Source organism: Pistacia vera, unplaced genomic scaffold, assembly GCF_008641045.1.
Source record: "Pistacia vera cultivar Batoury unplaced genomic scaffold, PisVer_v2 Contig122, whole genome shotgun sequence".
In the NCBI taxonomy this organism is placed as follows: domain Eukaryota; kingdom Viridiplantae; phylum Streptophyta; class Magnoliopsida; order Sapindales; family Anacardiaceae; genus Pistacia; species Pistacia vera.
Genome location: NW_022195271.1, coordinates 389,299 through 444,272, shown reverse-complemented (window position 1 = coordinate 444,272; position 54,974 = coordinate 389,299). Strand labels below are relative to the sequence as shown.

General features: G+C 34.6%; 7 protein-coding genes and 1 long non-coding RNA gene across 9 annotated transcripts; 5 read left to right on the top strand and 3 right to left on the bottom strand.

Annotated features, from left to right (window-relative positions):
- The first annotated feature begins 3,998 nt into the window (after positions 1 to 3,998).
- On the top strand, positions 3,999 to 6,819 carry LOC116115030 (transcription factor JUNGBRUNNEN 1). 2 transcript variants are annotated; one of them, XM_031401177.1, is made up of 3 exons: positions 3,999 to 4,382; positions 5,250 to 5,542; positions 6,322 to 6,819. In XM_031401177.1, the coding sequence occupies exons 1-3, from the start codon at positions 4,187 to 4,189 to the stop codon at positions 6,721 to 6,723; spliced, it is 891 nt and encodes a 296-aa protein (XP_031257037.1). In that variant the 5' UTR covers positions 3,999 to 4,186; the 3' UTR covers positions 6,724 to 6,819. The 2 variants fall into 2 exon arrangements, with proteins under 2 accessions (XP_031257037.1, XP_031257035.1); XM_031401175.1 differs by having other exon boundaries at positions 4,002 to 4,382; positions 5,247 to 5,542.
- Positions 6,820 to 7,812: 993 nt separating this feature from the next.
- LOC116115229 (switch-associated protein 70) lies at positions 7,813 to 12,645 on the bottom strand. Its single transcript, XM_031401392.1, has 10 exons — positions 12,446 to 12,645; positions 12,245 to 12,349; positions 11,857 to 11,918; positions 11,657 to 11,740; positions 11,511 to 11,542; positions 11,286 to 11,367; positions 10,215 to 10,443; positions 9,742 to 9,969; positions 8,720 to 9,012; positions 7,813 to 8,431 (listed from the first exon to the last, which is right to left on the bottom strand). The coding sequence occupies exons 1-10, from the start codon at positions 12,470 to 12,472 to the stop codon at positions 8,071 to 8,073; spliced, it is 1,503 nt and encodes a 500-aa protein (XP_031257252.1). The 5' UTR covers positions 12,473 to 12,645; the 3' UTR covers positions 7,813 to 8,070.
- A 5,308-nt stretch (positions 12,646 to 17,953) lies between these two features.
- LOC116115044 (anaphase-promoting complex subunit 5) lies at positions 17,954 to 29,632 on the top strand. Its single transcript, XM_031401180.1, has 20 exons — positions 17,954 to 18,241; positions 18,334 to 18,493; positions 18,576 to 18,697; positions 19,184 to 19,433; positions 19,797 to 19,974; positions 20,067 to 20,145; positions 20,305 to 20,390; positions 20,942 to 21,038; positions 21,147 to 21,179; positions 21,426 to 21,674; positions 22,425 to 22,502; positions 22,614 to 22,876; positions 23,300 to 23,359; positions 23,467 to 23,534; positions 26,398 to 26,503; positions 26,612 to 26,753; positions 27,238 to 27,336; positions 27,813 to 28,077; positions 28,834 to 28,901; positions 29,331 to 29,632. Exons 1-20 carry the CDS (start codon positions 18,071 to 18,073, stop codon positions 29,490 to 29,492), a joined length of 2,736 nt encoding a protein of 911 aa, XP_031257040.1. The 5' UTR covers positions 17,954 to 18,070; the 3' UTR covers positions 29,493 to 29,632.
- Positions 23,658 to 24,286, top strand: LOC116115053. Its single transcript, XR_004125613.1, has 3 exons — positions 23,658 to 23,756; positions 23,865 to 23,897; positions 24,148 to 24,286. It is a non-coding gene; the product is annotated as an uncharacterized LOC116115053 (long non-coding RNA).
- A 1,236-nt stretch (positions 29,633 to 30,868) lies between the features above and the next one.
- On the top strand, positions 30,869 to 32,852 carry LOC116114947 (4-hydroxyphenylpyruvate dioxygenase). The gene is made up of 2 exons (XM_031401082.1): positions 30,869 to 32,090; positions 32,449 to 32,852. The coding sequence occupies exons 1-2, from the start codon at positions 30,976 to 30,978 to the stop codon at positions 32,630 to 32,632; spliced, it is 1,299 nt and encodes a 432-aa protein (XP_031256942.1). The 5' UTR covers positions 30,869 to 30,975; the 3' UTR covers positions 32,633 to 32,852.
- A 4,222-nt stretch (positions 32,853 to 37,074) lies between these two features.
- LOC116115179 (GDSL esterase/lipase At2g42990-like) lies at positions 37,075 to 39,409 on the bottom strand. Its single transcript, XM_031401341.1, is given in 3 exon segments — positions 37,075 to 37,795; positions 38,220 to 38,709; positions 38,799 to 39,409. Coding segments are annotated over 3 exon segments (1,068 nt in total). The 5' UTR covers positions 39,186 to 39,409; the 3' UTR covers positions 37,075 to 37,604.
- Positions 39,410 to 45,971: 6,562 nt separating this feature from the next.
- Positions 45,972 to 46,295, top strand: LOC116114790 (auxin-responsive protein SAUR71-like). The gene has a single exon (XM_031400936.1). It carries the CDS (start codon positions 45,972 to 45,974, stop codon positions 46,293 to 46,295), a length of 324 nt encoding a protein of 107 aa, XP_031256796.1.
- Positions 46,296 to 48,069: 1,774 nt separating this feature from the next.
- On the bottom strand, positions 48,070 to 54,702 carry LOC116115140 (putative methyltransferase NSUN6). Its single transcript, XM_031401297.1, has 13 exons — positions 54,628 to 54,702; positions 54,414 to 54,532; positions 53,529 to 53,970; positions 53,114 to 53,261; positions 52,577 to 52,714; positions 51,815 to 51,877; positions 51,557 to 51,678; positions 50,700 to 50,940; positions 50,102 to 50,313; positions 49,779 to 49,879; positions 49,154 to 49,235; positions 48,984 to 49,045; positions 48,070 to 48,452 (listed from the first exon to the last, which is right to left on the bottom strand). The coding sequence occupies exons 2-13, from the start codon at positions 54,530 to 54,532 to the stop codon at positions 48,338 to 48,340; spliced, it is 1,845 nt and encodes a 614-aa protein (XP_031257157.1). The 5' UTR covers positions 54,628 to 54,702; the 3' UTR covers positions 48,070 to 48,337.
- Positions 54,703 to 54,974: the final 272 nt, after the last annotated feature.

Below are 54,974 nucleotides of genomic sequence, written 5' to 3'. Positions count from 1 at the left end.
CGTACAGATGTACTATTGTTTGTACCTCAAGTTGATCATCCATTGATGTTAATTTATTTAAGAAATTAAAGTGGAAATTAAATTTCTTACCTGCCGAAGAAAATTATGGAATTGAGGATCCAGGAAAGTGTTTTTCCACAACTGAGAAGGACATTGCATCTCACATATACGGAATTCTCTCGATCGTACGTGGAATAGATATAATCAAATAATATTCTAAGTGAGCGGGACAACACGTGGTTTGAATAGTAAAATATTGAATGTTAAACTCTTCCCTTCAGAAATTGCTGATCAGTTTAATAGTATGACATTTAACCAAAAGCAAAATGAACCCTTGGATATACGTTACATATATACTTTGCCTTATGAAAGAGAAACAATATTTCCATGCATGTGAATGCACTTAAGATTCCTTACATGAATTCGTTGACAGAAAGATTTTTGAAGAGGCTGGACAGAAACAATAATGCATACGCCCTTAATTTACTGGGTACTCGAGGTTTTAGAATTAAGGTGAAGTTTGCGTTTTCAATTCATCAAGTATGCTTTATTATGTGANATCCATAAAATTTATTTTTAATTACTGTATATAAAGGGTTTTATGCAGAAACCCTAGATCTGACGTGCGTCGAGGGTTGTGGAGGTAGAGGTGTAAGTAAACTTACAAATAGGAAAAATAAAATAAAATATTGTATGAACTTGCAAATTAAATCCCAAGCAGATAGTGTTTAATGTGAAAGGTGTATGTGAGTGAAGAATCCATGATATGTTGTCTTTTTCTGACAATTAATCTCTGAAGTGGACAAATCTCACCTTTCTTAAATTTAGTCCAAAATAGCATTAATTAGTTGTGCTTTAATTCTACTATTTAACAACTTGGTCAATTCTCCAGATTATAGATGTTGAATTGTACCTCAAAGGATAATTGTGGATATCACCAACTTCTGGAGATGCAATGCAAGCAAGCTGTTAATAATCATTCATGCACCTCACAGGATGAAGCTAACACACAACACAGAAGCTCGATGCTGGAGTCACAGCTTAATGGTAAAAAATGCCGAGAATAGTAAAGTCATGTGATATAAGATTAGATTCATAATCAACAAGAGCTAGTTACCCCTTCAAAAAGATAAGAACACTGAACAGTATGCCGTATCTTTGCGATGTAGATGTTGACTGATTACCTTTAATTTGTTTTTCAGAGTTTGGCGGCCAATTTATCAGAAAAAAACACAACCAGTCAATAAAATCAGCTTCATACATGTCAATTTATCACTTTAATAATTTATATACTTTATATTGAATGAATATACAAATTGATATTATGATAAATCCAATCCTACCCTTGGTATATATCTTCATTCTCTTCTTTTATAACTTTCCATGGGGTAGGAAACGTTCGTTTTCCTTATGAGCTCATTTCCCATTGCTTAGCTTAATTTAAACAAAAAGTCTCACCGTACAGATGTACTATTGTTTGTACCTCAAGTTGATCATCCATTGATGTTAATTTATTTAAGAAATTAAAGTGGAAATTAATTTTCTTACCTGCCGAAGAAAATTATGAAATTGAGGACCCAGGAAAGTGTTTTTCCACAACTGAGAAGGAAATTGCATCTCACATATACGGAATTCTCTCGATCGTACGTGGAGTAGATATAACAACATAATATTCTAAGTGAGCGGGACAACACGTGGTTTGAATAGTAAAATATTGAATGTTAAACTCTTCCCTTCAGAAATTGCTGATCAGTTTCAGTTTACATATATATACTTTTCCTTATGAAATAGAAACAATATTTCCATGCATGTGAATGCACTTAAGATTCCTTACATGAATTCGTTGACAGAAAGATTTTTGAAGAGGCTGGACAGAAACAATAATGCATACGCCCTTAATTTACTGGGTACTCGAGGTTTTAGAATTAAGGTGAAGTTTGCGTTTTCAATTCATCAAGTATGCTTTATTATGTGAGGTAATGCGGTTACCCTAACAAAATCGACTAATTTAATCTCGTTTTAGGTCAGCTTTAGGGGCGGTCCAAAGTCAATATTATGTGTTCATCCGGAAAAATCCAAGCAGTCAATAAAGTCACCTTATTCTCAACAGTCTCTCTCTCTCTCTCTCTCTTGTATGAGGGTATATCATAAGAGTAAACAACTTTTTCCCACCCAAGGTTTGCCTTAATTACACTTTTCCACCCAAAACATTTAAAAATACCATTTTCCCACCCAAAGTTTATATTCCGTTAATACCCAAAATACACTTCTCTTTCTTAGCCAACATTCGACAAGTTACTAAGAGTCAGGGCAAGATATGTTTTCTAGAGTGGAGGATAGTGGATTGAATGGTACTGGTGACCGATTAAATATCTGCTGTCGAAATCAGTAAAAAATTAGCTAAAAACAGAAAACTCTAATTTTGTGGTGGTCGACAATCAGTGAGAAATTAGGTACTGCAGTGAGAGAGATTTTGTAGAGAGAATACAAAATATTCAAGTGATGATGACGAAGAGAATTTTTGCCGTCAAAATATACTTTGGGCAATAATGGAATTTTAACTTTGGGTGAAAAAGTGATATTTTGAAATTTTTTTGATAGAAAAGTATAATTAAGGCAAACCTTGGGTGGGAAAAAGTCGTGTACTCTATTTCATTAACTAACAAATTTAGGTCTATTTTTAAAATTTTTCTGTCTTATTTATTTTTTCAATTAATACGATTAGTGTTGTTAATTAAAGTGAAAAAACATATGAGTGGAATCCATTGTCTCCCTATTTATCTATTCAATATACAATATCATTACTCAATACAAACACATATCAAATCAATCAAATTTTCCGTTGAATTTAAAGAACCATCAATTAAGTTGATAATTTAATTGAATGAAAGAAAAATAATATGAGCATCAGCATCAGCATCATATGAATTCATTAATTGTACGTTTTAAACCCTGATTGTTTCTCCTTCTGACAAACAAAAGTAGTAGCTGCATGCAAGCAAGTAACAGGTTAAACTTTTGGGAGCCGGCGTGGCAAAGGAAATAATTATAAAGCTAGAGTTTGAATTAGTCTGAATTTAATTTTTGAAGTATACAATAAATATTATATAGTCCATAACGGATGGCTAAAATTAATTGTGGGTGACGGCGGATATCATTAAGTTTTTGAAGGTCTGGTAAAAATTGGTCAATGTTCCTTCTACACTTGATTTTTCTGTTAGATATTTTCGCCAAAATAAATGGCTTTGAAATCTTCTTGTTTGAAACTTTGAATTTCTCTGAGAACCTGGGCTACTTGGAATCTTTTGTCAAAAGTGCAGGCCCGCTCGGCTAGATTTTTATAATTGTTTATGCAATACATACTTCCAAGCAGTAATACAAATTCTTATTAACTTTCTCTTACAAATATAACATAGTAATTTACAATTGATCAGTTTATAATAGATCTCGTCTGTCCAACAATAAATATTATATTTGTGAGAGAATGTTATTGAAAAGAGTTTGTCAACTAAATTTTATTGAACATTTTAATAGCCATTAGCTCTATAGCATTACTAATTTCATGCAGTTTTTGTTTTTGCTTTTATGGCCAGAGTGTCCAGGTTATATTATGCGTATTTCAACTAATTCTCCAAAACTTTGAAACTATCGGCTGTGTAAGAGCTCTAATGACTACTAGGGTCTCTTGAGTAAAACACCGAATAGTCTCTATTGAACCAGTGGATTATCCGGAGATAATTAATTATATTCAAATTAACCATTCACATTTGCCTCCTCTTTTAATTATTACCTAAAATTTCAAGGGATTTTATAACAAGGTAATGTTAATTATTCATGTATTATATTCTTATTTTTACCGATCACAATCACAAACTTCAATTAATTAATTAAAGAAAACTTATATGAGGAAATTCTGGAACAATGAGTAATCGCATACACCTTATTAGACTGAATAAAAATTAAAAAATAACTGAAGTCTTTGAATGATCAGCAGATGGAAGACTTTTTCTCATGACTCTTAATCTCTTGTAGCCTTATAATCTCTTCATAATGAAAGCACTGACTTGACCAAACGCAAGTACCGCTCAACATTCTGGTAAGCAGCTTGATTCTATATATATAAAGAGCTTCTACTTAATTTGAGACTGTATATACAAGTCCAAAATAGTAGTAAAGACGGAGAGAGATGGAGGTGGCAAAGATGAGTACGTTGTCAGGTAACAATAACGATGAAGAAGTTATGCTTCCAGGGTTTCGGTTTCATCCTACTGACGAAGAGCTTGTTGGCTTTTACTTGCGACGAAAAGTGGAGAAGAAGCCTATCAGTATTGAAATTATCAAACAGATCGATATCTACAAATACGATCCATGGGATCTTCCAAGTAAGATCTAGTTATAGTTTTTCTTTATTTTTTCTTATTTTTTATATATAAAAGGTTCAACTTCATAGCTCAAACTCCAGAATCCTTGATGAAGATAACTGGAATTGAAGACTTTCTCCCTTTTAAATTTCTTCTTTGCTGCATAAAATCTCTACCCGTAAAACTTAAGATATGCATGCCAATATATAGGAGAGAAAAGCAAATTAATAAAGATATATACCAGTTGCTCAAACCACCATGGTGTTCTCAACTTCTCTTCTTAATCTGTCTAATATTGCAAAGCAGTTCTAGAAAATAAATTCGGGATTATAATTTATTTAGTAATTTACATGTTGGTGCAACCTTAATTTTCAATTCCAAAACGACAGGATTTATATATATAGCATGCATCAAGAAAGTTCCATTTGAATCAACCATTTTATATATGTCAATCGCCAAGCATATTTATATTAGCTAGTGAAGGGTTTGAAGCTAATCTTTCTTTTAGGATTCTGTACTACTGCACATCTAGTTTGGATATGATATGATCCAAATTGAAAAGAAGAAAGAAAGTTAAGTATCCATCTTGCCGGCTTACTAATGAAAATCGGACGCTTCAAAAGGAAAAAATAATAAAGTAAAAGGAAAAAACAAAGCATGATTTTCGCTCCTTTAATCACACCTGTTAAGACTAAAAAAAACTATACTTTAAGGTTAAAAAAGTTTATATTTCAGTATCATCTGCGACACTTGTAGCTAATGAGCATTTTCTTAATATAATATATTTTATTTTCTCTAAATTTCAGCAATTTATATCTATATTGTTTATTGACTAATTTGGCTCCGTATGTTCTTAATTTCTTGTTTGTGATGATTATAATGAAGAAGTTAGCACAGTGGGTGGTGATCACAGGGAGTGGTACTTCTTCTGCATAAGAGGAAGGAAATACAGAAACAGCATTAGGCCAAATAGAGTGACAGGATCTGGATTTTGGAAAGCCACAGGCATTGACAAGCCCATCCATTCAGTAAAAGAACCTCATGATTGCATTGGCCTCAAGAAATCTTTAGTTTACTATCGAGGTAGCGCTGGTAAAGGCACAAAAACTGATTGGATGATGCATGAGTTTCGTCTTCCACCAAATACAAAAAATATCAAAGACATTGCAAACCAAGAAGCTGTAAGATTAATATTTCTTTCTAATTATGCAGTTCTTTCATTCTTAGTTGTTGATTCTTTGCGCTCAGTTTTTGTTTGTTATATGAAATACTTTTTATTTGCTCCAAAAGGAAGTGATTAAATGCATGAAAGTCTCTCATCCTTGCATTATGTCATAGTTATGAAAATTATATACTTTGTTCACTGTGCTTAACTGAACTAGTTATATACACTTTCCAAGCTTGAGAGATATAAGAATCTTATAGTCAAATATATGTATATATGTGTGATCATTTCATACCTGATGTAGATTATATATTGATGAATAAAATATAAACTAGTCGATCATTGAGTAAGTTTTCAGACTGATGAATTATTAGACAACTATTTGTATGTTGAAATGTATCTCTCAAATGCAACTAATCGAATTCTTTTTCTCAGCAAACCAAAAGTCCAAATCTGTCTAATGGAAATATGAAAAAACCATGTGCTAATTAGAGAAAATTGTATGCAAATGAGGTATGCCGCAACGTGTTTAATTATAATTGTATTTAATGGAAATGTAACTATACTGTACTAAGATTACTGACCTGGTAACCAAATTCAAGGACTTAGAGTTAGAACTCTTATAAATTTTTTTTTTTTAAGCAAAAAAAAAAATTATTTGGGGTGGGCATCAAGTACGTTTTCGTTGTTTAGTCGGTCATTTAATTTGGTTGCCAAAAAAAAGTAAATTCAAAATTAACCATTAAATTTCTAGAGCTGAACTGAACGAGTCTTTTCTCTTTTAATGGTTTGCAGGAGGTCTGGACACTATGCAGGATTTTCAAAAGAGTGCCAACATACAAAAAGTACACACCACCTTTTAAACAAAACGTCCCAACTAATTCAAGTTCAAAAACCTGCAGCTTGGAATCTGATATCAGCAGTGAGCAGTACATGTATTTTGGAGATTCAGGTCTTCAACTACAAAAAGAAAGGAAACCACCACCTACCTTTATCAACCATGTCGATGAAAGAAACCATCTGTTTACGAATCAGTTTAATTCTGCAGCACACTCTCCAAATAGTACAGTAGCCTCTTATTCGAGCTTTTGGAATCCAAGAGGAGATGATTTCTTTACATATGGAAACTGGGATGAGCTTCGATCAGTAGTTGAGCTAGCAACTGACCAATCTCACTTGTATCATGACTGTAGATAAACATTATAGTAATTAGGAAATTTAATAAAATATTTAGAGGGAGCTATAACAGTACTTCATCTTTTTGTCGCCATATTTACTGCGTTACTTTGAGTATTTACATGTCATGATAATCTGCTGATATACTTGTATACCAGAGCCAATTGTATATTCATACGAATTCAGGAGGCCAGATAGGTGTACGAGAAGAATATGAAGCTGCATGCAGATTTCCAGAGCATCAATACTTATCAGAAGCTTTGTTTTTTTTTTTTTGGCAGAAGTTAGAAGCTTCAACTCCGTTGATTTGGCTACGTTCTTAATTATTAGTTTACACATGAATTATTAAACTTACTCATTATTAGCTTGCTGTTAGAACCTTCCTCTTGATGTATGGAAATATGTTACATGTATATGACATATAGCTGGTTTTTATTTTTTTTTCATGTCATTGTTTGGCTTTTTTTTTTTTTTTCTTTTGATAATTTATATGATAAATAACTTTTAAGTCTTAATAATAATAATCCCATTATATGTGGTGTTATTTTAAGAGAAAGAATACAACTTAATGGATTGATTTTAGATACTATATGATTTCATAACGGTGGGTTGATATATTGTTAATCGGATACATGTAAACACAATTTTATGTCATATTCAGCTACCGATTCATGAATTGTAATAAGCCAACGAATTGAAAAATAAATAAATACTGGTAGTAGTTTCCAGTCACAGTCACTTGATCGAGTCAACGCGCGACTTATAAAAGCCAAAGCTCGTACCAATTTTTAGACTAGACCAATTAATTAATCCATAAACTATAAAGTAAGTCAAATAAATTATTTGAGAAGAAATAAAGAAAAAAAATTTTGATTGATCATTGTCAAACGATGATCGCGGGCGATTTGCTGTCACGTGAACATAATTAATTGGCAGTGGCGACACCAATTTCAGTCAAAGTTAAGAATGAAGATCAATGATTATGTCTCACTGTATACCCTTGATTATATCTCTTTTCGTATGAAAATTTATTTATATTTCCTCATTCGAACAACAGAATTCTCCGGTGAAGTAAATCAAATTATGGTACAATGATTTACCAGAAAGCTGTTTTGATAAACAAATGAACTAATTCAGGGGATGCCTGAATTAAATTACCTCTCCAGAAATAATTCGGATGTCCGTCCTTAATTTTACAACTTAAAAAGTAATGCCAAAAAATTTATATCATAAAGTCTCCCTATAGCTTCAGTATGTAAACAAACAAAAAAAAAAAAAAAGGTAAAAAGTTTACATTTCTTCCGTCAAGTATATTTTTAGTTTACATGTAAAGGCTGTTGGCCACCGTAAATGCAGTCAATTTGAAAATCAAGGCTGATGAAAAGAATTTGCTCCTTGCTCATGGTGATTATTAACAGGTGAGCTAACAACTGGGATATCTAGACTGCTTCCTTCCGTCTCTGGCGCAACTTCTCTAACATCAGCTATCCTAGCCTCTGTTGCCTGAATGTCACTCCATTCTCCATCACCAATAGGCCGGATGTTGACCTGATCAACTGCCACATGGACCACGCTCTCCCCTGGAACTGGTACTGCTCTAGACACACTTAGACAAGCTTTATCCACATTCTCATCTGACAAATCTACATCCTTTGTCATCGGTTCAGAGTTACCAATACTTGAGGACTCAGTTTTCTCCTCAAAAACTTGTTTTGTGTCAATCTGCTGTCTGTTAACAGAAACAGAGTATTATTAGTATCTACTATAATTCCCCATAAGGTATCCCTGACAACCTCACTTCTAGTTGAAGGATCCAACATTCTCAGGTTTTTGTAAACCTCTTTAATAGATTTATTTCCTCTTCCAGTCATCCCAATGCTTAATTAACATGATAAGATACTGTAAAATATAATAATTGCAAGAATTTGAGCCCCAAAGGACGCGAGAATTGAAAGAATCATGAACTTGTTTAAAGCAGAATGCCCCCAATAAGGGCTAAGAGAGATAGATGACAAACCTTTGAAGTTGAGCCTGTAGCATACTCACGTATGCCAGAAGCTCTTCCTTGCCTTTTAAAGCAGCTGCCTCTTTCTGAGCAGCCTCCTTTATTCGAGCTTCAGCATCTGCTTCAGCAACCCTGACCTTCTCCTCTCCTCTCACAACAGCTGCTTCCAAAATCACAACACGTTCCCTAGCTTTTGCGAGCTCAGAACGCCATAGATGTGCTTCTTGAAAAGCAGAGTCTCTCTGCTTAATCAATTGATCTCTTTCTTTACTTAGAGCCATGACTTTTTCTTCATACTCTTTCAGCTGCAGATTAGGAAAAAAAAAAAACAAATGAGAAACAGTTACAGTAATACATAATATAATCAAGCATAAAAGTTTACATTCTTCTTATCAATCCAAACATAAAACAAAGACATCATAAAGTGACATCTCAACACTGCACATTTACATTTTTCTTGTGAAGTAAATTAGAACTAATAGTAAGGAACATTAAGCATTTGTTTAACATGGCTTCTGAAATGGTTTAAAGAACTTTTTCTTTCATGCAGAAACACTTTTCAATCTCTTTTAGTTGTTTGACTGCACCTTAAGAAGTAATTTTAGGTCTACAAGGAGAAGCTCAAATCATCTCTGAATCTAAAAAATCTGACGGGTTTATTTATCAGCTCATTATGGAAATATTTAAATACATAAAGCACCCTTTTGACAACAGTTTTACAATTGGTAGACAAACTAACAACAGCAATTCATCAAGAGGTCCTAAATGTAAAGCTACTAATAAAAGCTTTACTGGCAAAAACTCTACTTGGATCATCTGTATCAAACAGAGCCTTAACCACATACTTCTTGAATGGATACTAACAAAAGCTTTACTTGCAAAAACTCTACTTGGACCATCTGTATCAAACAGAGCCTTAACAGCATACTTCTTGAAAGATGGTTTTCTTTTAAATTGATTATTCTATATCATAGAACATATAATAGATTAAGCTACATAACAATTCATTGAACAAAATAAAAAATTATTAGTACCTTAGACATGGACATCTCCAATTGTTTCAAAGAATCTTTTGTTATACGTTCTATTTCAGCACAAGCAATTTTCCTTTGTTCATCCATTGTATGAGCTGCAGATGCTGCAGCCTCCGCAGCTTCAGCAGTCTCAGATAATTTATCAGCTATCTCTCTTATTGTTGAATCACGAGCACGAAGGTCCCTAGCTAAATTTTGTAGTTCCTCATCCTTGACTTGTAGTGTCTCCTGTAAGAGATTATTTCATAATACTGATGTTCAGTAACAGAATTAATGCCGGCTTAATAAATAAATAAAAAATTTAAAAAAAAAAAAGTGGCCAATCTGCAGGGGGTAATGTGCCTTGCGTGATCAGTATTGGGCAGAAAATATTACATTTAGAAGAACTGAATTACAGACAGAGTGTCATAATAACAAATGGAAAAAGTTAAAAAAAAAAAAAAAACTATTTTGGAGAACTGCAGGAGGAGTACATTCATAATGGTGAGATCATCCATAGGACCATCAGTAACTCTATTTTTCACCATTCCAAGAGCATTTCTCAACGAGATCTGCATTGCAGCTTCAATTTCTTTAGAACATTCCGTCGCTGTTGAATTCGCAGCAGCAACAACTGTAGCAACTGTTCCTAACCTTGCAGAGCCTTTTCCACTTAAGGAGTTTACAGCCTCCTTATGGGCTTTCAGGACCAATTGTGCTGCACTGGTAGTTGGAAGTCAACAGAAAAAAGAGAGGTACAGAGAAGAGAAAATCAGCAACGATATCAATATAAGGAGTAAAAAATATGACTAAAATGGTCCTGAAAGAGGTGAACATGTCATTTATAGTACCAACAAAGATCCAATGCAAAAAATAAGTTAGCCCAGCACCAAAACATTAATTGAAAGAAGTAGGAGTCCCCCTGGAAAGCTAAAATCTCAGAACTCCCTCTGGAAAGCTAATGTATATATATGAAGTATAATCCTTCAACCTCATAACTGACAATCACCAAATGCAATACCACCACAGTAAAATACAGTATGGAAGAAAGAAAACCTCCAAAGTTAGTTTTCTTTCACTTAAAAAAACTTTTATTATAGTATCAATTACATAAGTAAGAGAAAAGGTGCTACAACACATACTGCCTAATTACACTCAAAACTTTTTTTCACAATTAGTTTTGAGCACAACATTAGACTCTAACAATGATAATAACATCATTTCTTTTCAAATGCAGTTTGATATCCAAATTTATCATGAACTTTCTAAAAGTTTAACTTCATCACAAAGGACAGCTAGCTGAATTAGCGAATGACTTCTAATCTCCTTCTGTATGAATATCATCACATCTAGTTACTGATTAGCAATTAATTTGGAATATGCCTTTTAATAATGAAAAAGGTCAACCAAAAATATGATAGTAAAGTCATTTAAATTGTGAAGCCAGGGTCCCCAGCTGTATGGAAGAAATGAAATGACAATGCTTTATTCGAACATGCAGGACAACTATTCACGATAGAAAAATTGAAAAGTAAATTAAAATAAACCCACACCAAAATACTTACTGTAATGTTGCAACCCAGGCTCTAGCAGCACCAGGAGTCTCAGCACAAAGGAAGTAGTCTTTTTTCTGTGGAGTCCCAATATCTAAACAATACAGTTAAGAAAAACTGCAAGTAAAGCAACACCAGCTTCACCATAAAACAGAAGTTTTTGACTGAACCAAAAAACTGCAAACTCGAATCTATTTTTTTTTCTTAAAAAAAAGAAGATTAAATTTATATGGATACAGAAACAACAGCCATCGTACTTGGGAAGTCCACTGGATTACAACAAACAGAAAACAGTGTTAATAACCATCCAAGTTAGTTTCTCAATCGAAAAACTAATAGCAGTCATGTAACCAAGCAGACTAATTCCAAAACATTGATCTTACTGGAAGTTCACAGGAGACACTGTGATTGTGCTGTTTTCATCAAATGTAATTATTCCCTTGACGGTTGGCTCATTTCTCCTTGTCCTAAATCACAGAATCAGCAACAATTGATGTGTCGCAATGAAAAGATTCAAGCACATAGCTAAAAATATACAGCAAAAAGAAGAAGAAAAAAAAAACACACAAAAACAAAAACTTACTTGTACTCCATTTTCCCAGTAGTTGGGTCCAGAATCACCCACCTCTCGTTCCATTTCCTCAACTATTGAAAGTAACATAAATTAGTTTGGTATTGCCATGAGGCCATCACATAGAGACATTGCTCAGCAAATTGCAGAGAAAGCATAATTTAAAAAGCCTGATCAAAATGTCCCTCTTCCTATTCAATCAAAGGTCAACGCGGGTTTTCCAAATTTATCACACGAATTATTTAACATCAAAATATAGATTTTAAACAATATCAATCCACACTGAAGGGAAATAGGGTTTCTGAATTTCGATCTTCAAACTTATATTAAGCTAAAATTCACGAAATGAAAACTCCTAAAATGAATAATCAAATCAAATCAGGAGAGATAAGAAAATTACGGTTTCGGATCGTTTGAGAAGTGGGCCCTGCAACAAGTGACGACCAGACCCAGAAGCCAGCTGCCGTTTGATCTTCTCCAAGCTGTTCTCAGGATCCCCAACTCGCTGCTCCATAATCAGAATCACTCTAATAAATACTCTCGAAACTGAAAAAACTTAAAAAATTAATATGCAGCCAGAGAGAAATAAAAGGAGACTAACCGTGGAAGCACCATTAGTTGAAGTCATGGTAGATCAAAATACCAAAACAATCGAATCGAAATGAGATTTTTTTTTCTCGGGTTTTTTAACAGGCGAAGGCTGTTAGGTTTGTTCATAGACTAGCAGTTGATGATGACCACGTCATCATCAACCCTCTTTTTTTATTTTTTATTTTTTAGTTCTAATTTTACTTCATTTCCTAATTTCTCACTTGTGTTATATACGTTGTTGCACGGACGTTTGGACTTTAATACACTTCATTGCTTCAGCACATTAAATTAGTATAAGAAAAAGGATTATTTTATTTTATTACAAAATTAAAGAGTGCATTCATTTAAGAGATTATCTCTTCCAAAAATTCTATTTATTTATCATATGATTTAGCATCTATCACAATCTTTCTAAATCATTAAAATCAAGTTTTAATATTAGGTTGAACACGTGTTTGGAATTAAATATGCTCCTGATATAATTTGTTTGTTAAACTATGAATCAAATCTCAAACTAAAAAAAAAAACTCAACTAGGATGTTGTCATATAATTTATAGCTCTTTTTGTTTTTTCTCCAGACTAGCTTTAATTTCAATAAGAATAATTTAAAACTAAATTATTGCGTTAAACTATGCTATTAGTTTAACATATTCGTTGTTTGCAATTGTTTGATGAGTAAACGGCATGTTCCCACCTAAAGTTTAGCGAAATTCAAGTTTCGTACCCCTGGTTTCATAAATTCTAGAGTCTCACCTTTAAGTGGATGACGTTTCATTTCTTTTAACCTTTAAAGGTTAAAGTGATCATTTTTATTTTCATTTCTAAAAAAAATTCTTTCACTTGTCACCGATCTTGGCGCCTCTCTGGCGTCAAACGCTTCCAAATAAATCACAATCAACTTCCAAACAACCATTAATATCAATTTCCTTTCAAAAATCTCTGAAAAAAACACCAATCAAATTCAAAATTCACCAAAATTGTGGCTAATGGTGGGATTGGGGGTGATTGTCGTCGACGGATTTGATCGGAAAAGCTTGGAACCCATGGGCGAGCGGGAGTGGCAGCTAAAAGTTAGGGAAGAATGGATGTGCTGGGGTAGGGCTATAGACTGTTGGAAATTCACCCGATGGGGACAGGTGTTGGGCGCTGGCGCTAGACAAACGTGCATGCGCAAATGGTAAGGCAATTCACTTGGGAAATTAGTTGAATGGGTGGTGTGCCAGTAGCTGAAAAAAATCTATCTCTCATCCCCGATTCGTCCAAAACCCAGAAAATCAACAAACAACACCCCAAAAAACACTCAATCAAATTCCAAACATAATCCCAACACTCAATCTCTAATAAAAAAACAAACAACCACCAATATAACACAAAAGGCCGACGACAGTGAAAAAGAGGAAGGGAGACGAAGAAGAAGAAGATTTGAGGGCAGTTTGGTAAAAGCATCCATTGCTCTTGTGTCTAAACTCATTTGTCACTAACAACGTCCATGTAAGGGTGTGAATTTGAAATTTATGATAGAAAGGGTACCACCCTTGCATTTCGCCAAACTGTGGGTGGGAACATATTGTTCACTCTTGTTTGATTAACGGATGATAAAAGACCATTCACAACAAAAGAGTTAACTTTGAGAATGAGCTACTACAGCTGNGAGATTATCTCTTCCAAAAATTCTATTTATTTATCATATGATTTAGCATCTATCACAATCTTTCTAAATCATTAAAATCAAGTTTTAATATTAGGTTGAACACGTGTTTGGAATTAAATATGCTCGTGATATAATTTGTTTGTTAAACTATGAATCAAATCTCAAACTAAAAAAAAAAAAAAAAATCAACTAGGATGTTGTCATATAATTTCATAGCTCTTTTTGTTTTTTCTCCGGACTAGCTTTAATTTCAATAAGAATAATTTAAAACTAAATTATTGCGTTAAACTATTCTATTAGTTTAACGTATTCGTTGTTTGCAATTGTTTGACGAGTAAACAACATGTTCCCATCCAAAGTTTAGCGAAATTCAAGGTTCGTACCCCTGGTTTCATAAATTTCAGAGTCCCACCCTTAAGTGGATAACGTTTCATTTCTTTTAACCGTTAAAGGTTAAAATGGTCATTTTTATTTTCATTTCTAAAAAAAATTCTCTCACATGTTGCCAATCTTGGCGCCTCTCTGGCATCAAATGCTTCCAAATAAATCACGATCAACTTCCAAACAACCATTAATATCAATTTCCTTTCAAAAATCTTTGAAACAAACACCAATCAAATTCAAAATTGTGAGGCTAATGGTGGGTTGGGGGCGATTGTTGTCAACGGATTTGACCAGAAAAGCTTGGAACCTATGGGCGAGCGGGAGTGGCAGTTGAAAGTTAGGGAGGAATGGATGTGCCAGGGTAGGGCTGCAGCCTATTGGAAGTTTGCCCAATGGGGAGAGGTGTTGGGCGCTGGCGTTGGACGAGCGTGCGTGCGCAAATGGTAGGGGAGTTCACTTGGGAAATTAGTTGAACGAGTGGTGTGCTAGTAGCTGAAAAAAATCTATCTCTCGTCCCCGATTCGTCCAAAACCCAGAAAATCAACAAACATCACCCCAAAAAACACTCAATCAAATTCCAAAGATAATCCCAACACTTAATCTCTAATCAAAAAACAAACAACCACCAATATAACACACAAGGGCGACGACAATGAAGAAGAGGAAGGGAGATGAAGAAGAAGAAGATACGAGGGCAGTTTGGTAAAAGCATCCATTGCTCTTGTGTCTAAACTCATTCGTCACTAACTACGCCCATTTAAGGGTGTGAATTTGGAATTTATGAAATAAAGGGTACCAACCTGTATTTCGCCAAACCTTGGGTGGGAACATGTTGTTCACTCTTGTTTGATTAACGGATGATAAAAGACCATTCACAACAAAAGAGTTAACTTTGAGAATGAGCTACTACAGTTGTAAGGTTGTGTCTTAGTTAAGCAAACTGTTACATTATTGCAGATGGGGCTTATTTATAAATATATTTGACTCTAACAAAGCAGGAAATGTAGAATAAGCTAAGGATGTTGATATTCACTTTCGTACTACTCAATAAATAAAATTAAACGCCCGTTTAATGTTTCAATATACATAGATTCAGAAGTGTCACCATTTCATTTGGTGTAACTTTTGGTTGAAGTCTTTTTTTTTTTTTTTTTTCGGATAACTGGTAATTTTATAAAAAATAAAGAATAACAACTAAACGGGGAACCCCTAATCGAATCGGCCCTTGAAAAGAATAAGGGGATTCGAAAACAAAAGCAACTAGGATAAACAATCCTTTACAAGAGAACCTATTTCTAGGACAAAAGAAACCATAGAGGAAGACAAGCAAAATCCTTCACACAAACATCAAATCGTCGCAGCCAAAAAATGAAAACAAATGCTCCATCTTGCAACAACCAAACACAGAGCTAGCAGCACCAAGCAAATGGTTCAAGCTGACAATCCACCTCCAAAAAATTGGACAGAAGCTTGCGTAATCTAACGCAAAATTCACATCGCACAAAACAAAGCCAAAATAATAAATAAATAAATAAATAAATTTATAGGCATTTTCCCCACACCACATTGAAAACCATGTCCCCTAACAAAGCACCCCAACCAATCCTTGCTTTCACTCCGAAAAACCCCACCCTTAAGGACTTGACCCAAATCATCCGTATCCATTTCCATCACCATCATCATCAATACAACAGCTAGGAATGTCTCATTCCTCAAACACTCTTCAGACTCTAATCGAATCCTTAAATCGAAGGCTAATAAGCTTAAACCTCACAACACTAAGAATGAGATTCACAACCCAATGACAATTCTTCCGAACATTTTTAAACAGCCTCTGATTTCTCTCTTGCCAAATCCCATACACAGCAACCGCAAGAAAAAGGCGATTAATGATTGATCTAACCCTTTTCCCCTTGAAATTACTAGCGCACTAGGATATTACATTATCCCACCCTCCCACTGGAACTTGAAAGTTACCCTTGGTTTGCACCATCTGCCAAACAAAAGAGGAGAAAGGGCACTCACAAAAGAGATGGTTGTGCGAGTCCAAAAGGCCATTACACAAAACATAATTTAAACTCATTGGGTCCACCCAAGCACTCATTCGGTCTTGTGTGAGTAATTTACCCTTAATGCCTAACCACATGATAAACGAGTGACGAGGAATACTTTAGTTGAACCAAAAAAGTCGGTACCAAGAAACAATGGATGAGGACGGTGAAAGATCATACCAAGCTTGATTGACTAAGAACTTAACTGATTTATCTTCCACGGTCTTCCAAACCACCATATCCCTAATACTGGAGGGAGGAATGCAAGGGGCTTGATTGATAACTTGAGGGAATCGTTCTCTAATAACATTCGGCCATTTCCATTGACCATTTGATAAAATCTTGCTAACCATGGATCCCTAGCCTATTCTCGACTCATACATTGTTTTGGCTGAAATAAATTCATCAAGAGGACCTAACGAATGCCAAGAGTCATGCCATAAAGAAGTCGACTCACCATTGCCTAAAACATAAACACCATTTATCAAGTTGAAGTCTTTTTACTTTTAAACTATTCAATATGCAATAACTGATTTATCCATATTTTCTGTTAAATTTGAAGTCTAAGAGCATCTCCAATTGACTTTTTATATAATCTAAACTTTTTATTATAAAAAGTTTATCCATAAAAACAAAAGTCCAACAGACTCTCTATCCTTTATATATAAATTAAAGAGCGAGTTTGCTTTTCACATTCAGAGAGTCAAATTTCATTTTCTATCATAATTTTAATTAAGAAATTACAAGTTTCTATGTATTTTATTTGTTAATTTACTTTCCAGTCTCTTTCTTGAAAATAAAGAGCATCTTCATTAAATTTAAAGAGTTTACTGTATTTAAATAAAAATTTTGTTCTTTATATTTAAAAATTAAGAAAAATATTTTTTATTTATATAAAAGATGCTTTTAAAAATAAAGAGCACTATTAGAGATGTTGAACAGTGTACTTAAATTTGAATAATTTATAATTTATGACCCTTTTTTAATCACTAGGTGAAAACATTAAAGCATCTCCAAAAGACTTTTTATATGACTTAAACTCTTTATTATAAAAAGTTTATCTATAAATATAAATTAAATAGGAGAGTCAAATTTAATTGTCTATCATAATTTTAATTAATAAAGTATAAATTTTAATGTTTTTTATTTATTAATTCTCTTACCTATTAAGTTTTTTTTTGAAAAAAAAAATATTTTTATTAAATTTAAAGAGTTAATTAGATTTAAATAAAAATTTTGTTTTTTATATTTAGAAATAAACAAATATACTATTTATTTATATGAAACACATTTTTAAAATAAAAGTTACAATGAGAGATACTCTAGAGTTAAAGACGTTAAAAACCAAAAAATCGTACAAAGCACAAGTCGGTGATACACGTGTATAAATAAACTCGGCCGTTCCATATCATTTCCCGGTTCTTTTTTCAAATCCCATTTCGCTCCCGAAAACCACAGCCTAAACCCTAGACGAAAAAATGTTTCTACTCTTTGTGCTCCACCAACACGGAGGTTGATTTGAACTTTCAATTCTTTAAGCTAACAACAATGGGAGGTATGATGAAGACACCAGGTGCCTTTACATTAACACCGCACAAAGTATCGGTTTGTATATTGCTCCAGATGTATGCTCCACCCGCTCTAATGACTGTGCCTTTCCCTTTCTCTTCCGTCTCTCAACACAATCGCTTCGGCTTGTTTCTGTTTGCTCTCACCAAGGTTCTTTTCGATCACATTTAATTAATCAATTAATTTTTGAAATTAAGCACCAGTTCATATTCTAATGCTCTTGAATAATTTTTTAACAATAGTCTTGTGACGATATTTTGGAGCCAAAACTCGACGAGCTTATAAACCAGTTGAGAGAGATTGGTGACTTGTTGTATCAGTGGCTAACTGATCAACTGATAAGTAGGTTATCGTCTCTCTCGTCACCTGATGATTTGTTCACCTTATTTAGTGATTTGCGAGGTCAGTTTATCATTTTGTTATATCCGCTGCCTTTTCTTTTCTGGTTTAATTTAGGGTAATTGGTTTGAATAATTTTGTTTAGGTATTCTTGGAGTACCCGAACTTAGCACAGTGGAAGATGAGCAGATTATTTTGGACTCGAATAGTAACCTGGGAATGTTTCTCCGGCGTTGTTTGCTTGCTTTCAATCTCTTATGTTTTGAGGTATAATTTTTTTGACTTAAAGTCTTCATCGGTATGTTAGATTAACCTTAATTTTGTTCCGAATTTCCATAATCTTGATTAGTTGGAATGCCTTTTGGCTTTTTATAGAGATAACATCATTTTGTGATATTTAATGTTTCACATATCGCAAATACAGTTTGTATATCCCTTACTACGACTGTACTTTACCTTGTATTGGTAGTTGGTTGTTTAATACCAACTTTTGTATATTCTCTGTAATCTTCCTATTCTAGATTTATATCTATACTACTATTCCACGTTTGAACTTTTGATGATCACTTTGATGCTTTTTTTGTGCTTCCAACCTTCCATCTCCCTCCTTTTAAGTATTTTCTTTCCTCCCTTGTTTAAGGAAAAGTTTTAATGTTTTGTCTTTAGTAATAAAAAGGTGTAAACTATGTGCTAACGTACATTTTCCCATTGCTAGAACAATTCAGTTAGTTTGATTTATGTAATTTAATGCAGGGTGTGTGCCATCTTTTAACAAATATAGGGATCTATTGTAAAGAGGCACTTTCAACTTGTCCGAATTATGAGTTGCCTTGTTTAGATGATTCCCATAATGATTTGGAGGCATTATCCGAATACGAGAATATGGATTTGGAGAATATTGTTTATGAAAAAGTTACTGAAGAAATTGAAGCAAGAAAAATGGCTAGTGAAAAAGTTTCTTTTCACCTTCATGCACCAGAAGCTCTTTTTGGATTGGTTGAAGGTATAATTATTTTAATATTGTAAAGTATGCATAGATGTAATGGAATCGTGTAGGTATTTTTGCAACTCCTTTAAGTGTAAGTTTGTGGTGATGTTAGAAATTATTTAGATCCCAAAAATATCATAATCTCATGAGTAGTTTGAAGCTAGTCATTATATCTGGTGACTACGAAGAAATTCTGTTAAAATTCATTAACTGATCAATGAATCTTTTTTTCCTGTTCTTCTCATTTGAAAGGTCAATTTTGTAACTATGCTGGAACTATTACTTGATGGGTTTTCTAATTCATGCTTCTTTCAAAAACATTGCTTGGTATGGTGAGCTAAGTAATAGCATAATGATCCAGACACATTAAATGTGCAGATATTGAGGTTCCTGCTATCCCAAACTCCAAACATGGCGACAATGGTAGAGAAACTTGTTCCTATGCACATACTCCAAATGACGCATTGCGAGACATTGATTCCAGTGGTGGGGCATTCTTACGTACAAACTGGCAAACTGAGGGGTACTTAATGGAGCAAGCTGATGTTATTGAGAAGTAAGGCTTATTTTGTACTTGTGTATCTTTGTTGTTTACATGTCAAATATAGTTTATGTTAAGTTGATTCTGAAGTGATTTTCTTGTGTCAGGCATGGTAGTTCATTCTCTTTAAATGCTTTTGAAGTAATTCTAAGGCAGCTCCAAAAATTGGCGCCTGATCTACATCGTGTAAGTTAACATACCTATTTGTGTTAGCAGGTTTATAATTGATTTCAACTCCGTTCTTCTTTTTTTTTTATTTTTTTATTTTTTTTTCTGAAGGATGACTGGTGTTATGTGAGATTTAATTCACTTTCTTTTCCCTGTCTATGCTGTATTACAAAACAGGTTCATTTCTTACGTTACCTGAATAACCTGTATCATGATGATTATTTTGCTGCCTTGGAGAATCTTCACCGCTATTTTGATTATAGGTAAATAAAAATATTGCTGTCTTTAATGTCAAATTTTAAAGAAAAATGGAAACTATGTACAAATGTATCAAGCAAAGAAAAGATACAGAAAAAGTTGAACAAGTGCACAAAATTGGATGGTCTCTAACTACACTAGGTATGCAGGTACTAGAAAATGCGTATTGAAAATGATGCTGAATATGCTGTTAATGTCTTTATGGATGAAAATGGCTAGAGATATATGCAAATAATTAGGGTTATGATGCTGTGCTGACTGAGTCTTGGTTGGAATCTGCTATATGCTTATAAAGCCAAGTGTGTGGTTGCTGACATAAACCTAGTCCACAGGGACTTGTTTTCATTATAGAAATTATTCTCTTGTTCCATAGGTTTCAAAAGTTTTCTTGTCGTGAGAAAAAGTTTGAGGAAGAAATTGTTCATATCAGAAGAACTTAATATGATAAATATTGTCAGAAAAGTGTAGGGACAGATTTGATTTTGCTCAGCCTTCACTTGATGACAACAGTTTTTTTTTTTTTCATTTTTATTTCTGAATTTCAACTTTTTAACAGGACGCTTGATTGCAATAGTTTTGGAAGATATGAAATTGCCTTGTTATGTTTGGGCATGATGCATTTCCACTTTGGGCATCCAAAGCAAGCTTTAGAGGTAAGCATGAGGAAGGAGTGTCCTAATCCCCCTCAGAAACCCAGCTAGCTATTTAACTACTCTTAAAATTGTTCTTGTTCATTAACTGTTTTGCTTGATGATGTGCAGGTTTTAACTGAAGCTGTTTGTTTCTCTCAACAGGTAACCCTCTAGTTATGTTTTAACTTTGCCAGGTTATAATTTGTTTTGCTTGTACCCTTCTATATTCTTTTGCAAGAAAATCTTCTGCTTCTTAGGAAACATTGTCGTGAGAATAAGGTTTAAGGAATCTTTTCATTCTGATGTTATTCACTTCTCTTTATTGTACCTTTTCAACTACAACACTATTTCTGTTTTAGTTTCAATTATTTTTGTGCACAAACGCCTGATGGTTTTCAATTTATGCAGCACAGTAATGATACTTGTCTTGCATACACGTTGGCAGCTATTTGCAACTTGTTGGCTGAAATTGGAATCTCAACCACAACTGGGATACTTGGATCATCCTACTCACCTATAACCAGCATAGGCACTTCATTGTCTGTCCAGCAGCAATTGTTTGTTCTCTTGAAAGAGTCATCTAGAATAGCAGAGAGTTTAAAGTTAAAACGCTTGGTGGCTTCTAATCATCTTGCAATGGCTAAATTTGATTTAACGGTAATGTTGAGAATCATTATGTGCAGTGGTTATTTGTATGGTTTGTTCATTTTCTTTCTCTGAATGCTTCAATGACAATTCATTAGCCTTGATTGAAATAGATCTATCTATTTTGGTGTAACATTTGCTATAGTTGAATCTTAATGCAGTGTTCTTGTATTGGTACCTTTAACTCCACGATTGACTCAGCTTATATTTTGGTATATAACATTTTCATAAACCAATTAACCAATTCTTAGATACTATGATAAGTGCATTTATACATTGATATACTTATATACATGTTATGAATTATTTTAGCATTTGAAATGTTGATTGGAAAAAATTATTGTTCGAGCACCATTTGAGGATTTAATTTCTAATATCTTCTCAACTAAAATTTTGCGGAGCATGTGAAGGATAAAAGTTTAAGGAACTGAAATTTTACAAAAAACTATTGAAGAGTTTAACTAAAAGGTTGATTTACATATATGTATGTTTTTGTGGATCAAAGTTTAGATCATGTACGTCTCTACTTGGAAATAATGCTGCTTAGCTTATTAGTTTGGAAACAATCTGTATTTTGGCCTGAGAAATGTTGTTATGTGGAGACCACTACTTTTATAGCTGATACAGATTTGATATATATATTTTTAATATTCTTTTGAGATTGATAGTTGCATCTTTAATACAGTGACTAGATACTGAACTTACACGCCTTTGATATTTTTATTGTTACTAGTAAATTAATTGTTGCATTGTTCTCTGCAGCATGTGCAAAGACCTCTGCTATCATTCGGTCCAAAAAATTCTATGAAGCTTAGAACGTTTCCAACTAATGTTTGCAAAGTAATGTGCTGTCTTTGGTTACACTTTCAGTTCCAATCAGATAGCATGCTAGATCATTTTGATTCTAACTGTAAGTGCATTCTATTTGCTGTTATATGTATAATTTTACAGGAACTGAGATTAGGTTCTCATCTGATTACTGAATTTGTCTCTGAAAGACTTACAATGACAGCTGAGGGTGCATTTAGCACTGCATGGCTTAAGAATTTACAAAAGCCAATGGGTGCTCTGGTGTTGTCCCAAGAGAATGTCTCTGGTGGCTCTTCCAATGCCTTCCAATTCTGTGCACAACCAAGTTCAATTCCTGGATCTGTGATGCAATTAGTTGGTTCCTCATACTTGCTCCGTGCCACAGCATGGGAGACATATGGCAGGTGATCTTTACAAAAACATTGTTTTTTACCCTTGCTTATTTATTTATTTTTATGTACAGGTTTTGGTCATTATAGTTTATTGACTTCATTTATCAATAAAACATGCATCAAGGAATAACTATTAATAGAGAGTTAATGTGTAATTTACAATTAGCAGATTGTCTTAAGAGGTTATACTTGCTTGGGTATGCTTTTCAATGTGAGTGGGAATAGGTCTAGGTGTTTAATTATAGTGTGTAGACATGTTATGATTTTTTTAATATGATTTTATGGAAAGTATTGTATTGGTGATGTTTTGGTTATTTGGAAAGAACAGAGTTCTGAAGAAAATCATTCATCAAGTACATTCTGATTGTACTTATAATGCTGGTTAAGATTTTTATAGTTTGATTAACAATGCTTTTTTCCTTTTCCTGTCATCAGTGTCCCTCTTACTCGAATAAATACATTGATTTATGCAACCTGCTTTGCTGATGGTTTAAGGTACTTTCACGTTTGAATCTTTAACTTTTTTGTTTTTGTTTTTGTTTTTTTGTTTTTTTAAAAAACCCTTGTCAGCATGAGATTGACCTTTTTCTGGACTTCTCCAGTTTATCTGATGCAGCGTTAGCTCATGTGAAGCTCATCCAACATTTAGCAGTATTTAAAGGATACAAAGGTCAGTTTTTTTTGTGTGAATTTCTTATATGAAGCTCATCCAACATTTAGCAGTGTAAAGTTAATAATTGTGTCTTATCTCTGTTTTTTTTTCAATTTTATTTCTGAATTTCAACTTTTTAACAGGACGCTTGATTGCAATAGTTTTGGAAGATATGAAATTGCCTTGTTATGTTTGGGCATGATGCATTTCCACTTTGGGCATCCAAAGCAAGCTTTAGAGGTAAGCATGAGGAAGGAGTGTCCTACTCCCCCTCAGAAACCCAGCTAGCTCTTTAACTACTCTTAAAATTGTTCTTGTTCATTAACTGTTTTGCTTGATGATGTGCAGGTTTTAACTGAAGCTGTTTGTTTCTCTCAACAGGTACCCTCTAGTTATGTTTTAACTTTGCCATGTTATAGTTTGTTTTGCTTGTACCCTTGTATATTCTTTTGCAAGAAAATCTTCTGCTTCTTAGGAAACATTGTCATGAGAATAAGGTTTAAGGAATCTTTTCATTCTGATGTTATTCACTTCTCTTTATTGTGCCTTTTCAACTACAACACTATTTCTGTTTTAGTTTCAATTATTTTTGTGCACGAACACCTGATGGTTTTCAATTTATGCAGCACAGTAATGATACTTCTCTTGCATACACGTTGGCAGCTATTTGCAACTTGTTGGCTGAAATTGGAATCTCAACCACAACTGGGATTCTCGGATCATCCTACTCACCTATAACCAGCATAGGCACTTCATTGTCTGTCCAGCAGCAATTGTTTGTTCTCTTGAAAGAGTCATCTAGAATAGCCGAGAGTTTAAAGTTAAAACGCTTGGTGGCTTCTAATCATCTTGCAATGGCTAAATTTGATTTAACGGTAATGTTGAGAATCATTATGTGCAGTGGTTACTTGTATGGTTTGTTCATTTTCTTTCTCTGAGTGCTTCAATGACAATTCATTAGCCTTGGTTGAAATAGATCTATCTATTTTGGTGTAACATTTGCTATAGTTGAATCTTAATGCAGTGTTCTTGTATTGGTACCTTTAACTCCACGATTGACTAAGCATATATTTTGGTATATAACATTTTCATAAACCAATTAACCAATTCTTAGATACCATGATAAGGGCATTTATACAATGATATACATATATACATGTTATGATTTATTTTAGCATTTGAAATGTTGATTGCAAAAAATTATTGTTCGAGCACCATTTGAGGATTTAATTTCTAATATCTTCTCAACTTAAATTTTGCGGAGCATGTGAAGGATAAAAGTTTAAGGAACTGAAATTTTACAAAAAACTATTGAAGAGTTTAACTAAAAGGTTGATTTACATATATGTATGTTTTTGTGGATCAAAGTTTAGATCATGTACGTCTCTACTTGGAAATAATGCTGCTTAGCTTATTAGTTTGGAAACAATCTGTATTTTGGCCTGAGAAATGTTGTTATGTGGAGACCACTACTTTTATAGCTGATACAGATTTGATATATATATTTTTAATATTCGTTTGAGATTGATAGTTGCATCTTTAATACAGTGACTAGATACTGAACTTACACGCCTTTGATATTTTTATTGTTACTAGTAAATTAATTGTTGCATTGTTCTCTGCAGCATGTGCAAAGACCTCTGCTATCATTCGGTCCAAAAAATTCTATGAAGCTTAGAACGTTTCCAACTAATGTTTGCAAAGTAATGTGCTGTCTTTGGTTACACTTTCAGTTCCAATCAGATAGCATGCTAGATCATTTTGATTCTAACTGTTAGTGCATTCTATTTGCTGTTATATGTATAATTTTGCAGGAACTGAGATTAGGTTCTCATCTGATTACTGAATTTGTCTCTGAAAGACTTACAATGACAGCTGAGGGTGCATTTAGCACTGCATGGCTTAAGAATTTACAAAAGCCAATGGGTGCTCTGGTGTTGTCCCAAGAGAATGTCTCTGGTGGCTCTTCCAATGCTTTCCAATTCTGTGCACAACCAAGTTCAATTCCTGGATCTGTGATGCAATTAGTTGGTTCCTCATACTTGCTCCGTGCCACAGCATGGGAGACATATGGCAGGTGATCTTTACAAAACCATTGTTTTTTACCCTTGCTTATTTATTTATTTTTATGTACAGGTTTTGGTCATTATAGTTTATTGACTTCATTTATCGATAAAACATGCATCAAGGAATAACTATTAATAGAGAGTTAATGTGTAATTTACAATTAGCAGATTGTCTTAAGAGGTTATACTTGCTTGGGTATGCTTTTCAATGTGAGTGGGAATAGGTCTAGGTGTTTAATTATAGTGTGTAGACATGTTATGATTTTTTTAATATGATTTTATGGAAAGTATTGTATTGGTGATGTTTTGGTTATTTGGAAAGAACAGAGTTCTGAAGAAAATCATTCATCAAGTACATTCTGATTGTACTTATAATGCTGGTTAAGATTTTTATAGTTTGATTAACAATGCTTTTTTCCTTTTCCTGTCATCAGTGTCCCTCTTACTCGAATAAATACATTGATTTATGCAACCTGCTTTGCTGATGGTTTAAGGTACTTTCACGTTTGAATCTTTAACTTTTTTGTTTTTGTTTTTGTTTTTTTGTTTTTTTAAAAAACCCTTGTCAGCATGAGATTGACCTTTTTCTGGACTTCTCCAGTTTATCTGATGCAGCGTTAGCTCATGTGAAGCTCATCCAACATTTAGCAGTATTTAAAGGATACAAAGGTCAGTTTTTTTTGTGTGAATTTCTTATATGAAGCTCATCCAACATTTAGCAGTGTAAAGTTAATAATTGTGTCTTATCTGCATTTTCATATTGTAAATTTTGATCTACAAAAACCTGAACTTTTTTTTTGTTGGAGTACTTTCAGAGGCCTTTTCAGCCCTTAAAATAGCAGAGGAAAAGTTTTTATCGGTCTCAAAATCACAAATATTGCTACTAAAGTTGCAGCTGCTCCATGAGCGGGCTTTACATCAGTAATGTTACCAAAAGTTGCTTCACTCTTTATTTTTACTAACTACATAATGTTCTCACAGAGGAAATCTGAACTTGTCAATTGTGTTTAATTTCATTAAATTGTTCAGAGGAAATCTGAAGCTAGCCCAACAAGTATGTGATGAACTTGGAGTCATGGCTTCATCTGTAACTGGTGTGGACATGGAGCTGAAAACAGAAGCTAGCCTTCGCCATGCGCGTACATTGCTTGCAGCAAACCAGTTCAGCCAGGTTTGATGCACACAGGCACACATGAATTTTGTGTATTTTAGCTAGTTTTACTCCATTTGCCAAACTTAATGCTTTCAGTTTTCATGCAATTTGAAAATACTTTTGGTTGTGATGGAACTGAGTAGTAATAATCTCTGATTGCATGGGTTTCTAGATTCACTAAAATTTGTAAAGAGAAATATTGTAAAGACTATTTTGCTGTGATATGCATGTTGCAACTTAAAGATTGTTGATTTATCTTTTTATTCAATAGAATAATTTTTACTATATATAGTGAGACAAGCATTTATCTTAGGTTGGTAATGTGTTAAAAAGCGAAACAAACCAACATGAACTTCTTGGTTCAGTTTGTTACTGCCATAATTTTAACACTTAAATGAAAATAAACCTTGAAGTCTGCCTAAGTTTGACTCAGTTATTGTTTTCAATTCACCTTTTCCCCCCTCTTTTTTACTTCTGTATTTTCACTCAACATTCCTTGCAGGCAGCAGCTGTTGTACACTCTCTCTTTTGCATGTGTTACAAATTCAATCTGCAGGTTGAGAATGCCACTGTTCTCCTGCTGCTTGCTGAAATTCACAAGGTACAACGGTTAAGTTGATCATGATACAAAAAGGTTTTAATATTCAACTAGATTGGACACATGTCAGTTTACTGTATTGATGCATATATCATAAATTTGTTATCAAATTCTTTTATTTATTCCTGCCCTAGCCGGTTGAGACGGTAACATTCTGACAACTTAAAGGTGTATCCCTAACCCTTGAAAGTATAAACAGAAGGGACTTTTATGTTTGTTTCCAAAGTTGTGAAATTTATCTGAAATGCGCTCGGTTGATTTTCTAAATATTTATTCAGTTTATATCGTTAACATTAGAACCGCATGGCTATCAGAGACTCAAAGTTGGATTAATTCATAGATGGAGACTTTTTTGTAAATTTACAAAATAGTGCATACATATGGGACTAGTCATCCTTGCATATATATTATATGTATATTTCTACCTTCTGCTCTGAAGTGCTACTAAATTGATTCCTTCTTTTATATGTGGTTCTCAGAAATCAGGCAATGCTGTTTTAGGTCTTCCATATGCATTGGCAAGCCTATCATTTTGCCAGTCATTTAATTTGGATCTTCTTAAAGCATCAGCCACTCTTACACTGGCTGAGTTGTGGCTTTCTCTTGGTTCTAACCATGCAAAAAGGGCTTCAACCCTTATACAACAGGCTCTTCCAATGATTCTTGGTCATGGAGGTCTAGAACTCCGTGCTCGAGCATTTATTGCTGAGGCAAAATGCTTACTGTCTGATCCAAGCTTTTCAGGTACTCTTCATTTTGAACAAAGGACAAAAACAATATAGTCTTTCTGTATAAGGATTGACATGCCTGAGTAACTGACTTAGTCCATTGCTGGGAATACTTGGCTACATTTCAAATAAAATAACAGATATAACTTGATTCTTTCGTGTTTTTTGTTGTTTATTGGTTAGAACTTTATTTGTAAGCCAGTTGGGTTGCTATCTACGTATATGAGTGGGACATAATGATACCTACTAAAAGAAGAAAACATAAAAACTAACTCTTACTTGAGTAACTCAAAAAATCTAGTTGAAAGAGTTGGAAAGGATGTGTGAGAGACAGCAACGTATAGTTTTATCGGTAAATGACAAACAAGATATTTGTATTCAAACAATCAATTGTTCCTTTGATGAGAGACTGTAGGAAGTAACTACACTTCAACATGTTGGCTTAGCATTGCTTAAAATTTTTAAGTGAAAAAGAGAGGATAAATTGATGAACAAGAAACTAAATTTGAACAATTAATTCTTCCATTGTCACTAGAGACCTATTGAAGGGGTAACAAATGAACATCCTGTATTCCGTCCATATGTTTTTATGTTAAGTATCATTTATCATTGCTTATCATATGTTAAATATTCTATCGTCAAAGGTCATATTCATAATTCTAGCATCATGTATCATTGTTCTTGTATGGATGCTTGAAGTTATCTTTTTTGGGAGTTGGAATTTTACTAGATTGATCGTGTTCTTATATATGCTTGTTGAATTTCACTTCAGTTTCTCAAAATCCTGAAGTTGTGCTGGATCCTTTAAGGCAAGCTTCAGACGAACTTCAAGTTTTAGAGGTAAGTTGAATTTATGATTACTATGCATTTGTTGGCTAAAGCTAGATATCTCAGTCTAAATTCTGAGAATTCTCAAGTCTGTAATGTTGCCAAATGTTTTGCTTTTTTTTTTTTTTGATAAAATATCTGCTTATTAAAAATATTCACAGAACTTTTGCATGAGATTGTATAATTAATTGAACCTAATGTCTGAATCAGGAAAGTGGAATACATCTTAATCACTGGGTTAGGTCGAACTTGTAAAAATAGTTATCTAATGGGAAATTGTAGTTTAATCCATCCAACCTCCTTTATTGTTGTTCCTCAGTGATTTGACTTCTTGTTGATGTTTTGTTTTGATTTATTTCTTTAACGCTAGTTTTCTGTTTACTCATTTTTGGTGTTCTAGAGTTTGTTATTGAAACATTTCTTTTTTATATTTTTGCTCAGTATCATGAATTGGCAGCCGAGGCTTTCTACTTGATGGCCATTGTATTCGACAAATTGGGGCAAGTAGCAGAAAGAGAAGAAGCTGCAGCTTCTTTCAAGAAGCACATGTTAGCTCTTGAGAATCCGGAGGATGAAGAAGATCAACTCATAAATACACGATGATGAAAACTTTTAGTTTATCTGTGTAAATTAGCCAATTTTGCAAATATATAAACCTTCTTAGCTTTAATTAACAGGCCCTTCCTCGTATGCTCCCATGTGTTATCGATCGACTGTTGTTAAAAGTCTGGGTGGATAAATGCGTATATGATAACATATCTGATTAAATGCTGTAGTCTATCTTTTGGAATCGTAAAATACTCGGGATAGGATTGGATGTACCGGAAAACATATGGGCAAGTAGAGGTGAAAATAGTATACTTCTCATAAAGTAAATTTTTTCAGGCCCAAATTCGATTAGGATGCTTGTCTTGTCCATCATAGATTGCAAATCATGAGATTGAATCCTCTGTCAGATCCTTTTTGGTTTAAGTATTAATTTTATATGTAATTAATGGGAGATTGGCAGGTAAATCATGTTTGTAGAGATAAGACAAAGAATGGGATGGATGCATGTTGGTATTGGTGAAGAATGAGGAAGGGAGCGTGGGGGATTTGGAATGTGCAACTTTGGGTTGCTCAGCTCTTCAAGGCCGTGAATTGCATGAGCATGACGAGTGAAATAACTTGAATCACAAATCAAGTTGTCATTCAATTATCACTTCATAGTTCATATTCAAAATTCAATCTGTTCATGCATCTGATGCTGTATGAGTATTTGTTCAAAGATTACGTTTCTCAATATGTTCCTGTTCTGATTTGTTTGACAATTCTGGACTAGTAATTTGATTATTCTAGTGATAGGATTTAGTTACACAATCAAAATGTGATTCGTCTTCTTGTTATATATATTAAAGCTGTCCCCGATAGTTATAGGATAGGAGTCGTAAATAATTCGACTATCTTTGATATCTACTTTTATTGTCTTATATTGCGCGTGGAACAATACATAACGTGTCTTTAGAATTAATTTAAGAACATGTTGGCACATATTAAAGCTATTAAAATATTAATATAATTTAATGCATTCAAACGATTTTTCCTAATCTTTATTAAATAATAAATAAATAATATTTATGGTTTATCAAACTAAAAAAAAAGTCATATTATTTTATATTTAAATTTGTGGATACTTACTTATGATGAGGATTAAAATTCATGTCATGACTCATAACTAATAATATAAGGAAGGGATAAAAGAAAAAAAAACACAACTCTTGCATATTAATAATATTTATTTCCTTGTCTCTTTGTTTCTTCCATAAATCGAGGGATTAGGTAGCCACGTTACCATATCAAGGATTATCCAAGGTAATGATATCGACGCCGTAGATCTTTCTGATTCAGCCGATAAGCATGACAAATGATCCACGTCAGAGGGATAAAACAAAACAAAACAAAACAATTAAACCTGCCTCAGACGTCTCAAACTGGCTCAGAAAGATTAAAACCACTTATAAGGCTGGGCCGTTGTAGTTAAGGTCATCACTTTTAATCTTTCTTTAAAACATCCACTCAACCAAGCCAAGCCACACAACCTCCAACAATGGGCAAGCAAAACGACGACTCCTTTAAGCTAGTCGGCTTTTCAAACTTCGTCCGCCACAACCCAAAATCAGACCGCTTTAAGGTCAAGAGGTTCCACCACATCGAATTCTGGTGTACCGATGCCACCAATACGGCACGTCGTTTCTCCTGGGGACTCGGCATGCCCATTATTGCTAAATCCGATTTATCCACCGGCAACATGGTTCATGCATCCTACCTTTTACGCTCTGGTGAACTTAATTTCCTCTTTACGGCGCCCTATTCGCCTTCCGTTGCTGGCGATGATTACAAAGACACTGCTTCTATCCCAACTTTTAGCTACGATTCTTGTCGGGCCTTTGCTATATCTCATGGCCTCGCTGTGAGGTCAGTTGGTGTTGAAGTTGAAGATGCTGAGATTGCTTTTAATACGAGTGTGGACCACGGTGCTAAGCCCGTTTCTTCTCCTAAGATTCTCGACAACCGTGCTGTTATTTCCGAGGTTCATCTCTACGGCGACGTCGTTTTGCGATATGTGAGTTACAAGAGTGGGAATAATTTTGATTCTTGTTTATTCTTACCCGGATTCGAACGAACGGACGAACTTTCGTCGTTCCCGTTGGATTACGGGATCAGACGGCTTGATCACGCGGTGGGGAACGTGCCTGAACTGGGCCCTGCTGTTTCTTATGTGAAAGGATTTACTGGGTTTCATGAGTTTGCTGAGTTTACAGCGGAAGATGTTGGGACGAGTGAGAGTGGACTGAACTCAGTGGTTTTATCTAGCAATGATGAAATGGTGTTGCTTCCGATGAATGAGCCAGTGTTTGGGACGAAGCGTAAGAGTCAGATACAGACTTATTTGGAGCACAACGAGGGAGCTGGGTTGCAGCATTTGGCTCTTGCGAGTGAAGATATATTCAGAACATTAAGGGAAATGAGGAAGAGAAGTGGAGTTGGTGGATTTGAGTTTATGCCGTCACCACCGCCAACATATTACAAGAATTTGAAGAATCGTGCTGGTGATGTGTTGAGTGATGAGCAGATTAAAGAGTGTGAGGAATTAGGGATTTTGGTTGATAGAGATGATCAGGGTACTCTTCTCCAGATTTTTACTAAGCCTATTGGTGATAGGTATATATCCTTTTCCTTATGGCATTTTTCTTATGTGTTTATGAATATATTTTACTCCAATTTTGTGATTTTATTGTTATGCTCAAGTATATTTTCATCAAATCTTGATGGGCATAAGCAAAATTGCTTTAGTTAACGCCATAAACAAAATACTTTCTTCTCTTTATGTTCCTAATTTTGCATACTAGTTCCTTGCTTGTTTATAAGTGAAATTTTATACTTGTGTGTTATAATTGTATCTGATTGAGTTGGTTGTATTTTGCCCTCAAGTACATTGGCATACTTTCTTCTGTTAAGGAACGAAAGATCCAGATTTCTATTGATGTTTTCATCGGCTTTATACATTTCATTTTGGCAGGCCAACTATCTTTATAGAGATAATTCAGAGAGTGGGATGCATGCTCAAGGATAATGAAGGGAAGAGTTACCAAAAGGGGGGCTGTGGAGGCTTTGGGAAGGGTAACTTTTCAGAGCTCTTCAAGTCCATTGAGGAATACGAGAAGACGCTCGAAGCCAGAAAAATTGAAGCAGCAACTGCATGAGCAATTATTATGCACTCATCTTCATACTATAATACAGTGAAATAAGGTTGTCTCTGCAGCCAACTTGGTATTATTATTTGAAATATTGGTATGAATATAGAGATCATGTAATGCATCATGGTTTGTAATTGTTCCTACTGCAAACTTACTGGAAATAATGTACTCAAAACTGCATAAAAAGTAATTAGTTATTTTGTACACACTGTGTTCTGTGTTTAAACATTTATGCTCTCATGTTCTGTCTTGACCAACTCCCTTGGGGTATTGAACTGTAAATGGTGAACTGGCAAATTCTGTACTCAATTGGAAGGTATCAGTGCAATCGGAGAGAGTATAAGTAACTTCCAGCAGAAATTATAATTGTCTCTGGGAAAGCCTAAGATTAGTCATTAAGGACGTAAGACCCTTTTTTCACGCCTCTCTGTATGGTTTCTTTGTCATTGTTATGTGCAATTGAAAAAACAAAAAGTAGAGTAAGAAGACTAAAATTAATTATACATTTATACCTTTCTTTTATATCATATTCATTATATCTTGATGTGATATACGTTATAATCACCTAAATTTTTAATTATTTTTAATTTTTAATATTATAATAAAATTTATGTAATTTTGATATATGTCACATCATAATATAATGAAAATGATGTAAAAAAGTGGAGTAAATATAACATTATTCTTTAAAATTTACTTACCATCAGTGCAATTTAAACTGTGTATGGGTGATGTTGGAAATTACTTGGTTGGACTTGGACTTTCAAAACAACTTTACTAATATTAAAAACTTCAAATATAGACATTCATATCTAAGTTTACCTTTTTTTTTTTTCTTTGGGTTTTTAGAAAATCTGGATTTTTCTTCTTGCTGCTATGTTTCTCAATAGACAATCATATATTATATACAATAGTTACTCAGATTTGTGGTGGACATGGAAATACACGAAAAGGTATTCAAACAAAGAAACAATCCATTCAAATATGGATCAGGCAAACAATGTCGGCTTTTTTTTTTTTATTTTCCTTCCCTCGACACCACTGCTTTCTACGCCGTTAATCGCATTTGCTGGAGGAGCAATACCTCCATCATGGATTTGGACTGCCTCTCTTCATCCACTTCGTCTAATTTTCAAACATAAACAAGTCTTAAGATTCAAGAAACAAACTATTACATTATAGCAAATTAAAGAAATAGTTTGACACACTACAGCATATGATCGGAGGTTATTTTATTTGCCTTATCTGTAAAATGGACTGCCTCCCAGAAAACGTAGTTACTTGCATCTCTACACGTACTTGGACTAGTTGATTGCATAGAAAACTAAACTCCATTCTCCCTGTGCAAACATCCCAATTCTGCCACCTCAAATCCTGAATTTTTTGAGATAAAATGTCTAAAACAAAATGGTTTATAGGACAAAAGGCAAATAGATTTAAGGGGGAAAATTCAGCTTTGTTTGTGTAAACAGTAAATAGGTCCATTCAAGTTGTTTGTTTTATTTTATTTTTATAGTTGGTTGGACTATAAAAAGCAAAAACTCAACATGCTCAGACTGATGTGATTAAAAAAAAAAAAAAAGAAATCACTCAGCCAGTTCTCACCAAATTTGGAAGGGTTTTTGATCATTTCCAAGATAATGTTATACAGTTGTACAAACACAACTCTGATTCCAAGAAGCTCGTTCTTAAGCTTTGCTTCTAAATTCTTCAACTGCCCATTGAACTTGGAAGCCGCTCTGTTGTATTGCTCATTACATTCATGATTATGACCCTGGAAATTTAGGGTTCTATGTACTGGCTGGCATACACCCAAATGGCAACAGTCCAGTGAAGGCTATTTTTCGAGCTCCAAGATGATAAAGTTGCTTAAAGAAATTTTCAGCAATTCCAATGACGAAATCCTGGTACTGGTTGAGAGTGATTTGGAATCTTCGACCAGGAATTATGTAATAGTTTAGTTGAAAGTCGTTTGTTCCTAAGGTTATTGTATATAAAGCCTCATTTAAAATTTTGTTTGCCTTCTTGACACCAAGATACACTTTCAATTTATTTTGGTACTCCTTATAATACTCTAGTGCCTGCCATGGACTTATCACATTCTGGGATATAAAACATCAGTAGCAAAAGGCCAAATGACTTGCGCATACCCAAGGTTTGTCGAAACGATAGTTGGTACCCAAAAGGTTTTGAAACAACAAATAGGTACCTTCTGTCATGTGCTGTTAGTGATTTCTGTTTGTTAAAAGTGAAAAGACTAAAATACCCTTGAAGTTTGATATTTTAGTTTTTAAAAAATTTCTAAAAAACCCCCTAGGTTTGCTAATTTAACTAAACACTTCCATATATAAAAAGTTTGTTAAATAACAAAAACACCCCCACCACCTGCGGCCAGATTCTGGCCACCACCGCCGGAATCTAGCCAGAAATTGCGTTACGACACAAATCTCGTCGGATCTGTGTCGTAACGTGCCGATATGGCCTTTTCTGGCCAGATCCGTGGCTGATCTGGCCGGAAAAGGCCAGATCTACGGCTAGATCTGGCCGTCGTGGCCGTAAAACTCCATCTGCGGCGTTGACGGCCAGATCTGGCAGCGGATCTGGCCGGAAAGGGCCAGATCGGCGTGTTACGACACAGATCCGATCGGGTATGTGTCGTAAAGCAATTTTCGTCCAGATTCCGGCGGTGGTGGCCAGAATTTGGCCGCAGGTGGTGGGGTGTTTTTGTCATTTAACAAACTTTTTATATATGGGGGTGTTTAGTTAAATTAGCAAACCTAGGGGGTTTTTTAGAAATTTTAAAAAAACTAAAATATCAAACTCAAGGGCATTTTAGTATTTTCACTGTTAACAAACAGAAATCACTAACCGCACATGACGGAAGGTACCTGTTTGTCGTTTCAAAATCTTTTGGGTATCAACTTGTTGTTTCGACAAACCTTGGGTATGCGCAAATCGTTTGGCTATAGCAAAAACAACAAATCACATATCAGTTCCAGGCTTCCAGCCATATTTTTGATGAAGTTAAATAATTTCATGCACTCACAAGAAGATAAACAGAGCAATTGTCAAAGCCAACTGCAGCCGAAGCAAAGCAAACTCCAACTGAAAAATCTGATATATTATACATTGGATCCAGGTAGGCAGGTATTGTTGGTTTGAGGCCAGCAGATTCAGAAAGAAAGTCAGGGAAAATGCGACCATTATAAAAACGTCTAGTGGGCACACCTCCAGGAAAATCACGACCATAAGGCTTAAAATTGCTCCTGCCAACGGTGGGTATATAATTGTTGTTACCTGTATCCACAAAGGAGTCTCTGAAAACTATGATAGCTGGAACTTTTGCTTCAGATTGAGGAGATTGTACGAGGATTTGAACAAACAAGAGCCATACAAATATAGCGTGTTAAGCTTAAAGGCATTTGCGCTAACCTCTATTGTTTTTTTTTTAACTTAAAAAAATATACAGTTTGGTATGAATGGCCTTCCTTTCTATTTTTAGAGTGGTTTTTTATCTTGCAGTGAGGACAAGGAGGAAAGGTTCTCAGTCCTGCATTTTTTCCTCTTTCGTTGTTAACTTCCTCATTTCCCTTCTCTCCAGCATACCTCCTGTTTTGGCTTGCTATCATGGCTCCTTCACTTGAGTCTTCCTGCCTCAGCAATCTTCTCTGCTCTTGTGCTTGAAGAGCATGCACAAGTTCTGCTAAGCTGATCTGGGACAGGTCTTTGGAGTCTTCAAGTGAAGAGATTTTTGCCTCAAATCTCTCAGGTAAACTGACCAAAACCTTCTCTACTATCCTCTTGTCAGTCAACTCTTCACCAAGTAGCTTAATCTTTTTCACCACATTCATCAGCCTATCTACATACTCTTTGACAGACTCAGCCTCTTGCATCTTAAGAATCTCAAATTCTCTTCACAAGTTTAGAATCTGCATGTTGCGTGTTGTATTGCTGCCCCCAAACTCCTCCTTAAGCTTATCCCAAGCCTCATTAGGAGTTTCACATGCCATAATCCTAATGAAGACTTGGTCTGTCATTGTCGAGTGTATGTAAGATAGGGCCCTTGGTGCTTTAGACATCTCCTCTTCATGAATCCTGATTTGGTTCAGTGTGGGGTTTGCTCCCAACTGAGGAACTTGCTTCTCCTCCTCCATGCATTGCCACAACCCATGGCCTCTTAAATAAGTCTTCATCTTGACAGCCCATACATGGAACTGATCTCCATTGAAGATGGGTGGAGAAAGTGAAGCTGGAGTTGCTGCCATGAAGATGATTACGTATGGTGTTGAGTTTTGTTAAGAGGTTTTTGTTTTTCCAGGCCCTGAAAGATCACAATAGCTCTGATACCACTTGTTGGTTTTTAGAGCTTGAGTATATCAAGGAAAGAGGACAAAAAACAGACGTGAGAGAGAGCTGTAGAGAGAGAAAATCTGAACTGAAATTTGCTCTGTTTTACATTAAAAAAACAGGGGTAGATTTATACAAAGCACATGCCACTGTTCCACCTAAAGCTGCAAATTTAAAATTTAAACTAAACACACCAACTAATGCACGTACAAACATATCAAAATACATCATTTTATCAACCCAATTCACCTAAACACATCACTGAAATATTTCTTATACAGTGACCAAAAACAAGCTCTGCACGCACAGCAGCATTTCAACTCCCACCGTGTGTTGACTTCATCATTTCCAGCAAGATATCATCATCTTCAACAGCTTCCTTTCTAATAATGTGTTCATGATTCCAGCCTGAATTGCACTTTAACTTTTGTCTTCTAACTTCTAAGCAGTAACGTATAATGGTTTTACTTCTCTATAACATCTTCTAATTGTACATTGTATCTGATTCGAACTCAATTTTTTTATTCCCTTCACCAATAATAACATTGCTTTATATGAAGAAATATAATCATATTATCGAGTAACATTTTTGCATATATTAATGGTTTATAGAAATTGAGAAGTGACTGAATTAAAGAAATAATTTGAGATACTTGAGTAGATATTCAGAGACTATTTTGTTTGTCTTCTCTGTGGGATGAACAGAATCCCAAAATACATACTTATCTGCATCTGTGCACGTAAATGGATTATCTTGATGGCATAAAAAACCAGCCTCAAATGTCCCTGTGCCACAACATCCAATTTCTGCCACTTCAAATCCTGGAAATTGATAACAATTAAACTTCATAAATAAATAAAAAAATCCAAAACAAAAATGTTGTATGCGACAGAAAGAAAATTATTTAATTTAAGAGACGATTTTTTTTACTTCTTCCCAAAATCATCTTAGAATTTCCATCTCCCACTTTTTTACTTCTTCTCAAAATCATCTTAGAATTTCCATCTCCCACTGTTTTTTCTGATACAACAATTATGATTACTGACAAATATCAGAATCAGAATTATTAGTTTACTTTTAAGGATTAAATGGGTTCATTCAATTTATAATTGAACTTCACAATTGCTTGGACTTTCCTGTTATCATAATTCCCCTAACTAAAGAGAAGCTAAAAATCTCATAGCAGTTGATGTTGATGCATGAATATGCTCAATAGTCATTACTGAATGTAACTCCAATACTTACCAAATTTGGAAGGTTTTATTATGATTTCCAGAATAAAGTCATAAATTTCTGAATAAACAACTCTGATCCCAGGAAGCTCCCTGTTCAGCTTCGCAACAAAATTCTTCATCTTTCTATTGAACTCCAAAGCAACATTATTGTATTCTTCATTACAACTAAAAGGATCCAGGAAGTTTGCGGTTCTCTCCGATGGTAGACACCCCATTGGCGACAGCCCAGTTAAGGATATTTTTCGAGCGCCAAGATGATAAATTTGGTTGAAGAAATTTTCTGCAATTCCGATAAGGAAATCCTGGTATTCTTAGACAGTGAATTGAGAACGCCGCATTTGCATTGGGTAATAGTTTTCTATGAAGTCGTTTGTTCCTATGCTCACTATATATATAGCCTCCCTTAATATTTCGTTTGCCTTCTCAATACCAAGATAATCACTCAATCTCTTTTTGTAGTCCCTGAAATTCTCTACTTCCTTCCATAAAGGGATCACTTGCTGCAAGATATTTATTAAACATGAAACATATTGATCAGTTGAGATTGCATAATTTGATTCTGATTAGCCAATTAGTGTATGACACTTACTAAAATATCAGCAGTGGCATTGTCATAACCAGTTGCTGCTGAAGCAAAGCAAACTCCAGTGGCAAAATCTGATATGTTATACGCAGGATCCAAGTAGGCAGGTATGGTTGGTTTGAGGTCAAAATACTCAGAAAGGAAGTCAGGCGGAAGGCGGCCGTTGCAAAAGCGTCCTGTGGGAAAACCTCCAGGAAAATCACGACCATAAGGCTGAAAATTGCCCTTGGCAATGGTAGGTATATAGTTGTTGTTACCCGTATCCACAGTGGAGTCTCCGAAAACTATGATGGCTGGAACTTTAGCTCTAGAACTGGGGACTAGTATCAGGATTTGAACAAAGAAGAGTAATAAATTATACATGTATGCCAATGCCATGCCACTTAGCATCATGTAGAGCGATTGCAGATTAGAATAGTATGAAATGAGGGAGGAAACTGACTCAAATTGATAGGATCCAGATGGAAATTTAATTTAGAAAGTTTGGTGTGAGTCTTAATGGCCAATGACAAGTCTGGCAAAACACTGGGTGCATTATGTTTGGTGCACAGCTGACAGCTGAAAAGACTTTGCGGTAATATGCAGAAGGCCCTTCATTCCAGGATTTAAAGGAAAACTAACCGACACGCCGGAGAATGTGTTAAACTATCATAGGTGTATATTGGGCTACTTCAAAAGTGTCGGTTTATTTGCGGCCCCATTAAATTTATTACACGATCACATTTCAATGCACCTTATCCCATACAGACTCGTTTTTTAGTAATATAGAGGTTTCTTAGCAAATTGGAAACCATTCAGCTGAATCCCTGATGCTCTAGGATTCCCAAGGAAATATTAATCCAAGTAGTATGCATTTATTTAGTTAGTTTAACAGAATCTGGGAATTGGAACGAAATCGCTGCATGATTTTCAGGAGTAATAAAAGGCCTCGTTTCATAGTGTAATTTGGCATTTTACCACGTCGTGACTACATATATGTGCCAAACAAACAGAAAGGAAGGAAAGTAAAAGAGCAAGTGACAGTTTCCTGTATAATTTGATCTCATGTGAAATACAGGACGGGGAAAGCAATTGCTTATCTGTGCTCATTAATTCAGCCTTACAAAAGCCAGGCCACCGTGGTTAAATATCTTGAAAAAAATTATGGGCTGTGGCCCTAACATGTATTTTACCATAAATTTTATATGCAATGCAATATGTAGTGACACTCATTTATATTGGTAGCATCAATAATGGAATAATATTATATCACTTGAAATATATATAAGAAAGGGANTGGATTGTACACTGTTATATCACCAAAGAGTAAATGGTTAGCCATCGTTGTCATCATCATGGGCTCCAGTGTTCCATTTCTCATCAAATTTTTGGGCCAGAAGTCTTCTACTTCAACCCCACTTGTTATAAAATATCTCAAGGGAACAATGAAGAAACCAATTATCTCCTACAGCCCTGGAAGAAGGAATTCAAATATTACTACTGTATACAATCAAGGCAGATCGCCGCGCTGGGGTACTAGTTAATCTTATTTGATATAACTCAAAGATCATTCTGTTTTCAAGTTTTAATGTCATGTTTGTATTGTAATCATAACACCCTTCTTCATTTTCTTTTAGGATCTTGTTTTTATAAGTGGTATTGGTTATGACATCCTTGTAACTTGTTAAGAATTATAGATGTTGATACAAGTTAAAAAGACAAATGATAGTGCTGTTTAATGAACCAGAAGGGCCTCCCCAAGTTAATTGAAAGTGGTTGAATCAATTCTAATCTAATAACATAACACTACACCAGTAAAAATAATATATAGAGAAGACCAGGTCAAATAAATCAGTCAGGATCCAATGGAAATGATACCCAGATGGTCCTACAAGTGAAATTTTCAACTATTTCACGGCTGTCAAAATCTTTCTATGCGTTACTTGCATCGCACCAGTGAAATTTTCAACTTTGAAACTTGCAGAGATGACTTTGTTCTTGTTGCAAAACCACTCCTACAAGCGTCCTCCATTTGACTTCATCATTTTCTTTCTCCTGTCTTGAATTTTCATTCCCTGTTTCAGTTAAGTGTAAAGAGCAAAGACAACCTGCTAATCGTATACCCAATTTAGAGCCATTGAAGAAGCTATGGATTGCTTGATGTACAAGGCAGCAAGAGAGGGAAACGTTGAGTTTTTGAAGCAGTTCATCCAAGGTAGTGACAATAATCTCCTCTTGCCGACACATCGGGAGAACAATATAGTTCACATAGCTGCAAAGCTGGGACATGAAACTTTTGTTCGTGAGGCTCTCCAAGCATCTCCATTCCTCGCAAGCCATAAAAACTCAAAGGGTGACACTCCACTCCATGTTGCAGCTAGGGCTGGCCACGCTGGTGTGGTGAAACTTCTACTTAGTACTAGAAGTAGTTTATTCAGAGTTGATTCGATTGAAACTCCAGGAACTACAGTTTTGAGAGAAATGGAAGTGGGAGAGACTGGAGCTCCCAAGCTTTGGAGGACGAGGAATATGGTTCAAAGCACAGCTTTGCATNCAAACAAATCCGAAATTGTTGTAATTTAAGTCGTACTATCTAATAAAAGTAAGCAAAGTAAAATGAAAGGGATGAAAGTGATAGTTGAGTGTTATGGTATTGATATTACTAAAGCCCCTCAAATTTTTTGGATTAATCACAAATGAATTGGGATGGGGGGTATTTATAGCCAGACCCCCCACTTTTCACCGTCTCATATTAAGGCGGCGGATGGCCACCAATTTTCTGGATTTGCTAGAATATAAAGTACCATGGATACTTAATTTAGTTCCACTTGATAACAAGAGTGTTGCTCTTCCAGAGTCTTCGATTATGTTTGCAAATCCTGATATGGTATTTATTTTAACTTCAGTAAAGATTAAACCTGAGAAGTATTTTCTATCCCGAAGGATGGTGTGCGTTGTTGCACTGTCTACTATATAAATGTCTCCACCATTATCGAATATCGATGTCTCAGTTTCAAAGTCCATCCTTAAAAAAAAATTACATTAGTAAGGATGTTTACAGAACTTCATCTTCATGATATGAAACTTCAAGTCCCTTTTTTGTCTTTGTTTTACAAACTTCATGTTTGTAATTAATATTAAGAATTATAAGTTCTAAAATGATATTTATTTATGAAACTTCAAGTTCATTTATCAAATATAAGATGGAAACACAATTACTAATATTGGTTATCGAAAATATAATAAAAGCAGATCCAGCTATAAAAGTTGTATTCAAGAAGAATAAACAGATCCGACCATAAAAACGGTATTCAACAATAATAAATAGATCCGACCAGAGAAGTGAAATTTAACAATAATAAATAAATCCGACTATAGAGGCGGAGTTTGAAAATAATAAATAAATCCAGTCATAAATGTGGAAACAAAGATTAAAGAACACATATAAGATTGAAATACTTACATTAAGTTGGGTGCAACATTACACTAATAACGTGTTATAATTTAAGTGGTACTATCTAATAATTAACTCAAGAAAAGATAAAAGTAAGCAAAATAAAATGAAAGGGATGAAAGTGAGAAAGTTGAGTGTTATGTAATTGATATTACTAAAGGCCCTTAAATTTTTTGGACTGATCACGAATGAGTTGGGATAGAGGCAGGGGGTATTGAATGCCACATCCCCACTTTTCACAGCCAGAAATTTGAATAATTGAATCACTCGTGCAACACCCAGATTGAACCTAGAATCTGCACCACACCACTCAACTCATTTTCTTTCACTGTGATGTGGCCGTTAACACAGCAAGCAATTGCACGCCTACCAACATCCATGGAACCTGTCGAAACTACCACTAGCTCCACCACTCCAGGAAAGAAAAATAAAACCCTTAAATTCTCGGTTTGGATTCAGATAAGGACATGTTGAATCAAGTTTAGGAGAAAAGGCTATGGGGTGGGATTGAGGAAGGCAATGTTTATTGCCCGGAATGGGTTAGGCTGCGCGGCGCGAGGTTGTGGAGCTGCGCTGGGTGCCCGGGTGCAGGCGAGGGAAAGGCGCGTAAGAGAGGGCTTGTTTTACGTTTAACCTTTTTCAGTTTCTGTTAAATGTTATTAATGTAATTCAAAAATTTAGTTTAAATATAGGAAGAGACAAAAAGGCGCTTACATCGTTTGGTATAAGGTGACGACAGAATGCTGACAGGGGCCACAACCACAAGTAACTAAAAACTTCTTGTGGACGCAAGGGATTTAGGCCAAATTTAGGGAGGAAATGTTGTTTTCTAATTTATGCACAAAATGGGTCGATATGGCCTTTTCAGGCCAAATCCATCACAGATCTAGCTAAAAAATATCAGATCTACGGTCAGATATGATCGTCGGTGGTCGCAAAAGGCTAGATTAATGGCCAAATATACGATCATTTCTTTGGCCGTTACAGATCGACGAATTATCGGTTAGTTTTGGTAGTTTCTATGTCATTGTGACAGATTCTGGCAACCATCAACAGTAGTTGTCAGAATCTGACAACTATGAGTGGTTGAGAGTGTTTTTATTAATTTTTAAACTTTTTTTTAGGAGTGTTTAATTAAATTAATAAACTTAAAAGGTCTAAAAAATATTAAAAAATAAAATAGTATTTCCCAAATAATTAAACAAACAGATATTTTGGGAATAGAGTATGAAAAAATAAAACAGACCCACCTGATGTTTTCTAGTTGATGCACAAAACGAGTTGATAAAAGAGATTAATTGTGGGGGTTTTCTTGCTTACCCAATAATGTAAAACAAAGAAAAAAAATGCGTATACGACTTTAGAAATTTAGACTGTGACAGCTCAGTTGTAATATCACAATCGATATTTCAAGTTTTTTTTTTTTTTCAATGTAACATTTATCATCATAGTTATAATATGAAATATTATTTAATGTCAAGATAAACAAACAACGAAAAAGAAGGTTCTATAACACCAAATTATATATTACAAAAAGAAAAAACTAGAATTGGTTTATGCTTGAAGTTTGTTTCGGATTTGAAAGATTGCATTGTAGAATTCGATAGAGTCAACGTCTAGAAAACTATGAAAGCAAGATTCCATTCCTAATTACAAGAACATTGTCAAATAATTTAGCTATAAAACTTGACCCGAAGGTTAACGTGGGATTGGGAAACTCTTCTGACTATGCCATCATTCATCTGCATTATTAAGATACGTTAATATTTAATCAACTTAATTCACCTATAATCGTTAATGCATGTGATGATTTTGTTGCCTCCCTCTTCAACTTAAATACCTAGCCTGCAGTCTGTCTGAAACTTGTGTGTTTTCGTAGCAAGAGTCAGTGAAAATCATAGCAGAATCTCAACGGTTCAGTAAATAAACAAGTGGGTGGATCATGAATGATTTTTGTCATCTTAATTATGTTATTGACTTGACATGGTTAAAGGAACCAGCCACGAAGGTGATGGATCAACCTTTGTTTATGTATGAAGATCTAGCACAAAATCTGAAACTAATTATGTTTCTCAAAGTCTGAAACATATTAAATTTGATAATGTGTACGTTTTAGTTGATTAGCTTTTATGAAATTCAAGCAACGGTTACGGTTTGTGCATCATTGGGATCTGTATTCTAATAGCTTTCACTTTGTTGAAAAATGAGAGAGAGACAGATTGAGGTGACGCTGATATTGCAACCACCAAGACCACAATTTTTTACAAGGCGTTTAGGAAGACCAAATAACCTTACAAATCAGTTTCTTTAGAGTCACAAAATGAATTGTTCAAAACAATTAGATAAACACATATCACAAATTGTTAACCTCTTACATTATTCAAAGAGCAGCAATAGTTGGATTCACCTGTCAATAGCTTAAAAAAGAGAGTGAAAATTAAGAGGCAACAACTATAACCTATGAGGCCATTTTAAAGCAAATACCTTGAGATCAAATAACTTTGTTAAGGTGTTGAAAGAGCATAGGTTTGAACCAGGATGGTTCATGCTTTTTTATTTTTTATTTTTTAGCCAGGCGTAAGTAGGTAGAGATGTTGAAATAACTTAGTCTTTTTTTAATAATTTAATCCTGGGTGAATGTCAATATTCAATTGTAAGATGATTATGACAAAGAAATTAATTAAGAACAATATTGACTAATTGGCACATCTGTTACTCCTTTCTCTGTCAATCGCATGTAATCAGTTTGACATATGTATTATTTCATAGCTTAAAACAATTGACTTGTTTAGTATGATTCAGACTGTAATCAAGTTCAATAGACATAGTTATTATCTCAGTTTGTGTCTATCCAATGGGCATGCGATGGACAAAGTTTTTCTTGCGTAAGAAAGAGGTTATCTAAAATATTTAGGTAAATTCAAAATATATGACGACACTTTATTGGATAAATAGATTGATAACGTGATACACGAAGAAATCAAATCAAAGGCACCCAGAAAAAAAAAAAAAAAAAGACTTGGAAGTGACCTGGAGAAAAAGTATGCAGTACAATGTTCATTATCAACCAATTCAAGTTTCAGGGTTCATTCTCGAAATCTTGGAATCTGAAAAACAAAATCTTTGAAATTGTGTGGCAGTTTTATTCTCAACTGCAACTTGAATTTATTAAAGAGGCAAACATATGCTTTTAATACTCAATAAGTATGTTATGCTATGGCAGCATGAAACAGGGACATGGAAAACATAATGAAATCAATCTATCACACCTACAAGAAAAGGGATTGGCCAAGCCTTATATACATTAATGGACTAAATCTTCTTAATGACATACCAAATCCTTGTACCAAATATATAAATAATCAGTCATCCTCCTAACAAGCGTTAGCGTTAAATTGGGGATTAACTTTGATTAAATATAGTTTTTACTTACCATGACTTTATAATAATTGAAGATCCAAGGTATATGCTTTGCTTGATAACTTATCGTTTAGTCAATGACCTTATGGAAATGGGAATAATTCTAAGCAAAATCTTTGCTTTAAAGCCAATAAGGGCTCCTTAATGCATATGAAAGGACGATTAAAATATATTTGATTGGAGACATTGCATATTTTAATTTCTCATTCAACAATAAGCATCAATTATTTTATTGATGAAATACCAATGATCAATGTAATGCAATAGAATACTACTTAATTTGGTGCTATAAAGGCTGTGCGTAAGTTGTCCGTGGGAATTGGGACATGGAAATACACATAGTTTTGAGAAGGATGAGAAGGAAGAAGAATCCTTTTTCACCTTCAACAATGTACTTGAGATTGACAAGAAACAAGGTAGAGGAAGATCGAGCTCGAAAAGGGTATGTCCCGGTGCTCGTTGGTAAAGAGGGGATGATGGAAAGAATCTTGTTACCAACGAAGCTGATTGATCATCCATATGTAGTTTCCTTACTGGAGCTGTCTGCTAAAGAATATGGATACGAGCAACAAGGATTGCTGCAAATTCCGTATGATGCTGATTGCTTCAAAAGGGTTATTGAGAGTATATCCAAGGAGAAACAATCTTGATTCTTGACAAGTGTATATTTAGTATTTACATGATCAAACTAAGTTAGCTTTGCAGTTTGGATTCATAATAGAAGATGCTTCTTTTAATAAACTTAAACACTACATATTAGCTCACTTCCAATTTATTATCTGTTTTATATATCACAGATTATTTTTTGCTAGCCTATATCTATAGTTTTCCTTAGTTAAATTTCATTCTTAAGGTACCAATCCCCTTGATTGGGGTCAATATTTAGAAGTTGCTTGTTGTAGTTGAGGTCTTGTGATATTTACGCAGTGTGTAGATCAAGATAAACTGGGTATATGGTTGTATATATGTCCAGGTACAATAACTTTTCTTATCTTTACATTTTACTTATCCCTAGAATGGCTTTTGCAAACAAAACTTTTGCTCAAGCCATCTCGTGTTGGAGGTATTGACAATGAATGATGAACAATGAATCATCCCTGGATTCTGGGGATACTTTTGCTCAGTAGTGGGCTTCCATTTGCAGATGAAACAAGGCCAATCAGATAAGAGGTGCATGCTTGTGTTTCACCTGAAAATGCCAATAAAGTGAGATTCCAAAAACTTCACCTTTTACTTTTTTTTTTTTTTTTTCTTTTATGCCGAGAGATTACTCTATCCACATACAAACAATAAATCCTGAACCAAAGGATGCTACTGGGTTCTGGATAAGTAGAACTTTTTTCATCTTTTTTCCAAACTTTATATGAACTTCCATGGTCCCCATTTGTGTTTACATCTACATTAGGTACATGTCATAGTCAAGATTACTGTAACCTCAGCAACTTATCCTCATCACATATGGTAAATAATATGCCTATTTAAACCATAACCTGTTAAAACTTCATACAAATCCATAACATATAATTCTATCCTGTATTGGGTTCTCCAAACTTCTTTATTTTTTATGGCCTTGGCTTCATCAGAGAGCTCAAACAATCTCAAAGCCACCCATGATGACATTGTGGAACTGGAAATTACAGAGGTAGATGAAGCCCTCCTCAGGAATTTACTGGAGGAGTCGATGAATGAAGACATGAGAGAAGATGCAGCTTACTGTCTGGACGTGAATAATGAGCGAGAGTTGGAGCGGTTCAGTGACTTGGATTGGAATGATATGATGGATGTTGCAGTTCCAGCATTGCCAATGGATGAAAATACGATGGTATGGTACATAGATGAGATGGTTGGAATGATTGATTTTGCTTGTAATGGAGATTTATTGGAATTTTACAGTGGGGACTTGTCTGATGAAACAAATTACTGTGTCTTGTGGCAGGAATAGCTAATATTGTACCAAGTTAACCTCATCTAAGCAATTGCTTTTCAGTATTGATGGTGTTTGGGGAGTTTACTTGGTCGTGGTTTGCAATTTATTTTAATGCTAATTGCTAAAGTAATAGGTGGCAATATTTGTAACCAAAAACAAAAACAAGTAAATAAAGGTCGAGGGTTTTGGAAGTTAAATAAATGATGACTGAACAATCTAGGACAGCTTTATGGAAGTGTTTGCTTAGCTAATTCTAATTTGTTCTGCTTGCATTCCTTTTCTAGCAACGAATTTATGGTCAATTCTTGGACCCCTTTGATGTATATATTCAATATTCTCTGATAGTTTCAACCAAACAAACCTAACAGAGCCGGCTTTCCTGAAAACTGAAACATGCATTAAGATTTTTAAATAGAAAATGCCGCATCACAAATTCTTTTAAAATGACACAAATGGTGTAGCTTTCTAGTTTTGTGCACAATAATGGAGAACTGCTCAATTAGTCGAAAGATGCAATAGATTCAAATAATGTGTTACATTGATATACCTCATCCTACAGATAAAAATATCCCATTTGCAACAGAATGGGCACGAAACAAATACAAATACTTGGCATTTAGCCCTGTGGCCATATTCGTGTACAAAGCTCTTCTTACACTACAAAAAATAGCAGTAAAATTTGTTTCTTTGAGTGAATAATTTGATGCTGGTTCATTATCTACCAACTAATTCTTTCACGTTTCACAAAGCTGGAAAGCGCCAGAATCAAGAATCTTTGGAGCCAACAATAAACTTGGCTATGAAAAATCCAATTGTATTAAGTGGAGATGACGGATCAAACCTCTGAACAAGTTCTTCCTCGCCAGGTCTTAACCACTCCCTGTGGAGTAAGTGTTGAAACCAATTACTGACAATTATGCTAACAAACAGACACACCTCCTCGCCATAAAAATTAAATAAAATTAACAGGTTAACAAAAGAAACAACCAAATGATTAAGATTAAACATACAGAACTAATCAATAAAATATTGTCCTTACACCATATCAAAGAAAAAAAATTCAAAACTGGGAAAAAAATTAGCACAAACATTTTGGGGAAAAGATGATAGATTTTCCATTCCTATATTGCGTATCCCATTTTAATCCCAAATAATGAAGCTGCTTTTGAAATTCGCATAAATAGAAAAAAAGTTAACAAAAATTCATAATACAAATGCTGGTGGCAACATAGATAATTCCCCATAATCTTAGTTTCAACCAAAGATGTGAAACTGTATTTTGTGGCAAAATAGATATTTTACATTATCGTGATCTATATGACCAACACCGAGCCACTTGAGTGTTTACAGACATAAACGTGAATACTTAAGAGCATAAACAATGGCACGAGACTGGGGCAGAAGTACTTACTCAACATATCCATCAGGAAATTCACAACCACCAACAAGGCCAGGTCCTCCAATTCTAGGATGCTGAAATATATTGACGAAAATAATAACATCATCGACAACAATGTTAACCAATTGAAGAATTTAAAAAATTAAATTAAATCAGGGTTTAGAAGCAATATGAAAATGTACCTGTGGTGCTAATGAGAGGAATTTATATGTATCCAAAGCATATCGAACCAATGCTTCATTCTCACCAGGGTTAATTGTACATCTAGCAAAAGAAAAACCCATAAATTTATTTATTTAAAAAATTAAAAGTTTTTTCACCTCCACAGTTGCCATTGCCAGAAAATGACAGCCAGTCGCCAGGATCCGGTGACCGGAAATTTCACCAGCCTACTTTGATGATGATTTTGGTATTAAAATAATCTTCTCTGAATGGTCTATTTAACCATACAATTTTCTAAAGCAATTGATGCGGCGTTTTTCCGGATCTGACGGAGAAACTTCGGGTCCAAACTTTCTCCATCAGATCCCCGTCAACCACTATTTTCATTGCTATCGAAAGTTACAAATATGCATAAATAATTAAAATATGATCATTATGATACCAGTATCATTATCTAACCATGCCGGCGAATATCCCGGTGACCGGATTCCGGCAAACGGTGGACGGCTTTATACCCTTTAATATTTTAAATAATTAATTATACTAACTTACAATTAAAATTAATCGTTAATAATATTTATATAAAATTAATGGTTAGTACACATGGTACTGAAAATCGATGAGAAGACAAAGCAGGGTACTAACGTCGAATACACAATGACTCCACCGGGGCGAACTAATTGAACAGCCTGGTCAAACATTCTCCTCTGATACTTCCCATGGTTTCTTAATGAAACAATTGTTTCCTGGAAGAGAAAACAAATTTAATCAATTTCCCCTGTTATCTTTTATTATGCATATAAAGGCGAAATACAAATTAGTAAAGGCACAGACTTCAATACTCTTTAAATTAAATAGCAGACGTAAGGCATTAATACGAAACAATCTCTTTACCCTTATTTATCTTCTTAATATGGCATAAATCAGGGAAGAAATTCGTAAAATGAATATCAACTAGACAGTCCTACCTCTCCAGCAAATAGTCGAGGTCTGAGACCAAGAGCAGAGCAGGGAGCATCAAGAAGAACTCGATCAAAGCTGTTAGGAAAAAATCCTTTTGAATTCTCAACCCTACCACCAAGGGACTGATTTCTTCCAGGCCCATTCCGCATTTTTTGCTTATTCTTCCTGATGTCAGCTTTGCTAATGTAAGTTCTCTCATTCCCTTTTTCATTGCTAACTAAAATATTGAAAATTAGAGATGAATTTGTAATTGTCAAGCAAGCCGCATTTTGTCATGCACAAAGCAAGTATGAAAGAGGAAACAATTGCAATCACCACTTAAATACAAATAAAACAATTCAATTGAGTAGATTTCAAAACTCTGACGCATATTCAATATTTTGACAACCATGCAACCTTGAGCAGAACAACCTTTAAATCACAGCTTACACCAGTCACCAGAGGGGAGTATAAAACATTTAACTAGATGGGCCAGTTCAAAATAATCTAAATACTAGTTTCTTACAGGACATACAAAAGAAAGCAAAACTTGTCATGCACCATTTAATGCTCTCTTTCGCTTTTAGAACATGCATGATCAAAGTATGAACAGAATCTACCTACCATTTTCTGTGCACGTCATAACAGCAGTCAACCCTTCTGTGGCAGTAGATGGTACTCTCTCTTCATGCAATCTTGTGTCATCGGAACCTTGAATACTTTCACAAACATTATCCTTGCTGCAGTACTTAGTAGATATATCATTGGATTCATTTCTTCGGCAAACAGCTTTTAGTGCATCTAGCTTGTATGTAGTTATACAATTCAAGCCCATTTCAGCAGCCAATTTCTGAACATCCATCACCTATACATAAGAGAGGAAGCAAATGTCTAAACTCTCCAGATAGAAATTTAACATGAGGAGGAAAATCATAACTAACGATTTCCAATTTTATAATAGAATGAATGTTCATCATGGCAATGAGTTAAGGAGGAAATGTTAATATTGAAGCATTATAAGCTGCCTTCAGTGATATTTATAATAGCTCAAATGCACCCAGAAATAGAAGAAAAGTATACTTCAAAGAAACCAGCCTTAACAGTTAAACCTCTAGAGGAAAATTTGCTGTGTACAAATCAGTAATAGAATTAACGGTCTTATCTTCCAAAAGATGAGCAGCTGGCTCCATCATCTATGGGGAGTCTCTGTTCTATGGTCAAATTTCACTAGCAGCATATATAGTCAACAGTAAACTACTATAGATACTCAAAAATTCTGGCGGAAAAACTAATAGTTGCTTCATCATATACCCAATACAGAATCAAAAGCTTCTCACAACTCTTCAGGTAAGATATAAAGAGTTGTGCCACCTTTTACATAATCTAGTACAATTGGTTCAATGTGCCCAGAAAATAAGTAATGCAGGACTCTTATGAGAAGTAGTGCATCACATTTCAACTTCAAAATTTTATCAGTGTACCTTATTATGGGATCTATCAACTGCAACAACCTCTCCTTCATCCCTCATAAGGATAGCGATTGCAGTTGTTTTTCCTCCAGGTGCTGCACACATGTCTAATATCCGTTCACCTTTTTGAGGGTCTAAGGCAAATGGAAAAGTAAAAATAATAAAGATGTCATCCAAAGAAAATATCTTTTCAGACATGAACATTAAGCGAGAGACTAAATACAGCAACCCAAAATAATCACTTCAGATAATTATGATGCTATGATGTACCTAGGGCATGAGCAGTGACAATACTTGGCAGGTTTTGGAGAAATATTTCCCCCTCAAGCACATCTGGGAACCAAAACAGAAAGGGTAAGAGCTCTTCAAACTTCGAAAAAGCATACCAAAAACTATAAACATGTACCACATAAAAGTAATTTCAATATCAAAAAGAAATAAAGGGACCTACAAGCATATACCATATCAAAGATGCAGCAGTTAAAGCATGAAATTCAAGTAATATAGCTAAACACTTTCTCAGTAGGTGGACATTCCAACCAAACTACCTTCTCAGTCAATCAAAATTAGCCAAATCAAAATTATTACTTCAGAATCCGCTCAGAATATATTTATTCACGGATACATTGAGGTGTATCATGGATCCTCAGTCTAAACATTTGATGCAAGCAATTAGACCCTAAAAGGAAAAAAAAAAAAAAAATCAATTTCTCTAATTCCAAGGCCCAAAATAACCTAAGAAAAAAAATGGGTTTTATCTATTACAGATAAAATATAGGACAAATTAGAATTACAGTAACACATAACTTACAAGGAGAAACCAGAAAACTACAAATGATCATTAGGAATAGGAACGATATATTTCGCTAAGAAAATGCAAATGTGACAACACCATTTTCTTGTGTTGAGAACTATTAAAAACATAAATATAAACATAACACCATTCTTTTCTATAAAAGCTACCACTAAATATTTTCTGTCATATCATATTCCAAGAGTGCAAAATAATGTATATACTGTTTGGTAATATACCATAAAATGAAGGCAGTTTAAATATTCGATTATTCATGTCAACAGCAATTCCTTCTGTAACACGGAAGATCCCAGCCCTTGACATCATTGTTGTTCCTTGGCCAATATACAAGCCACCACGTTTAGAATAATAGGGATCTACAAAGTTGTAACAAGAAGTTGTCAACCTCTTGATAATGGAGAATTTTTTCACAAGTCACAAGGTTATATGAGAAGAAAAGGACACAAAAAGCAAACAAAAACAGAAGATTTATTGTTCCAGTAATAAAAGAGTACATTTTGACTGACAAGTTTAAGCAACAATTACACATCTCGTTACAAAAATTAAAGCTATTTCTAATCTATCAATACGATTTAAAAGAACAAAGGCTGTCAACAAATTATTATTTATATGCCAATTCAGCAAAAGATTCACCAATTTTGTTGGATTTGGCATTGAATTCCTAATAAGTTTTTTATTTCCGAATAATTAAAGACCAAAAAAAAAAAAAAAAATTGGCAAAGAAGTCAAATTTGAGCAACAAATAAGCTTCTTGCCTGTTTCTAATCCATGCATAACGGTCCCGCGTGTAACGCCAAGTCCCCATTTACCATCGACCCCAGGTTGCTCAATGGCAACTGAAACTGCAACTATATCTCCTTTCTCGACATGAGCGCTGCAAGCCATCACACCAGGAACGTATATCTACAGGCAAATTAACTTGGATAATATGAATCATTTTATAGTAAAAAATAAATTCCTGGTCAACGAAATGAATGCTTTAGACCCATAACAAATTGACAATAGCCCTTAGATACTTTCTTTTTTTCATTTAAGAATTATGCAACTCCTATAAACCTGCTACTCCCCAAAGTCCCAAAACACAAAGAACCCTTAGTATTAAAAGTTAGCATCAAATGAGACTATGAGAGGGAAAGGGAAAAAGAACAAAAACTAGAAAACTATCCAAACCTGAGCTCCCCGAAGAACTGCTTCTGCACACTTCCTACTTACAATCACCTCCTTTGGAGGTTTTCCAGGTGCATAACCATAATCAATAGTATGTGGTCCTGAACCTTTAACAAATACAACATATTCTAACCCAGGAACCAAACACTTAGAGATGGTTCTATCCTGTAAGCTTTCCTTCATGGCCCTTGCCATGTCTTCATTTTGTCCCAGCACCACCTTGCCACATGCATCAGAATTCTGATTTACGTTACTTTCTTTTACAGAGTGTTTAAGCTTCTGGGCAATATCAGAATCAACAGTGGCATCAGTTTTGTGTGAATCTACGCAATCAGCAGCCTTTTTAAACCCTGAATCCTGCATGATTGTCAGTAGCTTCTCAATGACAGCATCACTTGTTGACTTGAGTGTGTTCACACGAACACAAGAGTAACAAGACGGATGCCTAATTATAACATGAAACAAAAGAATCAATGAGAATAAACCCAAAAAACAAAACCATGTTATTTTAACTCCTAATGTATGTATTTTGAGTAAAAGCCTTTCCTGAAAATTCTGTATCAAAAAAATCACCTATCAAATGCTTCTCCAAACATAATTGTATCCTAAAAGTCATTTTTGTTAGCTGAATATATATATATATATATGTATGTATGTATGTATGTATGCTTTATTAATATCTTATTTAATCTTCATTGTCCTAACTTGGAAATGAACAATTTAACTAGTACCAGAAATGCCAAAACCAAGCTTCAACCAAGGAAGAATTAAATGCAAGTCTTGACAAACAGTTGATCAAAGCAACAAAAGTTTCTAGTGAACCAAATAGTTATGTTGATGCGTAATTTAAAAATAAAGTGTTGAGAGAGTGAAAACCAAGTAACCTACGTTAGGGCTTTAGAGATGCGGGAGAAATGTTGAACTCCATATGCCTTGATGAAGTAGTCTTCCACTTGAGGATTCCATCGCAACACCGGATTGAAAGAGTAACGCTCTGAGGGATCCATCTGTAGAATAAATTACTGAAAACAATTAATTTTCAACAACTACGTCTTGATTATCTGTATAGACAGATTATAGAGGGGGGAAGATATAGCTAAACCTTGTAGTGAGTAGGGTTTTGGAGAGTGGCGAAATTTGTGCGAAAGGTTTTGAGCAGAGTGTGACAGTCCCTCGCTTTCTTCATTCAAAGAGAAGCATAGCGGAGATTGTGATTGGGCTAAGGGTTTTGAGAACAATGGATGGGCCTGTTTTTATTAATTGGATTAGTAATATTGGGCTAGGAGATATAAATGTTTCAACTTAGCCTATTTTGTTGAATGTATGGGTGTACTTAGAATGGCGGTCCTGATCTCTAAACTCTAGTCCTAAAGGGCCGCCACTCATGCCTATATGCAATCATTTGTTAAACAAAAATGTTACGTATACAACATCTTTCTCTCACAATTC

Coding starts and splice junctions, on each gene's coding strand:
- LOC116115030 (XM_031401175.1), top strand. CDS start 4,187: ATGGAGGTGGCAAAGATGAGTACGTTGTCAGGTAACAATAACGATGAA. Junction 4,383..5,246: donor CGATCCATGGGATCTTCCAA/GTAAGATCTAGT, acceptor ATTATAATGAAG/AAGTTAGCACAGTGGGTGGT. Junction 5,543..6,321: donor ACATTGCAAACCAAGAAGCT/GTAAGATTAATA, acceptor AATGGTTTGCAG/GAGGTCTGGACACTATGCAG.
- LOC116115229 (XM_031401392.1), bottom strand. CDS start 12,472: ATGACTTCAACTAATGGTGCTTCCACG. Junction 9,013..9,741: donor TGGAGATGTCCATGTCTAAG/GTACTAATAATT, acceptor CCTAATCTGCAG/CTGAAAGAGTATGAAGAAAA. Junction 8,432..8,719: donor CTACAGGCTCAACTTCAAAG/GTTTGTCATCTA, acceptor TTCTGTTAACAG/ACAGCAGATTGACACAAAAC.
- LOC116115044 (XM_031401180.1), top strand. CDS start 18,071: ATGGGAGGTATGATGAAGACACCAGGTGCCTTTACATTAACACCGCAC. Junction 19,975..20,066: donor CAAGCTGATGTTATTGAGAA/GTAAGGCTTATT, acceptor TTCTTGTGTCAG/GCATGGTAGTTCATTCTCTT. Junction 26,754..27,237: donor CAGCAAACCAGTTCAGCCAG/GTTTGATGCACA, acceptor CATTCCTTGCAG/GCAGCAGCTGTTGTACACTC.
- LOC116114947 (XM_031401082.1), top strand. CDS start 30,976: ATGGGCAAGCAAAACGACGACTCCTTTAAGCTAGTCGGCTTTTCAAAC. Junction 32,091..32,448: donor ACTAAGCCTATTGGTGATAG/GTATATATCCTT, acceptor TCATTTTGGCAG/GCCAACTATCTTTATAGAGA.
- LOC116114790 (XM_031400936.1), top strand. CDS start 45,972: ATGGAAATACACATAGTTTTGAGAAGGATGAGAAGGAAGAAGAATCCT.
- LOC116115140 (XM_031401297.1), bottom strand. CDS start 54,532: ATGGATCCCTCAGAGCGTTACTCTTTCAATCCGGTGTTGCGATGGAAT. Junction 53,971..54,413: donor CGCATCTCTAAAGCCCTAAC/GTAGGTTACTTG, acceptor TGTTATAATTAG/GCATCCGTCTTGTTACTCTT. Junction 49,046..49,153: donor TCCTCTCATTAGCACCACAG/GTACATTTTCAT, acceptor AATATATTTCAG/CATCCTAGAATTGGAGGACC.